At 37.6% G+C, this 72,089-nt stretch overlaps 6 protein-coding genes across 6 annotated transcripts; 4 read left to right on the top strand and 2 right to left on the bottom strand.

Moving 5' to 3' along the window:
- Positions 1-10,937: 10,937 nt before the first annotated feature.
- Positions 10,938-11,746, top strand: LOC139430990 (uncharacterized). Its single transcript, XM_071198538.1, has 2 exons — positions 10,938-11,035; positions 11,095-11,746. Exon 2 carries the CDS (start codon positions 11,276-11,278, stop codon positions 11,699-11,701), a length of 426 nt encoding a protein of 141 aa, XP_071054639.1. The 5' UTR covers positions 10,938-11,035; positions 11,095-11,275; the 3' UTR covers positions 11,702-11,746.
- A 14,583-nt stretch (positions 11,747-26,329) lies between these two features.
- On the bottom strand, positions 26,330-27,562 carry LOC139431292 (uncharacterized). The gene has a single exon (XM_071198938.1). It carries the CDS (start codon positions 27,560-27,562, stop codon positions 26,330-26,332), a length of 1,233 nt encoding a protein of 410 aa, XP_071055039.1.
- A 4,751-nt stretch (positions 27,563-32,313) lies between these two features.
- On the top strand, positions 32,314-32,718 carry LOC139431291 (uncharacterized). Its single transcript, XM_071198937.1, has one exon. It carries the CDS (start codon positions 32,314-32,316, stop codon positions 32,716-32,718), a length of 405 nt encoding a protein of 134 aa, XP_071055038.1.
- Positions 32,719-33,137: 419 nt separating this feature from the next.
- Positions 33,138-33,785, top strand: LOC139431290 (zinc finger protein 532-like). Its single transcript, XM_071198936.1, has one exon. The coding sequence runs from the start codon at positions 33,138-33,140 to the stop codon at positions 33,783-33,785; it is 648 nt and encodes a 215-aa protein (XP_071055037.1).
- A 70-nt stretch (positions 33,786-33,855) lies between these two features.
- On the top strand, positions 33,856-38,896 carry LOC139431289 (uncharacterized). Its single transcript, XM_071198935.1, has 5 exons — positions 33,856-35,692; positions 35,741-35,883; positions 36,015-37,412; positions 37,733-38,111; positions 38,721-38,896. The coding sequence occupies exons 1-5, from the start codon at positions 33,856-33,858 to the stop codon at positions 38,894-38,896; spliced, it is 3,933 nt and encodes a 1,310-aa protein (XP_071055036.1).
- Positions 38,897-45,580: 6,684 nt separating this feature from the next.
- Positions 45,581-46,843, bottom strand: LOC139431288 (uncharacterized). Its single transcript, XM_071198934.1, has one exon. It carries the CDS (start codon positions 46,841-46,843, stop codon positions 45,581-45,583), a length of 1,263 nt encoding a protein of 420 aa, XP_071055035.1.
- Between the last annotated feature and the right edge of the window lie 25,246 nt (positions 46,844-72,089).

Below are 72,089 nucleotides of genomic sequence, written 5' to 3'. Positions count from 1 at the left end.
TGGACTTTTAGGTCGTGATTTCCTTCAGAAACATAAAGCCAAGATAGATTACGAAAAAGAAATTGTATATTTTGACAACAACTATTTACCAATTTTACCCTCCAAAATAATTACGATTATTCCGGCAAGATGTGAAAAAATAATTTCCGCGTTAACAAACACTTCTGATATCGAAGGAATAGTAAAGGCAAAGCAAATTTCTGAAGAACTTTACATAGGATCAACTTTAACTAAAGTAGAAAACAGAAGGTGTTTTGTTAGTATTCTGAACATCTCAAATAAACCCATAACAATTCCTACGCCGAGGGTTAACGTCAAACCCGTTAGTACTAATGATTTCAATTTTATAGAAACAACTAATATTAATCATCTTGAGCGTTTAAATAAATTAAGAACTGCTCTGAAAATAGATCATTTGAATTCAGAAGAATCGGATACTTTGTTGGAGATTTGCGATAATTTTAGTGACATATTTTATGTAGAGGGCGATAAACTGTCCTGCACTAAAACAGTTACACATAGGATACCAACTGATCCTTCTAAGGGACCCATTAATATTAAACCTTATAGATTACCATTTAAACATCGAGAAGAAATAAAGGAACAAACTAATCAAATGTTACAAGACGGTATTATCTCACCTTCATGTAGTCCGTGGAATAGTCCATTGCTAGTAGTTCAGAAGAAATCTGATTCAAACGAATCTAAATTTCGTATATGCGTAGATTTTAGAAAAATTAATGAAATTACTATAGGAGCAGACGCATTCCCATTACCCAATATAACTGATATTTTAGACCAATTAGGAAATGCTCATTATTTCACAACATTAGATTTAGCTAACGGTTTTCACCAAGTCCCAATGGACGAGAAAGACAAAATAAAAACCGCGTTTAGTACGACAAACGGACATTTTGTCTATAATCGTATGCCATTCGGATTAAAAGGCGCTCCTGCGACATTCCAACGTCTTATGAACACTGTATTAAGCGGTTTACACGGAATTAAGTGTTTCATTTATTTGGACGATGTGGTTGTTTATGCAAATAATTTAAGGGACCATAACGACAGACTAATTGAGATTTTTGAAAGATTAAGACTGCATAATTTAAAGATTCAACCCGGGAAATGTTCGTTTTTACGTAAAGAATGTTTATATTTAGGCCACATCATTACAGAAAATGGTATTAAGCCAGACCCCGCGAAGGTAGATTGCGTAGAAAATTTTCCGCAGCCAAAAAGTCCAAAAGATGTAAAATCATTCTTGGGTTTAGTCGGCTATTACAGGAAATTTATTAAAGACTTTGCAAAGATATCCAAACCACTAACAAAACTATTAAAAAAAGACCAAAAATTTAATTGGAGTAACGAGTGTAATATTTCTTTTGAAACACTCAAGAAAAGTATAAATTCCCCACCGGTTCTCCAATATCCAGATTTTTCAAGAGAATTCATTATCACCACAGACGCCAGCAATTATGCTATCGGCGCAATTTTATCACAAGGAGAAGTTAATAGTGATCAACCTATCGCATTTGCAAGTAGAACGTTGAATAAAGCCGAATAAAATTACTCTACCACAGAAAAAGAATTAACAGCAATAGTTTGGGTCGTAAAACATTTTCGACCATACGTATTCGGCACGAAATTTAAAGTAGTTACCGATCATAAGCCATTACTTTACGTTTTTAATATTAAAGACCCCGGATCTCGACTTACACGATTTAGGTTGAAATTAGAAGAATATAACTATACAGTCCTATATAAAGCCGGTAAGAAAAATACCAATGCCGATGCTCTGAGTAGAATTAACACCGTAGACGCAAATTTAATCACCGATTATGAAGAATTTCAGGATTATATGAAGACAAATGTAGTTTTAAATTCTAAAATAAAAGAGACAAATACCACCCTATTTCAAACTAATGATACAGATCCGTTAGTAATGTTTATTCCAAAAAACTTTAATAAAAGAAAATTTAGATCTTTGGAATCTAACAAAACCATAAATCAATTCTTAGAAAGTTTTAAAAATGACATTCAGTTAAATGTTACTTCTGTTTACCATCATCAAAACCCTAATATATTTTTATTAATAGATAACGAAAACTCATTTAGTGATGTTTCATATGAAAACATTTGGTCATGTTTGCTAAATTTAAGGAATCTTATAAATAATACAAAAATTAAACTGTCATTTATTAAATATCATTATCATCATCCAATTAAATGGGAAATAATTTATCCAATGATCAGGTATATTTTTCGAAACACAAATGTAGAAATAACAATTTACAATAACGATCTAATAACTCCAACAGAATCAAATAAAAATAGTATATTGCAAGAATTTCATAATTCTCCACTAGCAGGTCATCAAGGCGTATCACGCACATACAAAAAACTCGCACAATTATATAATTGGAAGGGAATGAGAAAAGACGTTAAACAATTTATACGAAAGTGTGAACTTTGTCAAAAAAATAAAATGTCCCGAAAAACCAAAATGCCAATGATTATCACAACAACCGCAAGTAAACCTTTTGAAAGATGTTTTATGGATATAGTTGGTCCCTTACCCGAAACCGAAGAAGGACATAAATACATACTAACTTTTCAGGATGATTTAACGAAATACAACATAAACGTTCCAATGAAAAATCAAGAAGCATCAACTGTGGCTGACCACTTCGTTAAAAATGTTATTTGTTTCTATGGTATACCTGAAGTTTTAGTCACTGATCGAGGAACAAATTTTTTAAGCACGCTTTTCAGAAATGTCTGTAAAATTCTAAAAATAAAAAAAATTCAAACAACTAGTTACCATCCAGAATCAAACGGAGCATTAGAAAGATCCCATAGAGTATTAGAAGAATATTTAAGACATTTTATTTCAGACACGCAGGAAGATTGGAATGCTTGGATTCCATTCGCAACATTCACTTATAATACCAGTATTCATACAGCTACACAATTTTCTCCTTTCGAACTTTTGTTTGGTTATACACCGACCTTGCCAACTTCAATAACCCAACCACCAAAAACTAAATATACTTACGATGATTTTGTTGCGAACCTTAAACAAAAAATGCAATATTCTAGACAGATAGCAAAAGAAAATCTTTTACGAAGTAAACATGTTTCAAAAACTAGTTATGATAAAAATACATTTTCAAGAGAATTTACGGTAGGCGACAATGTACTTCTTTACGACGAATCAGTTCGTAGAGGTCGAAACAAAAAACTAACCTCTTTATGGATAGGCCCATATACAATAACCGAAAAATTATCTGACGTTAACTATATTATCCAAAAGGGTAGGCATTCACAAACCATACACGCTAATAGATTAAAACACTTTTATGATTAAAAACAATTTTTTATAATAAAATACGAATTTGCTTACACGTATATTTTTCAGGTTATTACTTACTACTCGCGAATCTTTTCATTATAACAAATTGCTGAACCTTTTCCTCATGGATTGAAAATTCCCATACCTCTAGATATTTCAAATGCAAACCTTTTTCTGCACATTATTGCAAGTTTTCTTTGAAAATAAACGTTTGATATACATAATAAATACACCTTTAGCAGAAACACAACTATTTTACGTATATAAAATATCACCATTTCCGAAACAAGTTTCTATAAATGGATTCATTCTAATTAACCATTCATCAAAATTTATACCCATTGATGAAAGTAAACAACATTTCATACGGTTATCTGACAGTGAATACACCTCTTGTTTTAAGATTTATACAACTAACAACCAGCAATACTTGGTTATTTGCAGTTCCCCGTACAGAAACTTTAACGATTTCAGGCACAAACAATAAAAAACCAGTAGATGTAACATTAAGGGATTGCGGTAGTGTCACGCTTGCAAGACAGTGCAAAGCTTACGGGTCATCAATTATGTTATTACCACACGGCAATGTCCTGGAATTTGAAATGTACAGCGATTTTATTCCACCCTTTAACATAAGTGATGACTGTTGCGAAAAAATAAGAACACACGAAATAAATGTATCGACAGTACTAATAAACGAAAACTATAGAAAAGTAGGAAAGCACATTCCCGAATTGAATATCGCCAGTCACAAACTGGACGACATAGAAAAGTTAGCTACAGATATTCATAAAAAAAATTCTATTTCGTATTATGTCACCCCAACATCATTAGTAGCATACTTATTGGCCGCCGTTTTGGTGTTTTACGTAGGGTATAAGCTATATCAAAAATGTTTTTGTAATAAAAATAAAAAGCATTGTTGCGGCATGATACCGAACGTGTGCGTTAGAGTCAACCAAACCGTCGAACCATCCTCTACTCCCAGCAACAGAGTTGTTTCGCGATATGTTAGACGAAGTAGTGTAACTAGTCACGCAGACTCCGCTAACAATGACTCTGAGGAAGAAAGAGTAACAATCGAATACCCGCAGCGCAGATCTATCGGTTACGTGCCTGCAAGACGACCAGCTAAACAAAATTAAATATTAAGCAATAGAAAAATGTTATAATTAATGTCGCATATTATGTAATAAGTAGGTATAAGTCGTTCCGTTTTATGTCCGATCGAACTTTCATTGTCGCTAAAACTCCATGAAAGCTCTCATTAAGGGGGGAGGTGTTGTGGTACCACCCGTTTACGTAGTGCTGCTCACGTAGTATTTATCTTTATAATAATAGGAATATAATAAGTTTACAATATAATAATGTAGGTATCAAAAGTAATGATTCTGTAACTAAAAACCAAACAACCACCAGAGACATGTGTGAATAATAAATATATCAGGGGACGCAACCAGATGGGAACAACCCCTAATTCTCCTTGTCTCTGCGTATATCAAGAAACAGATGGAAACATACTTAGATATATGATATTTTGCGCAAGCAAATTCTTAATTCTAAAAATAAAAACAATTCGTAAGTAACTGAAATAAACTTTGTAAAACAACAAATAAAACAAAAAACTATAAAAATAAAATATTTTTTATATTAGGTGTTCAAATAAACCAGCATTCTGTGCTAAACAATAGCCCAATCTATCGTAAAAAGTTCGCCTTACATTCGCTAGTATATCGGGACTAATATCCTGTATACAATTGCGAATTTTTGTTTGTAAGTCATCCAGATTGGTTGTCCTTTCTTCATCAAAACCATAAATTTTCGATTTTAAATATCCCCATAGAAAAAATCATTGGGGGCTAAATCTGGTGATCTAGGCGGCCAAGTTAACGTTCCGCAAATAGATATTACACGATTTGGAAATTGTGCGTTAAGATACTCTTTAACTTGCCGGCTGTTGTGAGGCGGGCAACCATCTTGTTGGAACCAGATACTTCCAAATTGAACATTGTCTAATTGTTGAAGCGATGGGATTACGTCATTTTGCAAAATGTTTAAATACTTATGACCATTTAAATTTCCTTCTATGAAAAAAGGACCGATAATATGGTCACCTACTAAGCCAGCCCAAACATTTAATTTTTAGGGATATTGTGTACCAGCCGCATAAACTTTGTGTTCATTGTCACGACTCCAATATCGAGCAACGCTGGGAGTATGCCGACCATGCAAAGGAAATGTAGATTCATCGGTAAATAGAATGTTTTTTATAAAATCTACATTTCCGTTGGCCATTTCCATCATAGTAAAGCAAAATTCCGCCTTTGTAATATTATCGTTCTCGCAGAGTTCCTGACTTTTTTGTACCTTGTACGACCTGTACCCGTGTTTCTTTAATGTTTTTAGGACGGCAACATGGCTGATAGCAAACGTCTCCGCAACTTGTCTGCTTGACTGATTTTTATTGCGTTCAACATCAGCACATATCATCGTATCACGTAACTCATCTCTTTTACCCCTTCGTAATTTGTGTTTCTGTGGAGACACACATCCATGTCGCTCAAAGTTTTTAATAATATTTGAAATTGTTCCGCGACTAGGAATTGATCTGTTTTCATAGGCCACAGGAAACAAATTAATTATTTGGGCTACAGAATTGCCACCATAAAACCATTTTATAATCTGTACCTTTTCCGCTACAGTAAACAACATCTTAGTTTTTTTTTGCTAGGGTTAACTGCAAAGCGATGCGCCCAACTTCGCCTCTCAACAATCTATGAACGATTCAATTTGTGCATTACCCCTACGCTTGTTTATCCCCCACTTAACGACACCGAATATACACACACACGTATACTTATACGTACTATCGGCCAAACCTTATTTACTACATGGCGTAAGGGACAGAAAACAAATCCCCCGCACGGTCGCTTTGCCGAGTACGGCCGAAGAATCGAAGACTGGAGGGGCATACTCATTTTCTCTCGAACCTTTGCTCTAGCCTTGTCGTCTCTTCAACCCTGAAATGCCGGGCGCCCGATGCCAGCTTAAAGTCGAGCGTGCCTTGGATTCGAACAAAAATACACAATTTCGTTTTTACAATTCAAATAACTGTACCAATGTTATGACGTAGTCGATTTTAAAAATTCATAAAATAGTCAAATATATTCATTAAAGTAAAATAATTGAACTTTAATAAGTGAAAAAAATTGTTTCTTAATTTTAAATACGTTTCTGTACTGTATATCTTCGTAAAGTTAAAGAGTTTAGTTAAAATTCGATGTAAAAATCGTCTCTTAATTTCCATTAGTAATATTTTTTTTCTAATCTCATTTAAAATGGCATTTTAACCGTTTAATATTATAGAAAGTCTCAATAATTTCAAGCCATTTACGACCATTAATGCGTTTACGCACCGTTTCTTCACATTTTTTTGCGTATTTTTGACATAAGGCTTTTGCGAATTTATATTTCTTGAGTTCATATATTTTTTTTGTAATAAGTCCTAAAATTTTACAATAATTTCTCACCTTCATCGTAAATGGGTAAACAATAAACTTTTTATTTTTTGTACACTTTAGTAATGTTAAAAAATTTATTACCTTATTCACATAAGGTAATATAAAATTTCTGTTGAAACTACCTGTAAACTGAATTTTATAGATTGTTATTTATGAGCATGATAATATTCCATATTATAATGAAAAACCATTTGATTTTGAGTATATAATTCATTTATTTACAAAGAAAATTTTATTAATAATAAAACATTTTATTATATATATATTTTTTTTTTTTTGCGCAGAGGAGGGGAAAATGCCTTACGCACCCCGGCCTACTGATGGCGCCTATAGTTCGTGGGTCGGAAAAATCGTATTTCGGCCGGGAGTGTGGGACTACAATTAATTAGCACCTGCTACCCACTAAAAACCCCCCCTTCTTCTCCCGGACCACCCGGATTTCTGCGGAAGTCGTTATATCCAGGATTCAATTGCAAGAAAAAAAATATTGATGGTTAATATTAATTTTATTAAGGTTGTCTCAACTTACCGGCTTTGGAAGGGACTCTTCATCCCGCGGGATGAAGAGTTTTATCTTTTTCGTCTTGAGGACCACAGCCAGGTATGCGCTTATTGTTTCTCACTTGGTTTTGTCGGTCAGCATTGAAAAAATTAAAAAGATTTCATCAAATATTAAGAACACTTTAATAATAAAAATTATACCTACTTAATAATGAATAAAATTTGTTATGTCAAAATTTAATAATGGGTGTATAACCCGTTATTATTTTGACATTCTTCTAATCGGGATGTCATTGAGCCGACCAATCGCTGACATAAATCCCCGCCACGAAGACTATCCCATTTCCGCATAACGTATTCTTCTAAAATAGCTCGGTCCCGAAATCGTTCGTCAAATTCCCACCCGCGTACCATATAACCCCACACCTCTTCAATGGGATTTAAATCGGGCAAGCGTGGAGGCCATTTTAATCGTTCTAAGTTATTACTGTCTTGAAACCACTCCTCGACTAACCGAGCGGTATGGATGGGGCTGTTGTCTTGTACAAATGTTAGAACCTCCACCTCATCCTCAGGATATACTGCCCTCACACTTGGAATAAAAATCTCTTCCAAAACCCCAACATAATGCCGAGCAGTAAATGTTGGGGGCGAAACTTTAACCAACGCTCCAGGCCCGGCATCGCTCATCCAACCCCATACACCTGATAAACAGTTATTGTGGTAATTGTAGTAATTCGTCAGATATCATCATCATAGAGTAGTTACAAGGTTCTAGAGCTTACCAAGTGAGACTCGTCCACAGGTTGCCATCGTAACGACATTTTCGGCGTCATATTTCGTCCCACTACGACGCCAAACTCGCTGTTTCGAATTTTGGGATGACAAAAACGTCTTTTCATCCGAAAATATGACACCTCGCCAATCCCGGTTTATATTTTCTTCACCAAATCTCAATCTGTGCTGGGCATTCTGGGGTGACAACTGAATTTTTTCTGCCGGTATTCTAGCCCGCAAACCTATAAAATTATTAAAATTGTTTAGTCATTCTGCTTTTTTCTATGTATTACTTTAAAATACCATTCTCGTTTAAACGGTTTCGAATGGTTTGAAGGGAGCAGTCGACTATTAATTCCTGCCGGATAGCTCTTGATGGGCAAGTTGGGTGCATACGAGCATAATTGACAATTCGCTCATCTTCATCGGCAGTTGTTTTTCTTGGCACTACTCGTGTGCTCTTTAAACCCCTCTCGCCATTCAAAGCGCCTCGCCTTATCCATTTGTTTACTGTCCATCTCTACCAACAAAGCGAAAAATAGAACCACAAAGAATTTCATGTTTTCAAAAATAATTCAAGTAACCCTTTTGATTAATGTATTCCATTATTCTTGGCAAATGAAAAGGATTATTATAGAGCTCCTTAAAATACACCCAAGTTTCATTTAAAATCGGGCAAATTTTACTGCAAATTCACACAGATTTTATTGCCTTCTAAAAACAAAATTGATGGGCAGATCAAAAGCACAAAATTATTTTATTAAAAGTTAAACTATTGTGTATTTACATTGTCAAAATAATTGTAATTGGTAGATGATAAAATCGGAATTAAGCTTACTATATAATCATAATATTCAAAATTATTCAATCTTACCGACAAATTCACTTGGTTGCAAATTTGATGAATGGGTATTCCGGCCTCGGCCAGAGCACATATTCGCAGTCTTTGCGCAAAACTACTTTCCGGTTGACCTAACACCTTCATCGTGAATACTTAACACTAAATTATCACTACCTTAATACTCTAATTTAACACTATCAAAAGCAAAAAAAAAACAAGAAACCGCTACGAAAAATAACAATAAATTAATACTATCTTAATATAAAAATAACGCGGTCGTAAAGGTGGAATTTCGTTGCGACGTCCAGCGTTCGCGGCCCGCCGCGACGTCCGGCAGTCAAGCACTAATACAATGCATACAATGGAATTGATTTCGTTGACGCGGCGCGTCCCGACGGCTCAGCGGCCAGCCGTCGACGGCTGCGTCCCGACTGCTCAAAAACATGTCGAGACGCGAACGCCAACCGTGACTTTATATTTGAGAGGTTATATTTGCATGCAGAGTTCGTATTTAGATTAAAAATGTCGCAAAAATTTTCTCATGATGATGACGAATTATTAATTGAACAAGTACGTGAATATCCTTGCATTTACGACCATGCAAATAAGGACTTTAAGGATCACCAGATTCGGGAAAATGCGTGGAATAAGATTGGTGTAGTGTTATTGAAGAAATGTAAGTATGCATGTATATATTTGTGCTAGCTAAGTACATTATATTAAATTATTTATATTAAACTATTTATATTTCTGGGGCACCCTGTATAAATAAAAATTAGTTTTGAAAATGCGCAACTAAAAATAAAAATTAGCGGGTCCGAATATGTTTTCAAAAACAAAAGAATTTTAAGTGAATTTATTCCAATAGTTTTGCGCTCACTGTATAATAGCATACAGAAATTAACTGGACACTCTAAAAACACGATCATTCTGCCAATGGAGTGCCCCATCCTCATTAAAAAACTGGGTGAACATTTCCCTTACTTCCAAACCATTTGCACTTGCAAAGCCACCTGCTCCTGCTAATGGAGTCACATTGTTCGGGATCTGTACATTTGGATCATATTCGTAAAAGGGTCGATTGCCTTTCTCCAAAAATGCATCTCTTAACAGATTGTGCAAACAACAAGTTACCATGATCAACTTATCACACGATTCTGGATTTATAGCTATTGGTGTGTAGTAAATGCGAAAAATTTGGCTTAAAAGACCAAATGCGTTTTCAGTGACTCGTCGAGCTCTGCATAATCGATAGTTGTAAATAGTTTTCCTCCTATCCGATTTAGCAGATAATTTGCTGTATGGTTTCATTAAATGTCTGTGTAATCTAAACGCTTCATCGCCAACTACAACATTTCGTCTTTTGGAAATAATTTTCCAGAGTACACTTGTTTGCCCATTTCAGAAGTTGAAAAAATGGTACTATCTCCTTCTTTTCCATAGGCACCAACATCCACAAATAAAAATTTGCAATTTGCATCTACCATAGCAAGCAATAATATTGAGAAATAATCCTTGTAATTGAAGAATAGCGATCCGCTTTTTCTGGGACAAAAAACTCGAATATGTTTGCCATCAACTCCTGCGACGCAGTTAGGAAAATTCCACTTATTCCAAAATTCCTGTGCTTTTTCCTTCATATCTATTTCATTTTGTGGTGGTAGAAATATAGGAACTAAACGCAGACATAGCACTTCTAATGTTTCTCGGACAACAATTGAAATGTAGCTGGATGAGATACGAAAGGCAAATGAAAGGGATTTAAATGTTTCACCTGTAGCTAAAAACCTAAAAAAAAGAACATCAAAACATCATTCGATACGATACGATACAATTTCATGTTTTTATATTATGTACCTATTCTTATTTTATTTTTCCAGCCGAGGATTGTAAATTGCGATGGAAAAATATTCGCGATAACTACTTAAAACAAAAAAGATAACAAAAGCAAGGAACTGGTTCGGCAGCATCAACAAGACCATCAAAATGGCATTTATACGAACAGCTAACATTTTTGGAACTTCTCAAATCTGAACGAAGGTATACTATCTCTTTTGAGTTATGTTTTTTTAAGTTTTCTTATTTATTTATTATTGTAGCCGCATTCAAAATTGTAATGTACAGCAAAACACCGAATCATCTCAGAATACTCAGGATAGCGGCGATGAAGATGTTCAAACTGATTCGGAATCGCAATCAAGAATAATTAAAGACGACGTAGGATCACCAGATTCCATACATTTAAATCAGCCAAATCCGAAAATACTAAAAAGAACAAACATGGACGATAGAAGCCGTTCAAACACGCCAACTTGCAGCAGTTCAACACCTAGCAACGCAAAAGCGAAATTATTACACGAATTGGAAGAACGGTCTAAACATCGTCTTCACGTTCTATCACAATTAACGCACCAAAAGGAAGAAGATGAAGTGGATTTATTCATGAGAAGCATCGCTCTAATGGTAAAAAAGCTACCTCCCAATTTAATATCGCAAGCAAAGTTACAAATCCTAACACTAGTGACTAATTTACAAGCATCTTCCCCAATAATAAATATTCCACATACACAGACACAACCCCACCAACCACAGGCACCAACTCCAACATTTTCCCTCAATACTTCCCATAATACAAGTACACCTGACGATCATACGCCCACTACGTTTATGACACCCTATTCAAACGACTATTACAACATGAAATAAACTTATATATTGCTTTTGTTAATTAAACGTGCATTTTTGATAAAATTGTTGGTTTTTTTTTAAACATCTGTATTTTTTTACAAAGAAAACATCCTTACCTTAAGGTCAACGCTAACTTTTCCTCAGGAGAAATTGGGTTTTTCACACAATTTGTGGATTGTTTCTTCAAATCTGCATGAACGAGATTCAACACAAAATTAAATTGCTCTTTATTTAGCCTGAAGAAACTGCGAAACTTTTCATCATCGGCATTGAGATGATTTCTTATAAGTATTTCAAAATACCCTTCTTGGTTTCGAGATTTATATAACTCGCTAGTGTCCTCACGAATGGATAGCAAAAGCCTAATATCATCATCTTCTTCTTCTTCTAGCAAAATCAATGCCGCTAACGTCTTCCTATCCATTTTTAAAAAGCACCTTTCACTACAGAAGCATGAACATAAATGCTGCCGAAGCACAGACTCAGACGTTCCAACGAAATTCACGCGAACGTAACGGCTGGCCGTTACTGCTGGACGTCGCGGCGGGCCGCGAACGCTGGACGTCGCAACGAAATTCCACCTTAAGACTATCAAAATCAAATATAAAGAAGAAAACGCTCAGCAAAAAATAGCAAAACACTATCAACAACCGCTCACGATCGCCAAAAGCAAAGTGATGTCCAAACGAAACTTAAAAGAATAAATACCATCAAAAAATTAAAATTCTAGGTGATTGCGTTATCTCATTTTTTTATGACCATCGCAAACCCTTTGTAAAATCTTACCGCGCGACATTTAAAGAGACGGGGATGTTTCCCAGAATTGGATGGTAACAACTGACAAACTCTAAACGAAAATGAAAATAAATATTTTGTTGTATTTTATTATGAATGATTTAATTAAGGAATTCCGTAAAATTTTGACAGATAATAATTTTCAATCAAAAGGAAACGTTACAATAATAATTACAATAAACTATTTTTAATATATTTTTAATACTTTTTTTTAAATATTTCGTTTGGACATCACTTTGCTTTTGGCGATCGTGAGCGGTTGTTGATAGTGTTTTGCTATTTTTTGCTGAGCGTTTTCTTCTTTATATTTGATTTTGATAGTCTTAGGACTGCGTTATTTTTATATGAAGATAGTATTAATTTATTGTTATTTTTCGTAGCGGTTTCTTGTTTTTTTTTGCTTTTGATAGTGTTAAATTAGAGTATTAAGGTAGTGATAATTTAGTGTTAAGTATTCACGATGAAGGTGTTAAGTCAACCGGAAAGTAGTTTTGCGCAAAGACTACGAATATGTGCTCTGGCCGAGGCCGGAATACCCATTCATCAAATTTGCAACCAAGTGAATTTGTCGGTAAGATTGAATAATTTTGAATATTATGATTATATAGTAAGCTTAATTCCGATTTTATCATCTACCAATTACAATTATTTTGACAATGTAAATACACAATAGTTTAACTTTTAATAAAATAATTTTGTGCTTTTGATCTGCCCATCAATTTTGTTTTTAGAAGGCAATAAAATCTGTGTGAATTTGCAGTAAAATTTGTCCGATTTTAAATGAAACTTGTTTGTATTTTAAGGAGCTCTATAATAATCATTTTGATTTGCCAAGAATAATGGAATACATTAATCAAAAGGGTTACTTGAATTATTTTTGAAAACATGAAATTCTTTGTGGTTCTATTTTTCGCTTTGTTGGTAGAGATGGACAGTAAACAAATGGATAAGGCGAGGCGCTTTGAATGGCGAGAGGGGTTTAAAGAGCACACGAGTAGTGCCAAGAAAAACAACTACCGATGAAGATGAGCGAATTGTCAATTATGCTCGTATGCACCCAACTTGCCCATCAAGAGCTATCCGGCAGGAATTAATAGTCGACTGCTCCCTTCAAACCATTCGAAACCGTTTAAACGAGAATGGTATTTTAAAGTAATACATAGAAAATAGCAGAATGACTAAACAATTTTAATAATTTTATAGGTTTGCGGGCTAGAATACCGGCAGAAAAAATTCAGCTGTCACCCCAGAATGCCCAGCACAGATTGAGATTTTGTGAAGAAAATATAAACCGGGATTGGCAAGGTGTCATATTTTCGGATGAAAAGACGTTTTTGTCATCCCAAAATTCGAAACAGCGAGTTGGGCGTCGTAGTGGGACGAGATATGACGCCGAAAATGTCGTTACGATGGCAACCTGTGGACGAGTCTCACTTGGTAAGCTCTAGAACCTTGTAACTACTCTATGATGATGATATCTGACGAATTACTACAATTACCACAATAACTGTTTATCAGGTGTATGGGGTTGGATCAGCGATGCCGGGCCTGGAGCGTTGGTTAAAGTTTCGCCCCCAACATTTACTGCTCGGCATTATGTTGGGGTTTTGGAAGAAATTTTTATATTTATTATTCCAAGTATGAGGGCAGTATATCCTGAGGATGAGGTGGAGGTTCTAACATTTGTGCAAGACAACAGCCCCATCCATACCGCTCGGTTAGTCGAGGAGTGGTTTCAAGACAATAATAACGTAGAACGATTAAAATGGCCTCCACGCTCGCCCCATTTAAATCCCATTGAAGAGGTGTGGGGTTATATGGTACGCGGGTGGGAATTTGACGAACGATTTCGGGACCGAGCTATTTTAGAAGAATACGTTATGCGGAAATGGGATAGTCTTCGTGGCGGGGATTTATGTCAGCGATTGGTCGGCTCAATGACATCCCGATTAGAAGAATGTCAAAATAATAACGGGTTATACACCCATTATTAAATTTTGACATAACAAATTTTATTCATTATTAAGTAGGTATAATTTTTATTATTAAAGTGTTCTTAATATTTGATGAAATCTTTTTAATTTTTTCAATGCTGACCGACAAAACCAAGTGAGAAACAATAAGCGCATACCTGGCTGTGGTCCTCAAGACGAAAAAGAAAAAGCCGGTAAGTTGAGACAACCTTAATAAAATTAATATTAACCATCAATATTTTTTTTCTTGCAATTGAATCCTGGATATAACGACTTCCGCAGAAATCCGGGTGGTCCGGGAGAAGAAGGGGGGGTTTTTAGTGGGTAGCAGGTGCTAATTAATTGTAGTCCCACACTCCCGGCCGAAATACGATTTTTCCGACCCACGAACTATAGGCGCCATCAGTAGGCCGGGGTGCGTAAGGCATTTTCCCCTCCTCTGCGCAAAAAAAAAAAAAAATATATATATATAATAAAATGTTTTATTATTAATAAAATTTTCTTTGTAAATAAATGAATTATATACTCAAAATCAAATGGTTTTTCATTATAATATGGAATATTATCATGCTCATAAATAACAATCTATAAAATTCAGTTTACAGGTAGTTTCAACAGAAACTTTATATTACCTTATATGAATAAGGTAATAAATTTTTTAACATTACTAAAGTGTACAAAAAATAAAAAGTTTATTGTTTATCCATTTACGATGAAGGTGAGAAATTATTGTAAAATTTTAAGACTTATTACAAAAAAAATATATCAACTCAAGAAAAAAAAATTCGCAAAAGCCTTATGTCAAAAATACGCAAAAAAATGTGAGGAAACGGTGCGTAAACGCATTAATGGTCGTAAATGGCTTGAAAGTATTAAGACTTTCTATAATATTAAACGGTTAAAATGCCATTTTAAATGAGATTAGAAAAAAAATATTACTAATGGAAATTAAGAGACGATTTTTACATCGAATTTTAACTAAATTCTTTAACTTTACGAAGATATACAGTACAGAAACGTATTTAAAATTAAGAAACAATTTTTTTCACTTATTAAAGTTCAATTATTTTATTTTAATGAATATATTTGACTATTTTATGAATTTTTAAAATCGACTACGTCATTACATTGGTACAGTTATTTGAATTGTAAAAACGAAATTGTGTATTTTTGTTCGAATCCAAGGCGCGCTCGATTTTAAGCTGGCATCGGGCGCCAGGCACTTCAGGGTTGAAGAGACGACAAGGCTAGAGCAAAGGTTCGAGAGGAAATGAGTACGCCCCTCCAGTCTTCGATTCTTCGGCCGTACTCGGCAAAGCGACCGTGCGGGGGATTTGTTTTCTGTCCCTTACGCCATGTAGTGAATAAGGTTTGGTCGATAGTACGTCCGTGTTGGGTGTATCTCCTCAAATTAAAGTTACCAATCGGTATAATAGAGTAAAACTCAAAATATAAATAATTGTAAATTAAAAAAAAGTAAGTATACAAATTCTAAAATTGAAATGAATTAATCGATGGTATACTCGAGTAACCGAAGATTTTACAACAAAAAAAAAAAAATAATGAAATTTATATTGAATAACTAATGTAAAAATATTGTTTTTCTCTTAAAAAAAAGAAATTTAATGTTCTATTTAAAGTTCGATAATAAAGAAAAATAAAGGAAGATAATTTTTGTCAACGAACGCGTTCTGCAGATTTTTTTTCTCGGCGATAAACAAAGATAGATCTGACCTGATAGCGATGTATTCGGTAATTTTCAATAAATCCCAATGGTTGAAAAATGGTAAACATGGCGGCCTTTCGAAATTGTCAGACGACGCGAGAGGTCGTAATTATTTGGACCAAAAAAAAAAGCTAGAAAAATCGTGAAAATCTAATGTAAATACGGTTACAAAAAAAATTAAATTGCTTACCGTTTCGTCCGATGCTACAAATATAACAAAACGCTTTTCAAAAAAAAAAAGCAACATTAAAAACCGTTCCCAAAAAGCGAATTAAATTAATCCTCACAAGGAGTACGACAAAAGAATAACTAATTATCCAAATCTTTCGTCGAAATTTCAACTATTATCTCCGATCCCAAATAATTTGGAGGGCACGACACAAACAACCCTTAATTTTGGAGATAAAATTGATTTCAATCCGCGTTTATGGTAACACTCGTGCAATTTTTACTTTTACTTGTCAAAATTCGACCACGATCTGCCCGTCGACCCGAAATTCGCCTCGCCGAAAAAACCCGCTTCGCCAAAAAACACGTAAAACCAAAACAGAAAAATATATCCCCAAAATACAAATATTTAAACTAAATGAATTTTTAATTTTTTACTAAATAAAAAAAACGTTACAGTTTCGGGACTATTCCCATCATCAGGTTTGATAATTTTTGTCATCTAAAGAAACAACAATTCAATGATTTACGTAACTACAATTATTTTACAATGAAAACATTTATTACACCTAAACCACAATATGTAGAATATGACTCTTACCTTTTGGTAAGACTTTCTCCACTTTTTTTACACTTTTTCCAATTTTATCATTGATCGTCTTTTAATTTCTATTCATCTCATCACGTCTACACATCACGTCTTTTTGAAAATTTCTCAACAAGGTCAAATTTCAATTTTATTCTTTGTTATAAACCAGTTTCCATCTCCCTCACTCTATTATATAACTAATTTATTTAAAATATCTGCATAATGCGCCCCTATTCGTCCTACGTCAGTTTTAAAGTTAGCTGCGTTATTAATGTTTTTTGTTATGAAAATTGATTCCAAGTTTTTTCTAATTAGTGTGTTTCTATTTGTTGTTAATATGTTAGGATTTTCAAAATCAAATTTGTGCGTTAAAGTTACCGAATGTTGGCATAAAGCCGTTTTGTTTTGCGTTTTTATTTGTTTAGTATCGTATTTATGTTGTTGTATACGTTTTTTGAGATGTTGTTTAGATTCCCCTATGTAAATTTTATTGCAGTCAGTGCAGTTTAATTGATATACTGTATCTACTCTATCTAATATCTTGATTTTATCCTTCATATTTGATATTAAGGTGCCAATTTTGTTGTTATTATATTTAGCAAATTTTATTTCTGATATTTCATACCTCATAAAAACATTCGTTACCTTATTTGTTTATGTTGGTATAAATTTAATATTACAAAATTCTTTATTATTATTATTTTTTTTTTTTTTTTTTTTATTTTAGGCCTATACAGTTTCAGGAGAACGGTCGTATCCGCCCCCCATCTCGTATTAGATGTCATTCTGATAACATTAAGGGCTTTCTTTCCTCGGGTTACGAGATCATTTACATGTGCAGACCATCTTAAGCCTTTGTCGAAAAGGACGCCTAAAAACCTGAACGAATCCACACAGCCAATCTGCGAATTGGATATCCGCAGGTTTGGCTCGGCGTGTGGTCGTCGCAATCTGCAGAAATGCATGCATTTCGTCTTTTCCCTCGATAGCTTAAACCCCGAGGAAAACGCGTTGTCTACGACCTTATCAATCGACGATTGTAGCTGCTGCGTTATTTCGGCCATATCCCTGCCTTCGCAGTATATGGCTACGTCGTCCACATAAATACAGCGACCGATATCCGGGTTAAGTCCGGATGTTATACGGTTCATGGCCACTAAGTATAGGGTCACGCTCAGGGTAGACCCCTGAGGGATGCCGTTTTCTAAGACCCTTGCTTCGGACAGAACGTCCCCTATTCGCACTCTAAAGTTGCGGTCTTCGAAAAAGGACATGACAAACAGCGGGAGGGTGCCTCGAAAGCCCCATTGGTGGAGTTGGTTTAATATGCCGTATCGCCACGTCATGTCGTACGCTTTTTCGATGTCGAAAAAGACGGCGACGACATGTTCACGTCTGAAGAAGGCGTCCTGCACCGCCCTCTCTAAAAGCAGCAGGTTATCCGTGGTTGAACGACCCCGACGGAAACCGAACTGATGATCGGAGAGGAGATGCTTGCTTTCAAGAACCCACATCAGCCTCGAGTTCACCATCTTCTCTAATAGTTTACCTAGGCAACTCATTAGGCTTATGGGACGATAACTATTTACCAATGTGGGGTCTTTACCCTGCTTTAAAATAGGGACAATTATCGAGACCTTCCAGAAAGCCGGATACGTCCCGGTAGCCCATACAGCGTTATAATGGTCAAGCAACAGCTTTAGCCAGTCGCCGGGTAAATGCTTCACGAACTCGTACGGGATCGTGTCGTGGCCAGTGGATGACGGTTTAGTGTTTTGCAAGGATTCCTGGAGTTCACCAATTGTAAAAGGCAAATTGTACGGTTCGTCGTCGCCGCCAACGAAATCAAGGGGCGCCGATTCCTTCGCCATTTTAATGGCGAGGAAGTCGCCGTCGTAGTTCGCAGAGGAACTAGTACATTCGAAATGGCGGCTTAAGGCGTCGGCAATGTCGTGTCTATTCGTTAGCGAGACGTCGCCCTCGCAAATTTCAGATATAGGACCGTGATAACCGGATCCTTTAATGGCCTTTATTTTTCGCCAAACCTCCGCAGGTGTAGCCTGTTCGGTTATGGTCGAAACATAATCCCTTCAGGACTCAGTCCTGCCCTTTAGCATAAGCCGTCTGGCTTTGGCGCGCGCTTTTTTAAATTCTATGAGACGTTCCCGAGTCGGTGTATTTTTAAAGCGGTTTAACGCTTTTTTCTTCTCCTTAATGGCCTTCTCTATATCCGTATTCCACCACGGAACGGATCCCGCTCTTAGACGTCCGCTCGTACGTGGAATAGACGCTTCGGCTGCGCTCTGAATTGCCTCTGTGAAAGCGGCGACATCTCTCACGATGTCGCCCCGGAAAGCCGGTTTACGGAGCTCAAGAGCAAAACGTGACCAATCCGCCTTCTTGAGGATCCATTGTCTAGTGGTTCTTTGCTCCTCGTGCTGAGCGGGAGTAGCGATAACTATCGGAACATGGTCACTAAAGGAAAGGTGATCCGTGGTTCCCCAACACAACCTTTACTTTGACCTCAACGGAGACCTTGAAGTCAACCTTAATTGTGACCATGACATTGACCTTGTACGTGACCTGAAATGAAGGTTACACGACGTGAGTTCATTGAAAACCCCACTTCGGAGGAGGTATGCTTTAAATAGCAGATAGAAAATCGCGTTCAACAGTATTGAAGTAAGAGTGTTGTGAACATGTTGACCTGCGACGTGTGTTACAAAGAGTTTACTAGACCAGATAATCTTGTGAGACATCAACGCACAGCATGTATTGGGAAACGTCGAAAGGTGGAAGAGGATCAACAAGGAGATGTTATAGTGTGTGAAATATGTGATGAACACGTAACCAGACAATGTTATTCCTCACATCTGCGCAGCAACAAACATAAACAGAAAACCTTCGTAATAATAGATGATGGTGTAGAAAAAATAGATTCGATATTTGGAGATAAAATATGTAGTTTTAGAGTGAGCGATCATGAACGGAAGTACGTAGACATGAAGGAATTCAGTAACCGAATTAGAGAAAAAGTTATCAGTTTGATACAGTCCGTGAGGAATGTAAATGGTAGTTTAAAAGTGAATACGGAAATTTTTGGATTGTATTTCATAAATACGAAGGAAGAAGTGGAAATCAAATCATTCAACACAAAAAATAAAATTATAACAGTAGCCGTAGACTTGTACCAAACATACGAGGACTTTATGGACGAGATTATGGTGAAAATGTCGGAATTCCAAGAACGGGACTCAGGTAAGAGTATAAGAATAGAAAAGTAGTAAAATGCGAAACTAAAGGTGTTAATACTGCAGGTTGGACCTTGTTGGAAATATTATATCTTGAAGTGAACTGTAACAAGTTTAATCCTACAAGAGCATCGAGCTACATCGACTTACCGACATCCATAAAAGGGAAGAGAGCGGTAATAAACGTGCAAAATAACGATAATAAGTGCTTTGCTTGGGCACTGATGTCCGCGCTGTACCAACCCACAGGTTTACCGCAAAGAATATCATCATACCCAGATTATAGGGAAACAGAATTAAAGTTTGACTGCGTAACATTCCCAGTACCCATCAGAGACATACCAAAATTTGAGGAAGAAAATAACATTTCAATTAACGTCTATGGTATATATTCTTGGTATAATGGAGAGAAAATGGTAGATGATATTGTAACTGTATGTATATGTAAACAGAAACGGGAGCGTCATGTAAACTTATTAGTAGTCAGCGACAATTTCGGGAATAACCACTATTGTTGGATAAAAAACTTATCTCGACTGATAAATACACAATCATCGACTCATGAACATCAAAGATATATTTGTGAGGGTTGTTTGCAATACTTTTCAACTGAAGACAAGTTGGTACGACATCAGATGGATGACTGTAAAAAAGTGAAAGCAACAGTACCAAGCGAACAAATAAAAGTGAATAAGTTCGGACATCTAGAAAAGGAAAATGTTTTACAATTTGAAGGATTTGAAAAAGAAATGAAAGTTCCGTTTGTGGTGTACGCCGATTTCGAGGCGATTCTGAAACCCTTAACGCCCGAAGAAGGAAAAGTTTACGATGATAATAAACCATATACGGCCCGATGTTTTGAACACGAACCATACGCGTTTGCGTACTACATTAAGTGTGCTTACGATGATAACTTATCGAAATTCCAAATATACCGAGGGCGAAACGCTGCTCTGGAATTTATTATAAGATTGGAGAAGGATGTAATAGAGATCTATAAACAACATTTGAGGCAAACAAAGGATATGATACCGCTAAGCTGTCTGGACCAATTTGTACATGAACTGAGTTCCGTATGTCACATTTGTGATAAACCAATAAACAAAGAAGAGAAAGTGTGTGATCACGATCACTTGACAGGATTGTATAGGGGTCCTGCGCATTCCGTCTGCAATATAAATTATAAATTACCGATGTTTATCCCTGTGTTTTTCCACAACCTGTCGAATTACGATGCCCACATGTTTGTGAAAAGTATTGCCCTAAACAAGGAGGAAGTAGAGGTGATAGCACAAAACAAAGAAAAATATATTTCTTTTTCCAAAAAAATAGTTGTCGGAGAAACAACCGATAACAAGGGAAAGAAACGCAAAGTGTTTATGAAAATAAGATTCGTCGACTCGTTTAGATTCATGGCGAGTTCTTTGGAAAAGTTGGTTTCATATTTGGATGATAAGGATTGTGTGGAAGTGAAAAAAAAATTCAAAGACTCTGAAGAATTTAGATTGATGCGCCAGAAAGGTGTATTTCCATATTCGTTCGTAGATTCGTTTGAAAAGTTGGAGTATAGTAAATTGCCTGATCATACACAGTTTTACGACATATTGAGTTCAAGTAATATTTCAAAGGAACAATACTCTAGAGCACAGACTGTATGGAATAAATTTAAGTGTACAACGTTGGGAGAATACAGTGACCTGTATTTGACGTCAGATGTGTTAATGTTGACTGACGTCTTTGAAAATTTCAGGACAATATCTTTGGAGAATTACAATCTGGATCCTTGCCATTATTATACTGCGCCCGGGTTTGGGTGGGATGCTCTGTTAAAAATGACAGGTGTAAAATTAGAATTGTTATCAGACATTGACATGTTACACTTTTTACACGAATGACACGAATTAGAGGCGGTCTCTGTATGTGTGTAAAACGATCTGCAATAGCAAACAACAAGTTCCTTGACGATTTTAACCCGGAAAAACCATCATCATATATTCTATACTTGGACGCTACCAATTTGTATGGGTATGCAATGAGTTGTAAATTACCAACAGGCGGTTTTCGATGGTTGTCGAACCAAGAAATAGCAGATATAGATGTGGAGTGTTTAGATGATGAACACCTTGGTTATGTGTTTGAAGTGGATTTGGAGTATCCCGAAAGGTTACACAACCAGCATGATGATCTACCGTTTTGTCCCGAAAACATAATCGCTCCCGGATCGAAGCATCCTAAGTTGATTGCGAACTTACAAAATAAATCGAAATACATAATTCACTATAGTAGTATAGAAACGCCGATTCTAGACCGGAAATTGCACCTCCGCACCTCCGTGACGTCATCAATCCAATGTAAAAGGATAGGGAAGGGTACCAACCTAAGGCGGAGGTGAAAAAAAAAATAGGTTGGTATTGGAAAAGTAACTAGATCTGGTGAATTTTTTAAAAAGTAACGCGCCACCTAGTGGCTGGTAGTGGAACTAAACCATTACCAACCAGGTAGACGGTTACCTTTTTTAAAAAAGTAACGCGCCACCTAGTGGTTGGTAGTGGAACTAAACCACTACCAACCAGGTAGACTGTTACTTTTTTAAAAATCACCAGGTCTGGTTACCAACCTATTTTTTCCCCCAAGCCTTTGGTTGACACCCCTCCCTATCCTTTTACATCGGGCGGATGACGTCACGGAGGTGCGGAGGTGCGACAACTTCCTGTCTAGAATCGACGTTTCTGAAAGATGGCGCGCCTCACAACTCTTGAATGCGCGTGCGCAGGAGCTTGGGAATATTCCGGAAAATAATAATAACACAATTTAATTTTTCCCCCCAATCAACCCAATAAAAGTATTAATAAACATTTTAATTACATAATAAATAGTAAAAAAATAATAAAAACCTTAATGTTATGGTACTTTTTTTACAAATTCAATTATATGAGCGGGCTTCGGTTTACCAACATCCTTTATTATTATTATTATGCACTATACATTGATCTTGTAACCTTCTTGATCGATAATACCCTTAGCGAGCCGGGTAAGTAAAAACGTTGAGAAGCAAGCCGCCCCCGCTTCTAACTCCATCACAACGGAAGGTGACGACCATGCGCAGCTCGACGAAGACGTTTTCCATGAACAATAAATAGGGTAAATCCAACTCAACTTCGAATAAATTTTTTCTTTGGTTTAAACTCACAAAGACTGAAAAAAAAGAAGAAAAAAAAACACAGAGAACACTATGAGACATTGCGCGCGGTTTACGTTTGACGGGTAAATCCAACTCAACTTCGAATAAATTTTTTCTTTGGTTTAAACTCACAAAGACCGAAAAAAAGAAAAACACAGAGACGACCACGAGACATTCCGCGCGGTTTACGTTTGACACGCGATACAATGCTTTCCTCGCCGGGGGGGGAAGTGTCAACTTACGACAATCGGCGCGGCGCATCACCAAGTAAAGTGTAATGCACCTCGCCGGCGGAAGTGTCAAATTACAATCGGCGCGGCGCGGCTGCAATAATGCTGAGCAATGGAATAATTGACCTAAATGAAATGCTATACATATATATATATATATAATTAATATTAAGAAAGTAAAAAAATAATACAAATTATAAAATTGTTTTAATGCATTTTCATTAACAAAAATGATGTACGTGAAAAAAAAATACATTTAAATAAAAGAAGGAAAAGGTTTCGGCGGCTCAGTGGTGATGTAAATTAACGAACTATATAATACAGACTTATTTAATTTAATTTTACGCGAATTGAACCGATAGCTGCAAGGTGAAATATAAATACTTTAAAGACAATAAACCACTGAATCACCGAAACCTTTTCAATTTAATATTAAAAGCCTAGCAGTTGAACGGAAATACAAACAAAAAAGATGCGTGTTTAAGAAATATATAAAACTTACTTATTTAATTGAATTTAAGCGGATTGAATTGATGGCTGTAAGGTGAAATAGAAACAACAAAATGATGTGTTTAAGAAATACATTTGTTATTATTTAATTTTTAAGAATATATAATTTTTATAATACAATTACATTTATATTAATACAGATGAACATCAGGGTCATCGGTCGGAAAGTTTTTACGTTTCAAGCTTCTTGACGAAATCCAATAAATATACAGGGTGTGTTTTACCAATGTCTTTTGCACCCTTATAAATTATAGACATTTTGCTAAGTTCCATAATTTCTTCGTCGGTAATATCTTCTGCGATGCGTCTTGGTAAATAAATTACGAATCCAGCCTCCAGTTCAAGTACCACGGACGGCCAAGAACACTTTTTAAGCCGTTTCGCACACTTAATCGGGTATGGAGTGTCTGTTTGAAGCGCAGAAATTGATTTTTTCGGTGGGAAATTGCACTGACCCAATTGACTTAGACGAGACATGATTTGTTTCGTAGATTAATAATAAAACGTAACCTGTTAGCTTGGAAATAGCTGTCATACTAAATAAATTATTTAGAACATGTAATTATATGTATGAAAATAATGGGGGTGGGGAAATGTGTAATAGAAGTTTCTAGAAGGATGATGCAATTCGCACGTCAGGTGTTATTGTTATCTAAAATGCAAATCAAGCAGTTTTTGTGTAATAGAAGTTTCTAGAAGGATGATGCAATTCGCACGCAGGTGTTATTGTTATCTAAAATGCAAATTAAGCAGTTTTTATTATTAAATCACCAAAGTTATGTAAAGTTCATTGAACCTCACCAACACTTGTTTCAACATGTTTAAACTTGTTTAAATTAAAATAAATATAATTTTTTAACGCAAGTATTCGTCAACATTCTTAATAGTAGTAAGTTTAAACTCATGAAATCATATCAATATATTCCATTAAGTAATAATTTATTTCAGATAAATTTTGCAAGCAAAATTCTCGAATTAATTTTAACTTATCCTTCGAAAATTGAGTGTTCATAATAAAATCAATGTAATCATTAAAATGCAAATTGTCTAATACTTTTAATTTGTATGAAATTAAAAATTCCTTAGATAAAATGTCTTGAACTTCCATCAAGGTTAATATAATCGGAATAAAAAAATTATTTTCAGGGTCCATATCTTCATATGTGATGCACACACAATTCTCAACGTCTGCAGTAACTCTAAGAATTCCATCCGCTAACGGTATAATTTGGTCAGAAAAGTTCATTTTAAAACGAATGATTTTAAATACATTAATCAATTGTTCCCAATCTTCACGTAGAAAAGAGAGTATATGTGATTTCGATTCTACATCATTCCAAGATTTAAAAATCAATTTCACACATGTTATAAAACCTCTCGCCACACTAATACCAACTTTTATGTTAAATCTATCGATCGAATATAAGGTTTCACCAATAAATTTATTTTCTTTCTCTATATCATCACGAAACTTCTTCCATTGTTTATTAATTGATACCCAGTAAGGGCTTTCAGAAATTTCACACCCAGTGTTAACATCCATATTTCATCAAATTTAGTTGTAAACTGAATACATTAATTTTTTAATTATATGATATAACTCACACCCCCACCCTCTCCCAATAAATTTTACAACTATTATAATAATAAAACTACAATCAATTTTTTATTTAAAAATTATTATATTTACAACTTAAATACAAGTAACATTATTGTGATTATATAAAAATTTTTGTAAAATTAATACATTGTTTTGTGAACATACTGCTGGAGAGCCGGTGTGGAACCAACATTGATTGTTGGATGAATTTAATTTAGTCTCATCCTCTTCCGCAAATTCTAACGCAATATCCGTTAGTATTGAATTGCTGTTACGTGTTTTCAAAAACTGCTTCTTTTGATTTCCCTTAACAAATATTTGATCGTAGGAGGAAATTAAGGTATCAATTACATTTAGACCTTCTGATTGATTTATCCACCCATCGCTATATAGCAACCTGTGATGGTTGCGTTCCAAATATCTCACTGATCTTCGATCTCGAACGTTTAACTGTTGGAATGGTATACTAGCTTTTAAGTGTAAATGTATTATGTAGTCGGTGGTGATATCCACAAGAGTAAATTCTTTAACTTCGAATTTAGAATTGATGTAAAACCCCTGAACGTCTACAACCGCGATTTTGAACTTCATATTGTAAACTAACATATGACCTCATGTGTAATTTAATTTATAATTACAGATACCTCCCCACTCAAAGGTTTGTATGTATACATGGATTCTTGGAGTAGTATACAGTATGCTTTTGTATCAGGCGGAAAATCTTTACCGCTTTGAATTTCGATACGCACCTCACATGATGCGGATGGGGCGGCTTCTTCATCGTTATTCTTAGTGGTATCCACCACGAATAAAGGTCTTTTTTTAAAGCTTGCGAAATCCATAATCGGTTGTTTTCGAGATGTTTCCCAAATATATGGTTGAAATTCGGTATACATTTTATAGAGTTCAACATAATTTTCTTTCGCAAACTCCAAATTCATCGACTCGAATGGATAGCAGTATGAGTTTAGATATACTTTAAGATCTATAATGTTCAAGTGATCGAAAAGTGTACAATCTGAATTCGGCTGATCCTTTCGATTGGTTTGGAATGCAACTATAACGTATTGAGGTCTACCTCTGTTAGTTGTTGACGTGACCGACCAAATCTCTTTATTTCCCTTTCTCATTGAAGGTAGCTCATAAAAAGACCACTTCCGAAACGGTACGGGAATGTTTGCGTTTTTATTTAAACCATCTAACAGCTTCATCTTTATAGATGGGCTTGGGTACACATGTTTCGCCAACAATGTAACCGTTTTTACAGTAAACTCTGCGGTGCTAGAATCGGCTTTTGATGTAGATTTATAACAATTGGAGTCAGTACGACTTCTAACAAATCTAAATTTGAAGCGACCTCTCATAACGTGATTATAGTCCCTAAATAATCCGAAAATATGACTTAATGGGATTTGAAACGTGAAATCCTTGTTCGCACTAACTGTAGGCAAAGTTCCTTCGGGTGGCCATTTTAAACCAGCTATTTCTAAAGATTTGCATTCCACTTCGTTTTGTTGAAGTAGGGTTCGAATCAATGATGTTAAACCGGGTTCACGTACCCGTTCGATTTCAGTACCGTTATGCTCAAATGCGATATACTCAAATAGATATGTTGGTAAGTTGTGCGTTAGCTGGATAGTATCAGTTGGATCGTTTAATTTTTCTTTGTAATCTCCCTCAATACGTATATAACTTTCGAAGAACGAAAATAAAACATCTTCTTGGTTTAGTTCAATGGTGAATATATCGTTATTTTGAAAAGAATTTGTGGAAGGATGGTAACTATGCACTTCTTCTCTAGCGATCGAATTATCCACGATGGGTTCGCGGTATATATTTAACTTTTGTGTAGACATGATAACCCAACTGCTCGAGAAAACGTCTGTTGTCCGCTCGCAATGAAGTCTTTCTTTTAACTGATCTAGATGTTCTCTTTCCACCTGAGTTATAATGTTTTCTTTTGATAGATGAACGCTGTTGAGGATCGGTGGCTTTTAATTGGAACAACAGCCCCATTATGAAGTTCGTTTTAATTCTAATCTAATAACAATTTCTTCTCCACGAAAGTTTACCAATTTACCACGCTGATCAAGTAATCTTAGTGTAATGTTCGATATCGGACGATCGGTGTCCACTGGCAAATAAATGGGGTTCCTTGGCTCTATATTTATACTGAAACCAGGATCCACAGTTGGAGCGAATTCATATAGCGTGTGAGATAATTTGTTATTGTAATACGAGCCGGAAATTATATTACATTCCACTCGAACGGATGTCACACGTATTATATTTACCGGAAGATCTGATTTATGCTTTATCGATACATCTAGTTTACGATTGGAAAACCCCAATATAGAAGCTATCGTATTTGGTTGAGAGAAATCTATCTCAAAATAATCGCTTTTTATTTCACACTGCAAGGTGTTATTGTTAGCCTTGAGTGAAAAAAATTTTTCAGGATCATCAACCGTATTCAATCCGATACGACGTAAAATCTCTTTTTGTAAAAATTTCTCAATGTCCGTTATTTCATATGCACCAGTAGGAATTTTGATTTCCTGTGGTAATGCCCCCTCGTCTATAGTTGATTGTCGGCTTTTATTAATGGGCAATTTTTCGGTAAAGTAAAATTTATCGTTTACTCCTTGTTCAATGTTTGGTATACTGTTATACGTATAGAATCCAATAAGACCAAGCGAGTAACTCGAGTTAGGGTCTAATTCTATAGGCGGATAATAGTCTTCGGAGATTTCGCTTTTTGTACTGACCAGTGTGAACGTCTGTGACATTTTCACTCAAATGAGTTATTTCTTATGTTAAGTAGGAAATTTATACATAATTGACCGCAGTTATACGGGTTATCCTTTTGAAAATTATCGTGGTTATACACAATTTGACATTTTTTAAAGTATTTTAAAAGTTCTTTAGGTGGTTTTAGATCTCCATAACTGTCGAAATATAACACCCTATTGCCAATTTTTTTATAGGCTACCCAATGGGTTCCGCTACCTCGGTGATCATCTAAATTTACAACAGCTGACTCATAATATTTAGGACCTTCTTTAGGCAATCCATTTCGCATATACACTCCGCGAAAATTTGGAATTTTAAGTGTTTTAGCGTATTTTATTATATCGAGATTTGTTAGAGGTCTATTAGGTAGCCTAGTTACAAGTTTTTTTGTTGCTTTTTACTTAAATATAAACCCAATCCTTTTTTATATTTTTTAATGTAAAGTCCACTTCCGGTTTCGCCAATCGCGATAGCTTCCATCGCCTTATTGTGTCGTTCAGCTTCTTTCAACTTCTCGTTAGCCTCTTGACCACTCTTCACCGCGCGATACACACCAGCCGCGCTGCCTGATAACGCTCCGAGAGCTGATAGTCCGGCAAATATGGCTGGTAATATCGCTAGTATACCACCACTTGTAATAGGTAACGGGATTGTACGCGGAATTTTAACTTTTTTCTTTCCACCCGCGGATTTAACAGCTATACGAGCACTTTTCAAAGCTAATCTAGCCGCTTCCCGTAAATTATCTGTTGTTTTGGGTAAATCTTTAGCGATTTGCTTTACCAACACGCTTTTAAATGCTATCGGTTTATTTTTTTTATCTTTTAATCTTTTAATTATTTTTTGTCCCTTATGACCCATTCCCAATTTTCGTTTCACTTTCATAGCGTTTGTAACTAACCAAGCTGATGCTTTTTCCCCCAATGTCGAATCTTTCGCTTTCACTCTCCCCCAAGCGTTTTCCTCCAAACGTCTATCGGCCATGCGACGTTGTTCTAAAGAATTATTGTCCGAATACGCTATATCGTGTTCTCTACAAGCCCGATCTAATGGATTTATTCCTTTATCGCCTCTAGCCAAACGTTTCTTCAATTTTGTTCCTGGTCCACAAAATTGATAGCCTGGAACGTGTAACTCAACGGGTAGTTTATTGATAAGTGTATTAAGTATTCCGCTTCCCCCCGCCGTCGCAGATGTACTATCTCGAGTAAACAGCATACTCAACTGATGCGGTTTACGCTTTCACATCCCTTATATACCCGCACATGAAGATTAAAACTCATTTTAGTTTTATAATGCGTGTAGTGCAACACCAATCTCTCACAATGTCATTAACCGATCTCGATTAACGATGATGAAACCGATAACCAGTCGTAGGCATGGTGATCTCATACCGAACAGTATACGAGCAATAGTATGCGGTCCGAGCGGATGTGGGAAAACCAACTTGATGTTAAATCTCATTTTCGATAAAAATGGTTTAAATTTTGAAAATATTTATATATACTCAAAATCCTTACATCAACCGAAATATGAATTTTTAGAAATGATTATGAAACAGTTACCCGAAATAGGACTTTATAGATTCATCGATAATGATGCCGTTATAGATCCGTCTGAAGCTAAACAAAACTCAATTTTCATATTTGACGATGTAGCATGCGATAAACAGGATAAGATTCGATCATTTTTCTGTATGGGACGACATAATAATATTGATTCGTTCTACCTTACGCAAACCTATACGCGGATACCTAAACACCTAATACGAGACAATGCAAACGTCTTAATTCTATTCAAACAAGATGAGGTTAATTTAAAACATGTGTATGATGAACACGTTAACACCGACATGAAGTTTGATGTTTTCAAGGACGCTTGTAAACGGTGTTGGAATGATGATAAATATAACCCTATGATTATTATGAAAGATTTTGAAGTAAAGGATGGAAGGTATCGTATAGGAATGGATAAATTTATTTACCCGGACTAAATTATTGCATTGTTATCTGGTATTTGTGAGAGTAAGCATGTCACATAACGATGAAATGACTAAGCGTTCCATACGTGAGAGGGATAAAGCTATAATTAACATAACAAATACTATTAAGAAAAAATATTTAGCGCTTAAACTCGGTCGAGAAAACGATGACCGTCTTATCGCTAAACTACATCAGCCTTTAAGCGATTCATTAAAAGATATGACTAATAAATTAAGTGAAGTGAAACCTTCTTCTTCTGTACATTACCATCACCACTATCAACCTACTGATGATGTCGGTGTTGACGTTAAAACGAAATTTGATGAAACCGATTTTAAAACTCCGGCATTTAGGAAAAAATTAACTTTTCCTGAAAGTGATGATGAATTTAAAACGCCGCCGGATGCAAAACAAAAATTGAAGGCGGAGGATTTACCTATAGAAAATCTACCGAATCAAATTCGGGATTTATATTATACGTTTGGTAAAAGAGGAGAAATTGATGAGAGAATGGGTATACGTTATGATCCTGATGAAAACGATTGGATGATTGGATCGAAGACTGTCCAGTTTAAACCTTCTCATATTGTTCTCGGAGGCGAAAAACGCATACAAGCCTCTACGGGGTTATATGAACTTATACAGTTAAAACGACCTACGAACTATACCGAAGAGGATCTACAACGTTACAAATCTGTTCTAGCGTGTACGGGTGCGCATAAGCGAAATTTTACGGGTCCTATAGTTGGAAATAAATCGTACAAGTATACTAAAATTATTAAACCTTTATTTACATTTAATAAGTCGGGGGGTGGATTAATACCCGGACGACATCTTGAAGTGAACTCGAAAATCGTTGAGTATAAATATTGGGATGATGTTAACGAATTGGTAGATCGATTGAAATTGTTGTACGCTTCACATGCGGCAGGAAACAATTCCCATATTAATGAAATCACATCACAATCTTAAACGAAATTAAGGTCATAATAGCGGACGTTCAAAGAATTATTGGAGATCATAGTAAACGTATACATCAGGTGTCAACAAAAATTGATATTAAAAACTCTACACTCTTACGCGACATTAAAAAAATTAACGCGGAAATCCTATTAAATGGTCAGCAAATTACAACTCTAACAAAATCATTCAACACTAATTTAAATGCATTTGATATACTCACAACAAATCTTCGAAATGGGATACAGGGTGTTGCAGATCGTCTACTTGATATGGAAAGCACTATAAATTCACGACTAGATATATTGGAGAAAAAAAGTTAGACCTAATCCATGAACGTAATAATGCAGGTATCGAAAGCGAAACAAACTATAGTTGAAGAACTTCATCGTCCCGCTAGACGTTTATTTCCTAGACGAAGAACTATACTGAAGGGGATCGATGATTTATGGTAAGCTGATCTTATTGAAATGATTGAATTTGGTAAAATCAATGTTGGACATAAATACATCTTAGTGGTTATCGATTGTTTTTCAAAGTATCTCTGGATGCGTCCGTTAAAAAATAAATCTTCAACGGATGTAATATACGCGTTACGTTCAATTCTCTCTGAAGGTCGTGTACCTAAAAATCTACAAACTGATCAGGGAAAGGAATTTTACAATACACACTTCAAAAAGTTGATGATGGAATTTAAAATTAATCATTATTCAACGTATAGCGTAATGAAGGCTGCAATAGCTGAACGCGTAATTAGAACCATAAAACAAAAGTTGTATAAAATGTTTAGTCTTTAGGGAAATCATAAATGGTTACACTTATTGGATGCTATTACAACTCAATATAACAATTCAAAGCATTCAACCACGAAAATGAAACCATCTCAAATAAATTCGAAATCTGTAGAAAATAAACTTCTCAATACGGTGTACAATCATATTAAAATTGCCGGTAAGGGAAACTTTAATGTTGGAGATGTAGTTCGCATTAGCAAGCATAAGCATGTCTTCGATAAGGGATATTTACCCAACTGGACCACTGAGTTATTTAAAATAATTAAAACACAAATTACGAATCCAATTTCTTATTTATTAGAAGATATGAATGGACAACCTATTAAAGGAGCTTTTTATGAATTCGAACTTCAAAGATCCAAACAACCTGATGTGTATCTTGTTGAAAAAGTGTTAAAGAGAAGAAAAAATCAAGTGTTCGTTAAGTGGTTAGGATTCGATTCATCCCATAACAGTTGGATACCGAAAGACAATATCGTTTAGGTTTAAATGTTTTTTTCTAAGTAAAACGTATATTTACTTTGCATTATTGTCAACTTAAATATTAATAAATCCTATTATTTATTTAAAACTTTTAATTTATTACATCCTTATAATTAATTAGCGTTTTAAATTTCTATTTATCCGTATTTCATTTACACCAATAATTCTATTGCTCAGCATTATTGTAACCACAATGTAATTTAACACTTCCACTGACGTGGTGCATTGAACTTTACTGAACCTCGGTGATTTAATAGAAACTGCTTAGTTTGCATTTTTATGTAATATAAATACCTATTATTTCTAGAAACGTTTTACTTCACATTCATCTGTGGTACTCGCAACATCAGCAGTTTTAATAAGCGGTTGCTCTCGTTAAAGTTTATATTTGACACTCTCAATTTCAAATCTCTTTGAAGATGTTCGCGTGTGATAAGTGTCAAAAGTCATTCAGCGCCAAAAGGAGTCTCGATCGGCACACGCGACATTCGCATACTAATAACGCTAGGAACGAGTGTTCTTTATGCGATAAATCTTTTTCGAGATTCGACAATTTTCAAAGACATAAAAGATTAGTGCATGGTTTAGAAGTTGGTCCTCAGCGTCAAATGCCACCTCCAGCAATGGCAAATTATTTGAAAGCGAAACCCGCCATCGATGTACCACCATCTACATCATCGGCGGTGAGGTCAATTTTGCAACCTTCTGAACGTCTTCCTCAACCGCTGTTGGGTGATAATGGTTTAGAAGTTGGTCCTCAGCGTCAAGCGTCACCTCCAGCAATGGCAAATTGTTCGAAAGCAAAATCCACCATCGATGTACCACCATCTACATCATCGGCGCCGGCGGTAAGGTCAATTTTGCAACCTTCTAAACATCTTCCTCAACCGCTATCGGGTGATAATAGATCAAAGGTATGCGATTTGTGCGGAATTTCTTTCATGAATCATATGGCTTTAGAGTCACATCTCAGGATGAATCATACGATAGAGGTTGAGAAAGGTGTTGAGAAGATTGCAACTTGTTACAAAGATCGAGTTGCGTCTTATAAAATATCTGGATCGTGATGATGATGATGATATCTCCACATATCTAGCGCGTACCCGAAATACTGTCGGAAATATTATCACATCTTACATGGCCCTGAACGGCTCGGTGAAGGTGCAACTCGAGCTTTTATCCATTTTTATTAAAACAACTATTAATGAAAATGGTGATGAGACCGTTACCGCCTCTGAAAAGAATTTTAATTCTAAATTCGAAATTATTACACAATTCGCCGATTTTAATGAAACTTATGATGAGATGGTGGCAAGTATTAACCATCAAGCTGAAGAGTTTCAGGAGAGGGGGTCCGGTTGGGCCTTCTTTTCTATTTCATACCTTCTTCTAAACATAAACAAATTCCAACCAATACCCGGCTCGTCGTACATCCCGCTTCCAGATTCAATCGCTACTAAGAAAGCGTGCATTAACATCAAAAATTACGATGACAACGCTTGCTTAGCTTGGTGTCTGGTATCTTATCTGCGGCCGGCTGAACGTCGTCGAAATTTAACATCATCGTACCCGCACTTTTCAACCGTACTAAATTTAAAGGATATAAAGTTCCCCGTTCATTTAAAAGACATCCCTAAAATTGAACAATTAAATAATTTAAGTGTAAATATTTATGAACTAGTTAAATCATCCAAAGAATACGTGGTGGAAGGACCAATTTATTTTACAAAAAATCGACGGGATACCCATATAAATTTACTTTATTTATATGAAAATGGACACGGACATTACGTTTTAATTGTAAATCTATCACGTTTGATTTCTAAACAAGTATACAACCACGGCCATTCTGTACACCTTTGCGATGGTTCTTTAACACGCTTTTCCACACAAAAGTTGTTAAACGATCATCAACTGCATGATTGTAATCATATTAAAACCATTTTGCCATCGAAAAATGTGCGCTCAAGGCCAAACTTTCTAGGTTCGTATACGCCTGAAAATATTTTACAATTTAATAATTATAAAAATACTCAAAACGTTCCCTTTGTTATATATGCGGATTTTGAATCGATTTTAAAGCCGGTAGAGTTTTGCGAACCTAGTAGTTCAACATCTTTCACCGAAGCGGTAGATATACACATGCCGTATAGCTTTGCTTATTATATCGTTTCAACATCCGATGTTAAATATTATAAATTCGAAACGTATACGGGCCTCGATTGTGGTAAAGTTTTTGTTTCAAAATTAATCGAGGACGTTAAATTTATTTACAACGAATATTTAAAATGTATTAAACCAATGCTACCTCTAACCGCTGCAGAGGAATTGAAATTTAATTCGGCTTCATTATGCCATATTTGTAAGTCACCGTTTGATGGTTTTAATCAGAGTAAGGTTCACGACCATTGTCATATTACCGGCAGATTTAGAGGTGCCGCACATTCAACGTGTAACCTTAATTTCAAACTCCCTAATTTCATTCCGATATTTCTTCACAATTTTAGCGGCTATGATTCACACTTATTCGTAAAGGAATTAGCTGATATCGAGTCGGAGGGTGGTATCGATGTTTTACCCAACAACAAGGAAAAATACATTAGCTTTAGTAAAAACGTTTTAGTTGATCGCGTTAAAAACCAGCACAAAGATGATTTTGAAAACGTCTACATGAAAATGCGCTTTGTAGATTCATTTAGGTTCATGGCATCCTCTCTCGATTCGCTCGCCAGCAATCTTGTGGACGATGACTTTATCCACGTTAAAAAAATTTTCATACGTCACGAACAGTTTAAATTGTTAACAAGAAAGGGTATTTTTCCTTATCAGTATATTGATTCTATTGATAGATTGGGTGAAACATCATTACCCTCTAAAGATACTTTTATGAATAAGCTGAGCTTCGATGGTATAAGTGAAGATGAATACAATCATGCGCAAACCGTTTGGCGTACATTCGGGTGTCAAAATTTACGTGAGTATTCTGATCTATATCTAAAGACCGATGTACTTTTACTTGCAGATATCTTTGAAAAGTTTCGGGAGGTTTGTTTTAGTACTTATGGGTTAGACCCTGCCCATTATTATACAGCGCCAGGTTTATCTTGGGATGCTATGCTTAAGTTCACGCAGATCAAACTCGAACTTTTAACAGATATAGATCAGGTACATTTCATTAAAAAGGGAATTCGCGGGGGCATCTCGTTTTGCAGCCATCGTCACGCTAAGGGAAATAATAAATATATGACCGATGGCACTTTCAATACCGATTTACCTTCAAATTATTTAATGCATAGCAAGCGTCACCTCCAGCAATGGCAAATTGTTCGAAAGCAAAATCCACCATCGATGTACCACCATCTACATCATCGGCGCCGGCGGTAAGGTCAATTTTGCAACCTTCTAAACATCTTCCTCAACCGCTATCGGGTGATAATAGATCAAAGGTATGCGATTTACCTTCAAATTATTTAATGTATTGGGATGCAAATAACCTCTATGGATGGGCAATGTCTCAATATATGCCCGTTAATGAGTTTGTTTGGTTGGATGCGGCCCAAATTGGAAGTTTCGAATTTAGAAACGTATCCGATACCTCAGATTACGGGTATATATTGGACGTTGATATTGAATATCCGCGTGAATTGCACGATTTGCATAACGACCTACCATTTCTAGCCGAAAATATATGCCCGCCAAACTCTAAAAGCGTGAGCGATAAAAGACTTATTCCAAATTTATTTAATAAGAAAAATTATGTAATTCATTATAGAAATTTAAAGCATGCCGTCGCTCACGGTCTTATAGTTAGAAAAATTAATCGCATTTTATCTTTTAAACAATCAGCTTGGCTTAAACCTTACATCGACGTTAACAAACATTTACGCCAAACTGCCAAAAATAGTTTTGAAAAGGATTTTTTTAAATTAATGAATAATGCGGTTTTCGGTAAAACTATGGAAAATGTAGATAAAAGGGTCGATGTGAGGTTAGTGACAAGTTGGGAAGATATATGTAAGAGAACGGGTAGACCAAAATTAGGGGCACGTAGTCTAATTGCTAAATTAAATTTTAAGAATATAAAAATTTTTACGGAAACATTTTCGGCTATTCAAATGGAACATCTGCATGTGGTTTACGATAAACCCTTATATGTAGGGTTTGCAGTTTTGGAAATTTCTAAATTACTCATGTACCAATTTTATTATGATTTTTTGAAACCTAAATTTGGCTCTGAAATTCAATTGTGCTACATGGATACCGACAGCTTCACTGTGTCCATTACCACAGATGATGTGTATGCATTCGTTAAAGATAATTTAGAACGCTTCGATACGTCAAATTATCTTCCGGATAATGAGTTTAGCATCCCACTACAAAATAAAGCGGTATTGGGGTTGATGAAAGATGAAAATTCCGGTAGAATCATGTCAGAATTTATTGGTTTACGTTCTAAATTGTACGCTAATAGGGTCTGTTCCGGCCGTATCACTAAAAAGGCTAAAGGTGTAAAGAAGGCTGTGGTTAAACGCAAAATTACCTTTGAACATTATTTGGAATGTTTAACGTCAAAACGAGATATTTACATGAAACAATACTTGTTCAGAAGTCAAAAGCATAGCATATATACCATGCTACAAAATAAATTGGCTCTTTCATCACGTGATTCGAAACGTTATATTAATGATGATGGGGTGAGTACATTAGCGTGGGGTCACTATCGTATCAACACTCCATTATCATAAATAGTTTATATTTTTTGATTATATAATTGTAAAAAAAGGATTTCGATGGTTGAATTGCGAATCGCGTTTAAATGTAATTTTCTATTCCCTTTATGTTGTAAGTTCAATTCGGCCACTAAGGTATTTGTTAACGTTACTCCATCGAAATCCTTTTTATTATTTAAATTTTTGATGTAAATCCATTTTAGTTGTAAGTTAAATTCTGCTGTTATTTAGTTGACTTTTAAAAAATTATGTTTAATTGTAAATTTAAATCATATGTGTCTCAGTTACCTTTTAAAAATCGAAGTGTTCACATCGTGGTCATAATGTCTTGGACTGACTTTCGTCTTAAACTGAAGCAGTGTTTAAATACCGATTTCCCAGAAGAAATTACCCAGCTCGATTTGGTACTTGTAGACATACGAGACATCGATGGTGATAAAATAAATGATTCGCAATTTGTACAATTTTGTGAATTTGAAAATAACATATTTAGGGTTTATCGCAAGGGTGATATTCTGTATGTTGGTAGTGATGAAGACTTTGAAGATCATCGGAAATTTAAAGACTTCCTAAAAGTTAATGGATACTTTCCTGATAATGAATCAGCTAAATTAATTATTGACGACCATATTACTGTTAATGATTTTGAATATATTAACGATTGTTATTACAATTATAACTATTGGCATGTGTATCGTAATGCAAATACTATATTTGTTAATTTTACCGATTGTTAAATTTTGTATATATTTAATTGTGTATAAACTTTCAAGATTGTATTTACGTACATCATTTTTGTTAATGAAAATGCATTAAAACAATTTTATAATTTGTATTATTTTTTTACTTTCTTAATATTAATTATATATATATATGTATAGCATTTCATTTAGGTCAATTATTCCATTGCTCAGCATTATTGCAGCCGCGCCGCGCCGATTGTAATTTGACACTTCCGCCGGCGAGGTGCATTACACTTTACTTGGTGATGCGCCGCGCCGATTGTCGTAAGTTGACACTTCCCCCCCCCCGGCGAGGAAAGCATTGTATCGCGTAACTCATAATCAGTTTTACTTTAGAAATCGAACGTGTCAAACGTAAACCGCGCGGAATGTCTCGTAGTCGTCTCTGTGTTTTTCTTTTTTTCGGTCTTTGTGAGTTTAAACCAAAGAAAAAATTTATTCGAAGGTGAGTTGGATTTACCCGTCAAACGTAAACCGCGCGCAATGTCTCATAGTCGTCTCTGTGTTTTTTTTTCTTCTTTTTTTTCAGTCTTTGTGAGTTTAAACCAAAGAAAAAATTTATTCGAAGTTGAGTTGGATTTACCCTATTTATTGTTCATGGAAAACGTCTTCGTCGAGCTGCGCATGGTCGTCACCTTCCGTTGTGATGGAGTTAGAAGCGGGGGCGGCTTGCTTCTCAACGTTTTTACTTACCCGGCTCGCTAAGGGTATTATCGATCAAGAAGGTTACAAGATCAATGTATAGTGCATAATAATAATAATAATAATAATAATAAAGGATGTTGGTAAACCGAAGCCCGCTCATATAATTGAATTTGTAAAAAAAGTACCATAACATTAAGGTTTTTATTATTTTTTTACTATTTATTATGTAATTAAAATGTTTATTAATACTTTTATTGGGTTGATTGGGGGGAAAAATTAAATTGTGTTATTATTATTTTCCGGAATATTCCCAAGCTCCTGCGCACGCGCATTCAAGAGTTGTGAGGCGCGCCATCTTTCAGAAACGCCGATTCTAGACAGGAAGTTGTCGCACCTCCGTACCTCCGTGACGTCATCCGCCCGATGTAAAAGGATAGGGAGGGGTGTCAACCAAAGGCTTGGGGGAAAAAATAGGTTGGTAACCAGACCTGGTGATTTTTAAAAAAGTAACAGTCTACCTGGTTGGTAGTGGTTTAGTTCCACTACCAACCACTAGGTGGCGCGTTACTTTTTTAAAAAAGGTAACCGTCTACCTGGTTGGTAATGGTTTAGTTCCACTACCAGCCACTAGGTGGCGCGTTACTTTTTAAAAAATTCACCAGATCTAGTTACTTTTCCAATACCAACCTATTTTTTTTTTCACCTCCGCCTTAGGTTGGTACCCTTCCCTATCCTTTTACATTGGATTGATGACGTCACGGAGGTGCGGAGGTGCAATTTCCGGTCTAGAATCGGCGTTTCTATACTACTCACTATGTAAACCTACGTGAATGTGTGAAAAAAGGTCTTAAGCTAACCAAAATACACCGTGCATTGAAACCATATATCGATTTTAACTCTGAGAAACGAATGAATGCTACGAATGAATTTGGGAAGAATCATTATAAACAAATGAATAATATCGTGTATGGGAAAACGATGGAAAATTTTGAAAATAGAGTCGATATACGATTAGTGTCACATTGGGAGAATCGTTACAGGAGACCCGGTGCAGAAGCTCTTATCGCAAAGCCGACTTTCAAGTCATCGAAAATTTTCTGCCATAATTTGGCAGCCATTGAAATGCAGAAGGTGGAGGTCAAATATAACAAACCTCTGTATGTAGGGTTTAGCGTACTGGAATTGTCGAAAGCGGTCATTTATAACTTTTTTTATAATTTTTTAAAAGAGAAATATGGTGAAAACGTATTATTGTTATATACAGATACGGATTCGTTAATTCTCGAAATATTTACTGAGAATGTATACCAGGATATCAAAGAAAATATAGAAATGTTCGATACCTCTAATTACAAGTTAAACAACAGACCTCCAGTCCCGCCGATAGTTGGAAAAATGAAAGATGAGTACCCAAATACGATATTAACATCGTTTTATGGTACAGGAGCTAAAGCTTATTGTATTAACACTTTGGAAGGAGTTGTCAAGCGTGCCAAGGGTGTGAAAAAGTATGTTATCGATAAAAACTTAAGTGTTTCAGAATATAAACGGATTATCGAAGATGGAGGTTCTGTGCGAAAAAAGATGTATGTCTTTCGCTCCTCCTATCACACGATGTATACAGAACTAAAGAATAAAGTGGCGCTCTCTGCACAGGACGATAAACGTTACGTGATGGAGGATGGATGTCATACGTTAGCTTGGGGAAACTATCTTATTGAAGATCTACGCAGGGAAGATCTTTTGGACAACTTATTGGAGTTGTTAAACGTAAACATGTATGGCTAGTTAAATTGCGATCAGTTAATTTGTAAAAAAAAAAAAAATACTTGCTTGTATCACAAAACTTGTATATAAAGTAGAAAGTAGGTTGTTAAAAAGGTTACTTGAAATAAAATCAACGAAATTAAAAAAAGTTTTTTATTTTCTTAGTGTAAAAATTATAATACATCCTTTTTTGCAATCCAAGAATTATGAGAGCTATCCATTCCCAACCATTTCACTCGGACTTTATTTCCTTTTCGACGAAGAACTTTTTCAATTAAAAATACATCCGGGTGTTTCACACGTTGTAATTCTTCGTCGTAAAATGCTCCAAGAATGGGTTCTCCTCTACCATCTTTAATAAGGTAAGTCCTGGGATTAGTATTTTGAACTGTCGCTATGGTGAAAATTTCATTGGACCAAGTTGGTTGGTAACCTTTAGCAAAAGCGTGTCTGTACTTGCTAATTCGCACGTGTTCCCCCACATTAAATTTACGGTGGTTGGGGTCGACAACTTTAATGGAATTGTATACAGTATTTAACAGAGCAGATTCATTTCGTCGATTAACAGCTGAAGGTTTCATGTGAATGGTGCGATGTATTGTGTTGTTGTAAGATTTTAGTAATTTGGGTAGTAAGTCTAACCAGCGATAATTTCCTTGCATACTAAATTCTTTCCACATTTTATTTTTTAGGGTTCTATTAAACCGTTCGATAATCGAGCTTTTTAAAGTGGAATAGGTGCTGTAATGATTAATGTTAAGTTGTTCCATTAATTTTTGAAAATCGCTATTGTAAAACTCTTTCCCATTATCGGTTTGTAAGTTGCTCGGAGTAATATTCTTTTTACTATGCAAAATGTCCTTCATAGCTTGAGTAACCTCTTTCCCAGTTTTGGTTTTGAGTGGTAAGGCCCATGCGTATTTTGAAAAAGCGTTGATAACAGTCAGTATATACTTGTAACCTTTATTGACCGACGCATATGGGATCATTTCAACCAAATCAGCTTGATAAAGATCCAATAGTCCGTGAAGCAGAACGCGGCGTCGCCGATAATGTCGTCTCGCAGGTGCATGTAGTTCGTTAACGAGATCTCGCTTAACACTAACCATTACTCTACAACCCCTTCAATCAACAACTCTACAAGAAAAGGTAGTCCTCCTATCGGTGCATTATTTTTACACTTAATGGTATCTCCGCGTTTGAGTTGGACTCCCTGGAGCGACTTAATAACGATATCGTTAACAAGTAACTGAACATGAGCGGACTTTACAACATCTTTTATCATACCTTCGTAGAAAGAATTGATGTAATCCGTAATTCCACTTTTGTTTGTGATTTTATAAAGTTTTGTTTTTGGATCAACATCTCCATCACCACGTAAAGTTAAAATAAATGTTGATGAAGGTTGTAGAACTTCGGATCTTGCTATGTGGTTCTGTATAACATGGTGGTGAACATGCTTACCAAATTTATCGATAGATGTAGAACCATGTTCACCAAAACGGTTTAAAGGCATATTGGCTTCTGAAGCGTCACAGAAACAGAAAAAAGTTTATATACCCTTAACGAATGACTTGCGCTTCCCGTAATTCCTCTATGAGGGATATAATTTCGTTATGATGAGCAGTATGACCTGCTGCTTCGGAAGCAAGTAGTAAACGCAACCGATCAACTAATTCGTTCACGTCGTCCCAGTATTCGTACTCTTTAATTGCAGCAGGTACTAACAACTTATTTAAGTGACCTGATCCAGTTTTAGGTTTTGGCCAATATCGAGCCCAGTACACATTTGGTCTTTGACCCAAGGAAATTGGTTTGATTATGTTCACAAACTTTTCATTTTCATCATCAGTTATGATACTTTTTGAAGCGTCATAATCTCTTTTATGTACATTCGAACGTTGTAAGATATCTTTGTAATTTCTCGCATCTGGTAAAGTAAATTTACCCGGTTTATTTTTGAATAACAACTCGTATAACCCCGGTGTTACTGTATACGTAAATTCACCCACCAAAATGTTTTTCCCGTCAAACGTTATTGGTTGATTTGCGATATACAATCCATCGGTAAGTGCACGAACACCGTAAGTTTGATCGAACTCGTTATTTACATCTACTGTTAAACCCGTAACATAGGTACGTGGTAAGGGGTCCAGCTGTCCTAAAGCTTCTCGAATAACTGTCTGTTCCATCATTCCCTCCATATTCTCTTTCATGCGCGCCAACTGCTCCCTAGCGTCCCGCTCGTAGACATCTAAAGATGTGTCGACCCTCGAACACTTCTTCGTCGCTGAGAAATTGCGGACTCCGTGCGAGTTCCGGTGAAACATCCATGCTAGCTCCCGGTTTAATGGGTGTTGACGTAACTCTACGTTTAGGTTTCACTCTAGGAGTTTCCAGTTTAAGTCCTTTAGAAGGTTTCTGCAAGTCAGCCAGTAAGGCTGAGATATCTGGTGACTGCTCCTTTTTCGGGGTAAATAAATCACGTTTTATCCCGAATTTATTGTCGAGCGCTAATAAATTGACAGTTTGTAATTTTTTGTAAATATCTGTCAGAGGTTCTTTCAGTGGAGCGAGTTGAGCTTCGGCAATGGACTGCTTCTGTTTTATATCTCCTTTCAAAGTGCGTCTTTTATGTTTAACATCTTCTCGCGCAGCTATTAACTGTTGTGCAACATTACGATTCATAGTTCAACGTGATAGTGTAATGATCGCACAGAGACTGAGCATGCAGTCGTAAAGTCAATGGTTTTACAGTATAATGTACTCATTGAAACCTTTCCGATAGCGTCCGTTATTTTTATCGCAATCTAAATCAATAACTAATATACCGTGCTGTGTATCCCAACAAGTTCGACAAATTCTGACAAAATCATCCCACGTAATGTCCCCTAGCAAATGATCGTTGTAAATATGTTTCAAGTTAGTGAGATCTTGTTTAAATAAAACTAAAAGGTTGCAATTGTCACGTAAAAGCTGCTTGGAAATGGCGCTATAACTTTGAGCGAGTAAAAAAGTATCAACGTTTCTATGACGACCGTATGAAAAATATTCCTTGATAATCTGTTGCTCTGTAGGAGCAATATCATCAAAAATAATAATTGAATATTCTTTCACCTTTGACGGTGGTAGAAATCGTCCGACATCTGAGTATTCATAATAGCCGCAAGAGCGGATAGGTTTAAGTAATTGTCGTAGAAATTCGTATTTGATTTGGTAGAGTGAATTAGAGCACAAATATACATTCAAAAAGCGCAACCCGTTGAGAGCTGTCAATAAAGTTAACATTACGTTTGTTTTTCCGGCACCCGAAGAACCAATTATCAAACTACGTTTACATTCCCCACCAAATAATTCGCTATGTCGTTTAAATTTATTTGCAGCGAAGTCGTTATGAAGATTACAGATTGGTAGTGTTAAAGGTTGGCTAACAAACTTAACGTCTTCAACCATGCTGACGGGTGATACTTGAACGGGAGATTAACAAGAAATGAAGTCGTAGTAGAAAACAATGTTTATTTTATCATAAAATGTAGCATACAAAAAATTTGAGCAGATTATTTATTATCATTGTTTCAAAATAATGGTTTACAACACTTTAACTATATAAACTGTTAACATTGAGTTTGAAAGTTATTTAAAGCGTGCGTAATATTACACAATATTTATTTTACAATAAGACGTGGTATACATAAATTTACAAAATTATTTATTATCATGATTTCAAAAGTATCTGTATGGTTGATGTAGTAGAACCACCAGTGGGTTATTCACATACAGATGTTATGTGATTAAACAAAATAAAGCAGGGGGAGGGAAGGGGGAGGGGAGGGGAGGGGGGGGGGAGGGGAAGAGGTTTCTTTAAATAAAACTCATCAATATGGATAAAAAAATTACATTTATTTCTTTTCTAGCGTACATTTAATACAATGCATTTTAGGTGGTGGTGGTCCATCGAAATGAGTTTCCGCACAATCATTATTATAATGTTCAAGACACGGTAACTTCATTTGTAACATTTTCGATTGCTGGTAGGCGAACGGTAGTTGGGTCCAAATTCTTCGTAATTCCATAGATGGTACTTTATCGAAATAATACTGTGTTGGTAAATATTTTAAATCACGAGCTGGAATGTTCGCAAATGAGGCATCTCGTTCATATTTTTTCATTACGCTGTACACTTTCTTGGCAGATGTAAGTGGCCAACACCCAAACACAGTGAACACTTGTTCCATCGCAACCAGCTCTTAACTATCCCCCATTACGACTTGTCTCTGCTTTATAGTCACCGACTGTCTTTCGCATCCTTGTTTTGCACCCCCTCTTCGACAACTTCTTGTAAGTGGCGTACATTGGAAAGAGCGCACATACTTCTTCGTCGCGAGTGAAAAGCACAGCTCGGTATACCCATCTCAAGTTTATAGATACTACCTTCCAACGCAAATATCGGCGCGGAAATAATATATCTTAAAAATTTAATTTTTTCAGGTCCTTTAACATACACTTTCTTGACATTCCGACACAGATATTTGACTATGGCGTCGAATTCCATTGGATGGATAAAACCAACTTTCCAGTCGATGCAATGATGATGTGTCATTAACCAGTTTGCAGTATTCCTATATTTAGATGGTAATGAAGCTATACTGCTACTCGGTTGAAAAACGTGGTGGGTTATGCATTTGTTACTATCACATGATACTAATTCTTTAGGTACGAACTGATCTTCGTTGACCATGAAACCTTGTATATCGAGAATTATGTATTGAGTTTTATTTGAATACATCTTGCTTCCGTACATCAACACGATTATCCATACTATGCAGTCGTAGAAATCTGTCGCACAACTTATACTCTACGACTTTTTTTTTGTTTACGCTGAACATAGAAGTCTCACATTTCGGATGATGAGCTACGGGTGCGATGCGGCTCAGGATCCGATCCAACTACACACTACCAACCCTTCTTTCCCCATACTCAAGTCATTTGTTTGACGATTTTTGTTAGTGGAGAATATTGAAACGCCTTATCATGTAAAACTAAACAGTATGCTGTGGTACCATCAGGAATCGGATTTTTTGTCGTAAATTCTATCCGTATTTCTACCCCACTTTTGTGTAGCGCTTCTGCTTGATATGTACAATCAATTCCAATCAATGGATAATTTTCAATAAATTGTTTCGGAGTGAGTAATGGTTCTCCTTCCTTCCCATAGCAGGACTTTTGAAAGCGTGTATACATGTCATATAACACTGCGACACGATTACTATCAAAGTCCTCGTTCAGATTATCGTATGGGTAGCGTTCACCGTTTAGGAATACCGTCAAATTGGTGAGTTTTACATTATCAAAGGTTGCCATGTTCGCCAACTGTTTTCCTTTCTTCTTTGTTTGAAACCCAATTATTATAAATCTAGGTGTTTCCAACTGCGGAGCTGTTTTCACAGCCCATGAATGCTTTGTTGTTTGAGGTAAAGAGGGATATTCATGTACTTCCCAACTGCGAAAAGGTATTTGCAGATCAATATTTCGTCCTGCTATTTTTGTTAGAGCTAATTGTTCTCGTAAGCCTACGGCTAGATGGGGCATTCTCCACACAACTTTATCGATTTTTAACTGTAACGGTTCTTCTACCGTATTCACAAGCACATCATTATCATCATTATTACAAATTAACACTAGCTCTTGTCTCACATTCATCACAATTGTTTTAAAATCTTCAGCAAACCCTATTAATGTCTTTAGCGGTACACTCAATCCAAAATTTCCATTTTTATCCATTATTGCATCCGTTACAGGGGATGTTGGGACCACTTGACCTAGCAGATCCTCGCCCATGTTCCAACCTGCGTTCGCCAACTTTATTATATCGTGAGGGGTATACGAAAAGTATCCTTTCATACATGATGTTAACCCCATGTTTCTCACTCCATCTATTTGAACACCATTTATAAGATAGCGAATATCACTGAACATAAACGCTACAGGATTATTTATCAATTTTGCAGTTGCACTAGCATCTTTTGTTGCTTTACCACTCGCATCCAGTTTAAGTACGCTCCCTTCCACATACAAAAAACTTTCATGAGGCAATGTGTAATTGTCTATTTCGGGTATGCCTATACGAATTTCATCATTGTTACCGAAGCTAGTAGAACCAAACGGCTGATGGGAATGATATTCGTAACTTACAATCGAGTTATCTACTTTTATTTTCTCCGTGACGTTTAAGGACTCCATTTATAGTAGTTGAAAACCTAAGTTGCTTAAATACTGACGATTGACGCGTGTTAACTGGGTAGTTGATTTTCGCTTACTGTTAGGTTTTACATCCTTTCGTACCGTTTTATACATTACTCTATCACCCAGACTTTCCTGTGCTTTTCTTCGAACGTCGTACACTATACCCATATTAAATACCCTACTACTCACACCGATTTCAAGTGCACTCTCACGGTCACTTCTTCGTCTCTGAAGTTTACCAACTGACCGTCCTGATCAAGTATGCGTACTATTAAGGTACTAATCACGTTCGTTGTAACAGGTAAGTAAATCGGTTGTTGCGGAGCTTCTATTATTTTAAAACCAGCCGGTACGTTCGGGAAGAAATGATACAACACGTGCATGGGTTGTCCATTCGTATACGATCCGGAGCTCTAATTACAATAAATTTGTAATGCATTCGTTTTATTTATATTCACGATATGATCCGATTCTGTTATCGTGTTTTTAGGTATAACTTTAGGGTTAAAACCAAGTAAGGAACCGATTGAATTATCGCTAGCAAAATTTATTCGCCGGTTTGTTTTTATCTCAGCACGTTGCGTATTATTATTACCTCTTATGCGTATCTGTGTACCCGGTGTAGTCACGCTGAGAATATTCCTCGCTGTTAATGTTTTTTTAACGTATTCGTTAATATCGTTAATATCGTATGTTCCTAGCGGTATTTCAATATTCTCTGTAAAATTTCCCATATGATCTTCATATTGTAAAATATTGTTTGTTGAATCGATATTAGGTAACGTATTGAACGTTTCGAAATTTAAAAGAGCTAACTCGTATGTACCGAGTTCATTCAAATAAATCGGTGGGTTACAGTTACAAGACAACTCCGATCCCCTTCCGGTGAGCGTAAATGTATAACTTGTATGTATTGTATCTTGTTCCATTGTTGTTCTCAAGACTAATCTTACACGGATACTTCCTTGGTATTTAAACTATCTAAGAAATGCAAACACAATTGTCCACAATTTGTTTGATCTTCTTTTTGATATCGTCGATAATTATACCTCACAATATTTCTCCCCCCATCCGATATAAAATACTTCTCCACTTCAATCGGTGGTCGTAAATCTCCATAACTGTCAAAGTAGTTAACATTTACACCATCCTTGTTGTAAGCTGTCCAGTGAGTACCGGGACCCGTACGATTATCAAGATTTATTATCCTACTCTCTCGTTTTCGGATTTTCTTCGGTAAATTGTTTCTCATGTACACCCCACGAAAGTTTAACAGATCAAGCGCTCGTGCATATCGCCTTAACTCTACATCCGTTAAAGAATGTTGGGGTATTTTTATTAGTTTTTTGCTACAGTTTTATAACTACAACCCTTTTTATATGGATTAATAAACATTCCTGTACCAATTTTGTTCGCCCTCTTGGTGCGTTTTAGTCGCTTTGATTTTCGTGATACCGTTTTCATGACTAGTCCGCAACCTTGCTTATATGGTTTAATATACAAACCGCTGCCGATCGCTTTTGGTTCCATAGCCCGATTGTGACGTTCGGCTTCTTGTAACTGCTCCCTTGCTATTTTTGCTTCGTTTACGGTTTTTGCAATTGCTGCTGCACCTCCGCCTAAAGAACCGAGAGCACCCAAAGCTGCAAGTATTAAGGGTAAAAAACCTCCCTTCTTGGGAATCTTGATTATTTTTCCGCGCGGTTTAAGTATTCTACCTTGATAAGGTTTCAACAGATTGTAACCCACTTGTACATCTCCCTTTGTATTCGTACTGTTGGTCTGTGCAATCGCTCGCCGCACTAAGTTCATTGCCTGCGTAAACGACAACTTACCGCCACGTTTCAACTTCTGACGAGTTGTCCCTCTACGTCTTAGGGCACGAATTTGCATTCCCATACCCATTATTGTTTTTCCTTTCATTATCGTTGACACTAACGCCGACGATAGTCGCTCTCCTAAGCTTGCGTCTTTACTTCTCAACCGCTCTTTCGCTGTCTTATACAACTCTTTATCGGCTATGTGTCGCTCAGCTAAATTCGATGTTGCTGCGTAGGCAATATCATGCTTTTTACAGGCGTCGTCTAATTTATTCACTCCCTGATCTCCACGAACTAATCTCTTTACCAATTTGGTTCCCGGACCGCAATAATTATAACCTGGCAAATGTAGTTCTATCGGAAGCTTATTGATTAATGTATTCACAATACCTCGACCAGACCGTTTGCTTGATCGATGCATACTGTTTCACTGTCCTAACATTCATACCATTATATTTAATAGCTTTCGCACATTATTCGGTGAATATTGGATGGTTAATAATACGCTCACATTTGAAAAAAAATTTTATTTATTTTAAGTCATTACCTATTTAAATCTTTCATGAAAAAGCTTATTTCTAAATTCGCTGCTTAAGTACAGGTGTAACATATCATTTACATAACTTATTCTATTCTTAAATCTAAGACGATCTAAATACATTTCCTCCCAATTACACTTTCGTGATTGTCTATACGCATAAGTCCATGCATACATTCTATGCATCTCATTTTTACTCTCATCAATCCGCACCTTACCCATGTCTTTATTGATTGTGAAATAATTTAAATAAATCTACATCCAACAAGATTTTATCGAAATTGTACAACATCACTTCCTTACTTATACATATTTGTTCAGAACACGATTCATTGAGCATCGTTAACATATTACGTTTCACATCTCCATCCATTGCAGCTAACGCGTTTATAACACTATCATAATATGCTTTGTAATTCACAGTTCTCAATAATTTCAGTCGAGTTGCTACTAAATCTGCTACGTTCCAAAGCTCATGCAACGATTCATATGCAATATATACATATTCTATACCCCTCTCCAACTTTAAAATCTTGCAAACGTTTTCCATCCAATCGCACGATATACTGACACCACACAACACTATCTGCGACGGAGACTGATTAGCAAAACTGTTTGTGATTGTTGACTTATACATAATAATGTTGTGCCAATCGTTTTCCGTTAATGTTAAACATTGACCTTTTCCCATTAACCTTACCACTGGTTCAAAATGTAAGTCAGCACTTAATCCTATTGCCACACATTTCGTGCGGCTCTTATTTAGTGCATACACTGTTTCCGAAAATAGAGGACCTCTACTTGCTCTTACTGTACTGTCCGACATGTTGGTTAAGCTCTCCATGTTATCTATTCTCGAAACTACTTCATTATTACCGTTAACACTTTGCGTCATAATAAAAGGGCTTAAGTCTGCAAACGAATCTTTTCCATCAGCGACCGCTTGCATATTGTTACCACACTCTATAACTGTATTAAACTTTTCTTGTTTTAACACCTCTTCAGATGCCACGGGTGTCAACGAGGGTTTCATCACCTTCGGACTTATGCTCGCTTTTTTGGACACCGCCTGTTGAACCTCGAGACTTCTCTTCGGTGCTTTTGTATATTGTTGTCTGGAACCCACTAAGTATATATAACATTAATACTTCTGCTGTAAGACAAGTGTTTATGGACTTACTTGTTCTGCGTTGTTATGTCACCACTACGTCGGATGATTTCAATGAAACTAATCTTTTATGAACCTCACTTGCTATTTATGCACATCATTTTAGGTGGGGACGTCACGGTCACAATTAAGGTTGACTTCAAGTTCTCCGTTGAGGTCAAAGTAAAGGTCATTGTTCAGGTCAAGGTTACTGATCAATGTCATAGTCACTCAACGTGATCTTAACCTGAGGTGAGCTCAAAGTAAATCCAACCCGGTCATGCTCCACTCCTCCGGGAGCACCCGAGAAGAGCCATCACTCGACTTGAGTACACCAAAAAAACATCATGAACTGCTAACTCGGAGGCGTCGAGTTGACACCATAAATAATACGTTAAAAAAGATATGCAATTGTTTATCATTTATTAAAGACGAGTTCAATAAATTAAATAAAATTTAATTCGGTTGTTTTTCTTTTCCATTTTATATATTAGGATTAGGAATGTGATACATTTAAATTGAATAAAAAAAAGTCAGTACAATAAAAATTAATTTATTTAAATTTTAAATTTTAACACTAATTTAAATCCATTTTTAAAAATTTCAAAATTAATTTAACATTTTCAATTGCACAACTGTTTTCCGATTTATAATGATATGCGTAAGAATTTTGACTCAACGAAAGCAAAGGGCAATATATATTATCTTGTAAATTAATAATCACTGGCTTTACCGATGATAATAGGTCTCTCAATACCTTTTCTTTTTGAGATCCCTTTACAAACACCACCTCCACTCCGCATGTATGCTGTTCCAGAATGTCTTTCAGTTGATTATAGGGCACATATCCATTCTCGTAATGCAAATGGTGTAAGTTATTCTCCTCCCAACGCACTTGTCGACATTCTCGCTTATTGAGTCTTTCATAACTTATATCAGGTTGAAATATGAAATGGGAAATCGACTCACCATCACCGATAGCCAATTCTTTAACTCGAAATCCCGAAGATAAAGTAAACCCTTGCATATCGATGACTTTAATTGGATTTCTCGATGCCATTATATTTAAGCGATGTAAACTGCTTAAAATAGGAGCTACAACTTCCTCAATTTCTTTATGTGCACAACACTCTTACTTCAATACTGTTGAACACGATTTTCTATCTGCTATTTAAAGCATACCTCCTCCGAAGTGGGGTTTTCAATGGCCTCACGTCGTGTAACCTTCATTTCAGGTCACGTACACGGTCAATGTCATGGTCACAATTAAGGTTGACTTCAAGGTCTCCGTTGAGATCAAAGTAAAGGTCATTGTTCAGGTCAAGGTTACTGATCAAGGTCATGGTTACTAAACGTGATCTTGACCTGAGGTGAGCTCAAAGTAAAGGTCATTGTTTAGGTCAAGGTTACTGATCAACGACCCCCTTTGCAATAGCCGATTCTGGAACCTCCTCCCAGAACCTCAGGGCAAGGTCAAGGTCATGGTCACTCAACGTGACCTTGGCCTTGACCTTGACCCGAGGTTCTGAGAGGAGGTTCTAGAATCGGCTTTTATCTACTACTTCCAAAAGTCGTTCTACCATTCTCCCTTGAGCATCCGTTCGATTACCGCCCCACATGGGACTGTGAGCGTTGAAATCCCCCATTAGCAAGAAGGGAGCTGGGAGTTGTGCGACAACCTTCTGCAAATCTGGAAGGGTCCAATCGGGATTGGGTAGATAGATGCTACATACGGTAAGCGGAAACGGCGATCGAAATCGGACAGCGACGGCCTGCAGACGGGTAACAACAGGCACCGGGGTGACCACGTTTGGCCTTTTAACTAATATCGCTACTCCACCCCTAGCGCGTAAGAGGCGCGGAGCGTCGACTCGGACAACGTCATAGGTTTTCAGGTTATACACCTGGCCTTGCGTCAGATGCGTCTCCTGCAAACAGACGCACAACGGAGAGTACTGATTCATCAGCACTTTGAGTTCGCAATAGTGCTGTACTAATCCGTTACAATTCCACTGCAAAAAATTAGTGGTTGAACGGTTGAATTTTATTTTGGAATTTATTTTATAAGAATCAGTAAACAAAATAAGCAATTAAAATGAATAAATAGATAAATAAATAAATCTAAAAGTGTATATGTGGGACTTCCCAAACGAATAAGTGTAAATATATATCTTTGTTTAAAAAGACTTCACAGACTTCACTAACAAATAATTGTAAATATAAATATATGAACATAAATATCACAGATAACTATCACTTGGGTGGGAAACCTGCAAATCTCTCCGCAGTTCCCTCTGACGAAGGAGCTGTTTGAGTGCAGGGTTTGAGTAATCCCCCCACAGGTTGCCTAGGCGAGACCGACGGCGCAGGTTGACTACCTGGGGCGTTGGACGTGACAACGGGGATGCGGGGTCTCCCCTTCGGCCACCCCTTCTTTTTCTTGGATTGGCTTGCCTTTGAATCGACAGAACCTGTTTCTGAGCCATCGTCCGTAGAGGAGGTCTGTTGTCCTTCTCTTTTACGTTTGTCCGAACCGGACTCGGTATGAGAGGGTCTGGCTAGATTTGCCTTTACGAGGTTGTCGATCGTAAGATCGATAGACATCGGGACCTTAAACTTGGGAGTTGTGGGAGCCGAAGGTTGAATCTTCGGCTCGTCTTCTCTCCTTAGAAGTGGTTTGATTGCAGCTACGATGGCGGGTATTAATTCTTTAACAAGGTTATCTTGCCTTTTAACCGCTGCGACCGACGAATATGATACTCCCGGAGCGGGAGTGCTTTGTGTCGTTTGTTGAACTCTGCGCTTAGCCTCGGCATACGATAGTTTATCTTTCGTTTTGAGTTCTTGGATGGCCGATTCTTTTTTAAAAACCGGACACATCCTCGATCTTGCCGAATGCGCCCCACCACAATTCACGCAAACGAGGGGGTCCTCGCAGGGACGGCCCTCGTGAACCGACTTACCACAAACACAAACCTGCTCGGCGTCGCAGCGGAGCGATGTATGGCCGTATCTTTGGCATTTAAAACATCGCATCGGAGCTGGAATGTAAAGCCTAACATCTAAAGAGTAGTAGGCCACCTTGATCTTTTTGGGAAGAGTCGGAGTATTAAACGTAAAGACGTGGTTGGGAGTGTCCACAAGAACACCTTCCCTTCTGGACTTCACGCGTCTAACCTCGATCACCCCCTGAGATCTGAGTTCGTTCGCTATTTCCTCTACGGAACAATTTAACAAATCGGGACAGTAGACAAACATTTAGGGTTTTGTGTGGAATTGCTTCCACAGCAAGATCACCTAATTTTTTTCCTTGCAAAACGCGCTTAGCCTGAGCTGCAGAAGCTGTTTCTAACAATATTCCGTCTTTGATTTTCTTGATGGACTTAAAGTCGCCGTATAAGCCAAATAACAATTTATGTAGAACAAAGGGACTGACTTTATCAAAAGATAAATCGTTCAAGGGTTTCACAACCAAGAACCGGGGAACAACCTTCTTTTCCTGGTTTGCAGGTTTGCCCGTTTTTAAAGAGGCGGGCGCCTCAGGAATGGGTCTCGATTTAGAATCCATCCTTTTGGTGTTCACCAGCGCTTCGTATGAAAGGGAGCGAGCTGGAAACGGTTGGGAACGGGTGTACCCTCAGCTTTAGCGCCGCTATAAGCCTACCCCAGTTCCCTGAGGCCCAACCTCCACTCAACAATCCCGGAAAAACACGGACGGATTGTAACCCGCTCGAAGCAATGCAAGTTCCGACCCTTGCTTGCATCCAATCCATACTACCTGACCAGGGCCCAAAGTGGCTGGCTTCTGACACGCAAGCGGTCCCTCCTCGGCAGAGCAAGCTCACATCAGCCTCCTCGCCTGCCGGCCGAGACAACCGGAGGTCCGTCAGCACTCCCAGAGTTTCCGCGTTACGTGCCGGTCACAAAAAAGGGACGATACGAAAGTACGAGAAGTCGACAACACAAACCGGAGCCGTGCCGGTCCTGGCAAAAAGACAGTGGGCTATAGAAGTCCAAGCTGGTTGGTCCGCGTCGGGTTAACCCGATACTCGCCGAAGCGAGCGTTCCCCTATCCGCCACCTGGGGACGCGCCCGGTGGGGGTCCAGCTCCCCCGCGGGTTCTTTATTATTATAAGTGCTTTTATTGTTAATATTTCCCTGAGTGTTAAGATCGCTTTCTGGAACATTCTGCTGTAAGGAGCGGCTCTTACTTTGTTGTGTGGGCGTGCTAAAGGCGTATGCGACAAGCAGAACCTTGTCACGCCGGCTTGTATTTAGGGAGCAAAGTTAAATGAAATTTAATAAAAGAAATCAAGTCAAATTTAAATAACAAATTTAATGAAGTGAAATCAAACGAAAACAATAGCAAAAGAAATAAAATACAACCTAAAATTAATAAACAGAATTAAAGTTAAAATAAATTGGACCAAACAAAATTTAGCTACAAAAATAACTCGAAAACTTTATATTGATTAAAAAGAGAAATTTTAATCTAGTAATTTACCTGACTTCACTTGAAAATCTGTATAAGCAATTTAATTAAAAAATCAAAAAATATCTAAGTTCAACAATTACAAACTGATCAATTTAATAAAATGAATAATTCAAAAATAACATCGAATATTACGTAGGTTTATACCAAATCAGAAGAAGCCAAAGCCATTAGTTACAATCTTTACAAGTTAATATATAAAATAAAACATTAACGACTTACCAAGGGTTAAAGCGATCATATTGAGAGGAGCGACTCGTCAAAAGTATAACAATCAAACTTAAGAATTACCGGAGTCTTACTCGGACTTTACACTAAGACTCTTAACCCAAACCGAACAGGGTGCTTCGCCGAAGGAATTAATTTTAAATCAAACCAAACTGTCATAAAAGGCGCTCCTCCTCAATATTTAAACCTTTACCCCCTGGACGCTCTTTCCTCGAGGAAAGTCCTCATTGGCCAACACATGGCTCAACCAATTAGAGATTGCAACATCAGCAATTAAACAAAAGAGAGGGAAGGAAAACAAAAGGAAAACGTTTTCCCCCTGGACTCTCTTAACTCTAAGAATGATCTTATTGGTCAACGCGTGGTTTAACCAATCAAACAATTACAATTATAACAATTAGACAAAAGAAAAGGAAGGGAAGGATGAGTCGAGCAGCGATCCCCTCTATCCGAGAATGAATAAAAATATCAATAATTAATTACCAAAATCTGAATTGGTCTGCGGATCGCTACACTGCCCTGTATTAGTTTGTCTAGGTATGAATTGTGTAATTAGGGATTGTCTAACTATTAGATTTTATTTATATCTCCTTTTGCATTTTCTGTATTTGTATTCTTTTCCCTTTGTTGATCATCTTGTGGGGTTATATTATTTGTTTTGACTTTCAATCCATCTATAATATTTAGTATTGTAAACCTTAGAAAACCTCCACACACAAGAAATTATAGATTAGAGGTAATAATTTTCCTAGAATAGATTTATTAAAAGAGTTAAATGAAGAAATTAATATTAAAATCGCTGCGTTGAATTTACAAAAAAGAGGTTTAATTAATATTATGGGAAGCGCTATAAAGTTTATACTGGTAATCTAGATCAAACAGATGCTGAGCATTATAATCAAGTTATTTCAAAATTATCCGAACACCAAAATTTAATTGTAAATGATCAAATTAATGTAATAAAATATTTAAACGAAACTAACGATAAAATAAATTCAAATTTTCAACAAGTGAGTAAAGCAATTAATGATTTAAATGAAAAATCGTATTTACAAACACAAGAAGAGATAATTACAGCTCAGATTTTGTATTTACAAGAATTTAATAATTCAAATAATTGATTTATCAAAAGTTAATATCATTCATTCACTGTTAATTCCTCCACAAAAATTACAACATACTTTTAACAACATAATTTTCCATTTGATTTATTGATCGAAAATGCTTATTTAATTGAAAGTTTAATTACTCTAAAAGTTTATCAAAATCAGAATGTTTATGTGTTTATTATACAAATACCAATTATTGATAATATTGTATATCAGTGTTATGATTTTTGCGCAAATTGAATCCGATTCTCGTTTTGTAGCCGCTAATGATGAATCATATATTTTATTGAATGAAAAGTGTAAACTCCTCAAACATAACGAATATTTGTGTTTTAATCAAATTAATCATTATAATAAAGAAAAATGTGAATTAAATAGCGACATTAAATATTGTAAATTTTATGAAGTTAGTATTAAATCGTTTGAAATTTTAGAATATCCTGATGTAACAATAATTATTTTGAAAAATGTAACAGAAATAAAAGAAATATGCGGAAAATTAACTCGAACAATAAGGTTAAAAGGCACATATCGAGTTGTTAATAAAAAACATTGTAAGTACTTAATAAATGGATCACATACAAAACTACTGAATTGATAATACGCCTAAAGAATTTATAACTGAATTAAAAGTTCAAAATATAACTATTGAAAAGTAACCGCAAATTGTATTGAAAAATATTACAAAAATTGTTAATAATAAAATTCCTACTTTGGAAATTCATACAAGTATTATAATTTTGCTAAAAAATGTAATTAATAACTTACGTCTAATGAAGAAAGAAGACGTCCAGGAGAACGTCATAACTAGAGGAGGAGTTATATGTCCACATCTCTAATGAAGAACAAAGGAATGTCAAGGATTTAATTAGATAAAGAAAAAGTATAAATAGGTGCAGTAATTAATAACAATAACTCATTTGTCAATTAGAATTCGTGTCGATCGTTTCAGCGCAATCCAAAACATATTAATATTTTAAATAAAGTTAATTAAGGTAAAAGCACTAGTAATTGACATCGCATATATAGTTGACATTTTTCGCTTTAAACGACAAAAATAAGCTTCTCAAATGTGTTTTAATACTTTCGTAAATGTCATAGCCTACTGTGAGCCTACGCACTAGTACCATTTATACGTTTACACCGGACTTACGGAAGTATTTCGCCACGAAACCTCAGATTCTCGCCAATTTTTTATCAGAAGGTAGGGTGTATTTTAAGTGAAGTGATTTTTCTAAGTAAAGGTGGTAAGAAGGTATTTTCTTAAAAAAAATTTTTGTTGATTAAATAGTGCATGATTGTGATTGTATATATGTCGTTCCATTGTATAGGTATTAAGTTAATATCTTGTTACAGTTATAAATTTATTTTAACCTTCAAAATAAGGTTAAGGGTTGATGTCAAACACTAACACAAAAAAGAAGTTTTTTCTAGTACTTGACACAGGTGTCAAGTACCTACTACTGTGTTATGGTCAATTACTAATATATACTTTATAGCACTACATTTATTATGGGTTTCATTTTTCTTAACTGCATATCCAATATGATTTCAATATGCCTACTCTATCCAGTAGTTGACACCTTGTCAATTACAAAATTTTTTTGGATGTCAACTACTGAAAACTGAATTTTCAGTTTAGTTATGCCGCCAATAAAACGTTCAAAATCTGTACATTATTTCAATGTCAATTACTATTACTTTGATCAGTCAACCATTAGAAAAATACTATTTTTATGTCACCATAATATCAACTACTAGTACATTTACCTTAATCAAATTCAACTTTCATTTCAAACCAAATAAAATTAAAACAATTTTAAGTTATATATTAATCTCCTATATTTATTTTAAAACGGTACAGGTAATTTCGTTCTAATAAAAAAATTGTAATTTGTATATGTGAGCATTGGCTCACTCATGATGAGATTAAGAATTTATCGATATTAAATTATAATCACATCACTTCTTATTGTAGAATCTCATGGACGTGGTGGTGTTGCTGTGTTGGTCCGTGGTGATGTCGGCTGTCTTCCCCTGCCTATTGTTGATAACTCTAAAGAGATGGAATGTGAAATGGCAGGTGTATACATACCGGATCTACAACTGACAGTTATTGGCGTATACCGTCCCCCGTAAGGTAGCTTGGATGACATTGAGGAAGTGCTTTCCAGAGGTGTGTCGTCTTTAAATAAAAAACAAGGTAGTATCATTGTAGCTGGTGATTTCAATGTTCACTTTGGAACAAACGACAAGAATTCTTTGAGAGTAGTTGACTTTCTGAGTGGTTTCAATTTGAAATCGAATTTTCTAGAACCAACTAGATTACAGAGATTTTTTTCTGATCACTTAGCTATAATAATGGAATTTCAAACTCCTACGGTTAATAAAGGTAAATTATATAAAACGTTTGCACCGACAACGGTTGGGGGGCTCGAAACTTTTTTTGATATTATTTCAAATTATGACTTTAGTTTTGTTAATGATATGAAACTACACCGTAACTACAAAGCAACCACTTTAAATAATATCTTAAGGGATGCTGCTAAGTTTGCTTTTCCAACTATAACAGTCAATATTAATAAACGCGATTCACAGACCTTATCTTGGACGCCGACGTCCAAGAATCCTGAATCTATAAAAAAATCTCATACTACTGTTCACCTCACAAATTATCCTAAAGCTGCGAATGTACAAGTTGCGGAAATTCGACGAAAGAAGATATTGATAATTGGAGACAGCCACGCTAGGGGAATGACGGTCATTCTGGAGCGGGTTTTGAATGACCCCCGTTATGAAGTCAGTAGTATTTTTAAACCAAATGCTACATTATCACAAGTTACTGAGGATGTTGAGAAATTGACGGCCACATTTGAATTCAACGACTATGTGGTAATTTGTGGCGGAAGCAACGATGTAATAAGGGGACGTAGTTTGAACCCGTCTGATATGATGGGCTTGAAAGACTGCTCAAAAAGAACGAATGTTATATTATTATCTGCTCAAGTGTACAATAAACTGATCGAGGAATTCAATTATGTAATTCATCAAAATATTATCATGGGTACAACTATTCAGCGCATTGACGTTGAAAAACTCTTAAAATCTTGTCATTTCACTAAACATGGTCTTCATATGAATAATAATGGTAAGCGCAGAGTTCTGAAGGAAGTGGCTTATTTAATTGATCCCAATATGATGGTGAATGAATCTGTGAATATTTCTAATATCATACCGATAAACTTAGGCAATTCATCCAGCACTGCTCATCCCCCAAGGTCTCTGGATCTTTTGGTAGAGCTACCGACAGTTCTTCATAGTGAAAGCCTCTACACGTGCAACCTCCAGGATGGTATTGGGTCATCATCTCGTGAGTTGCGTGATAACTGTGTGTCTGATGTGTCAAGCGTGCGGGCAAGTGATGTGAGTCAAGATATTTGTTTTTTAGTCAAGAGTCCTCAACGTTATCCTCAGAAAGTTTGAAGATTATCCATGTAAATGCTCAATCTATTATGAACAAATTTAATAAATTAGAGGTTTTAGCTGCCCACTATAAACCGGATTTATTGAGCATATCGGAACATTGGGCTAAGTCGGAAGCGCGTGATGTCATAAACATGCGTCATTATGACTTTGTAACTGGCTATTTTCGTTCTGTAAGATCCCACGGGGGGTCCTTAATACTTGCCAGAAACGGCTTGACCATATCGTTAATCAATGTTGAAAGTTTTTCATCGGAAATGTCATTTGAAGTATGTGCCGCGCGTGTTAAATTTATGGCTAAAGATGTTGTATGCGTTTGTGTCTATAGGCCCCCACTGGGCTCGAATGAGACGTTTGTTGCTAACCTGTCTGCGTTACTTTGTTCTTTATTCTTAAAATTCCAAAACATTGTCCTATGCGGTGATTTTAACATTGACATTAATAAATTCAATAGGGAATCCGATCTTTTGAAAGATATTTTGAGCTCATTTGGTCTACACGGTCAAACGAGCGAGCCAACGCGCATAGCTATTAACAAAAACAACCGCATAGCCAATTCAACATTGGATTATATATTTACTAATTTACCGGCGCGTTTCTGCACATTTACCGTTTTTGATCCTATTATAGCGGATCACATGGCTTGTTCACTCGAGGTTCTTTTTGAGCCGGTAATTGATGTGGAGATAGAGGCGCCTGTGGTAGTGTCACCAAGTACGAATTGAGCGCCGTTCGATCTGCTTGGCCATTGGTCGTCAACCCTACCTACGGATCGGACGGTCGCCAACCAACCACAACGCCCGGTTGATAGGGTTTTACCCAAGGGCGCCTATTTAAGGCGGCCGGGTTTCCATCAGCGGTCAATTCCAACCGAACTCCGAAGCGACAACAACAGCGACAACGATAACAGCGACAACAGCAGCGACAACAAGCCAGCACTTCAACCGCCAATTCGAAGACGACCCCTTTCGTCTTAAAAAAACCTTTGAGGGTTTTTTTTTTGTACATATTTTTGTAAATAAATTATTTCGTTTTATTCAACAACTGTTGTTTCTTCTTCGGCGCAATCCATCCCCCGTAACAATTGGCGCCCAACGTATGGCCCGATAATGCCAAAAGGACCAACAACGAGAAGCCGTTCATTGTCGACACGGCCATATCCGACGAAGGAAGATTTGGCAAGCTCTTCAGAAGAAGAGGGGCCCACCCAACCGATTAAAGAAGAGAAGAAAGGAAAAGAATCCCAAACTCAGAAGATGGGGAAGACCGCCGAAGAACCGAAACAAGACAGTGCGACCGTTCAGACACAGGTTTGCGCCCTGTCAAAGTTATTGGCCGAACATGTCTGCATCCCAAAAGCCGAGCCCCCGTGCTTCACCGGCGATTCCTTGGAGGATCCTGCAGAATTCATCAAGGTAATAAAGACATATTTTACTGACACCGGCATTCCATCAGCGGAACAAACAAAGAAAGCGACCAGTTTTCTTCGAGAAGATGCCGCTGTGTGGTGGAGTGTATTCGATGATTTGGAGATGTCCTTCGCGGAATTTCACCAAGCGCTGTTGGAAAGGTTCAACAGTCCGCAAATATTGGCACAAATCAACGGCCAATATTTCAGCCGCCATCAGCAGACTGATGAATCGGTGCAGGCGTTTTTGAAACGCAAACACCTGCAAGCCCGTACACATACACGAGTTGCGACACAAAGCAATCCGCACGGAGGCGCTTCTGAAGAAGTCGGGCCTCCTCAAACAACCCTCAACACCATCTCCAAAGGGTAAGAAGACTCCTGAAGGGGACAACGAGGACCCCAAGAAGAAGGTGCCCCGATGCTGGTACTGCCCCGGGTACCATTGGAACCGTGACCGTCCCCTACAACGCAGCGCCGGTTCGGGAAACGAAACGGCGGCCGTTCGCCCAGGACAACCCGGACGGCCGCAGTAATCTCCACATTGGAGGAACCTGGTTGCTCCAGCCGCTCGACTGTAATAATCGAGGTAGCAGGAAGGCGCAGCCTAGCTCTCCTGGATTCCGGCTCGACAAGCAACTTCGTCAGCTCAAGAGCCGTCGCGTCTTATAAACCGCTGGGAGACACCTACGCCACCCAAGCGGACCCGAATGCCCAGCTGCCCATCCTCGGGAAGGCCGAAATCCAGTTCACCATCGGTGGACTCCAGTGCACCCAGCAGTTTTTGGTGGTTCCCCGACTCAGCACCCCGTTTGTTTTTGGGGATCCCTGGTTCCGCGACCAAGGGGTGATCCTCGATTTCCAACGAGGCTGTTTTCACTTCGGGAAAGAGAAGAGGACCACGATGTACTTCCGACGGGGCAGCCCCACTGCGCCACTGCCCGCTCTGGACGTCAGTACTATCCGTCACCAATTTCCGGACAAACACAAAGAGGCCTTTCTAACGACGCTTCGTGCCTTCCCCGACGTGTTTACCGACTCCCATAAGAGTACCACAGGGGCAACTCAGCACAAACTGGAGCTCACCGAAGGAGCAAGGCCGTTTCGACTACCGCCATACCGCTGCTTCTATACCAAAAAGGAATTTATCGCCCGTGAAGTAGAGAAGATGTTGGCGGAAGGTGTCATTGAAGCCAGTCGTTCCCCGTATTCATCTCCGATCGTACTGGTGGAGAAGAAAGATGGGGCCAAGAGGTTTTGCGTCGACTACCGTCGATTAAACCAGCAAACGGTGGACGAGTCCTCAGCGTTGCCAATCATCCACGAGACGCTGCGGGACCTCAGCCAGGCTACCGTTTTTTCGAGCCTCGACCTGCGGTCCGGATATTGGCAAATCCCAATGGAGAAGGGGTCTCGACCCTTAACCGCCTTCACAACTCCCGACGGTGCCACCTACCAGTTTCGCGTCATGCCTTTCGGATTGAAGAATGCCCCGGCGACGTTCCAGAAGTTGATGACGCAAGAAGTGCTCCCTGGATACCTCCGGAAATTCGCCCTGGTGTACCTGGATGATGTCATCGTCTACAGCAACTCCTGGGAAGAACACCTTAGACACTTACACCTGGTGTTTGAACGGCTCCGGTTACACAACCTCCGGTTATCACCGGAAAAATGCCACTTGGGGGCAACAACCATCGACTACCTGGGTCACCGGATTACACCAGGAGGAGTGGAGCCCTTACCGAACCACGTCAACTCCCTCTGCGACGCATCGAGACCGTCCAACAAGAAGCAGCTGCGATCCTTCTTGGGACTGTGTAACTGGCTACGCGGGTTTATTCCACGCTGCGCCGAAGTGTTAACCCCGCTGACAGATCTCTTGCGGGGCCAGAAACAGTTTAAGTGGACAGCTGAAGCCGAGAACGCCTTTCTCGAGATTAAACAGCTACTGAGCCGCCCACTGCAACTTAGACGCCCGGACTTCACTCAACCTTTCGTGCTACAGACCGATGCCAGCGGGAAGGGAATTGCCGCGGTCCTCTACCAAGAACCGGGAAGGAAGATCATCGCATTTGCCAGCGCCAAGTTGTCTCCCACTGAGCAGCGCTACCATGCTAACGAACAGGAATGCTTGGCAGTCGTCTGGGCGATGCGATTTTTCCGACCGTACCTGGAGGACAGAAGATTCACCCTGCGCACCGACAGTAGAGCATTGTTATGGCTTGACACCATGAAGGACCGGAACGCCAAGTTATCCCGGTGGGCGCTCCTTCTTCAGGAATATAAATTTGACGTACAACACGTCCCGGGGGAACAGAACGAACTCCCGGACTTTCTCTCGCGCCAACCCGGGCATGAGCCAACGACTCCTGCGGGTCACACAGCTGACGTCGACCGGATGTTTCTTCCACCATCCGCCGAACAAGAACCAAAAAACGTCCGACCCCACATCGCATGTGTCGAATTCCCTGGGCTAGCAGACGACTTAAAAGACAGTCAACGACGAAATCCCCACAGCCAAAACCTGATTCGTACCCTGGACGGAATCAACGAGGCGGGTCCCGCAAACCCGGCGGAAGCTAGAGTCGCCGCCCAGTATTTAGTGCATGATGGGCTTTTGTGGAGACGACATCCCGATGGTAACCGATTGATCGTGCCACAGGACATGCACGACCAGGTGTTGCACGCTTACCATGACGCGTCCACCGCAGGCCATCCCGGAGCTGAGGAAACCACGAGGGTCATCCTGAGGAAATACTGGTGGCTCGGCGTAGAGGAAGACGTGGCCAGACACGTCCGGGATTGCTGGGCCTGCTCATCGCTCAAGCGGGCTCCATTACGACCACGAGCGCCCACACAACCATGGGAAGTTTTGGCAGTAGACCTCATGGGCCCATACGTGAAAACACGAGATAACAACAGGTTTGTGTTCGTTGTCACCGACCTGTTCAGTCGATGGGTGGAGGCGTTTCCGGCCGCTACCAGCAGCGCTCCGAAAATCATAAATATCCTGGAGAGTGAGGTGTTTCCCCGGTATGGTTATCCAAGGGCCATTTTATCCGACAACGGGCCTCAGTTTACCAGCGAAAACTGGGACTCCGCGCTGAGACGTTGGGGGTGCCACCACTGGACGACGCCGATATACCACCCTCAGGCCAATCCTGCGGAGAGGAGGATTCAAGAAATAAAGAAATGCATACGGATCCAACTCCAGGGCATAAATCCAACGACCTGGGATCGACACATCAATCGGGCTCTATTCAACGTTCGGTCACGGCGCAACGCGGCGACAAGAGAAACCCCCGCCGCCCTGCTGTTGGGATACGAGTTACCGCGACCTGGGGAATGGTTTCTTGAGGGCCCCCAAGATGGTCAACAGCCAGCGGCAGGACGGGCCGAGAGAAGAAGACGAGCGCACAGGAACGAGCACCGATACCGCCAGCGATACGCTGGGGCTGTACCACCACCCAGGCGGTTCCTGCCAAGGCAGCTCGTAATGGAGCGGGCTCATGTAGCGACGCCGTTTGGTCCTCGTTGGATAGGACCCCACATGGTTATAGAGGAGGCCGGACCTACAACGTACTGGATCCGCAGACACCAGACTGCAGAGCCCAGCAAAGTCCACACCAACGACCTACGTCTGGCTCCTCCACCACATCGACACCCACCTGCGCAGCCCGAACCAGCGCCTTGAGGGAGGGGGTGTCACCAAGTACGAATTGAGCGCCGTTCGATCTGCTTGGCCATTGGTCGTCAGCCCTACCTACAGATCGGACGGTCGCCAACCAACCACAACGCCCGGTTGATAGGGTTTTACCCAAGGGCGCCTATTTAAGGCGGCCGGGTTTCCATCAGCGGTCAATTCCAACCGAACTCCGAAGCGACAACAACAGCGACAACGATAACAGCGACAACAAGCCAGCACTTCAACCGCCAATTCGAAGACGACCCCTTTCGTCTTAAAAAAACCTTTGAGGGTTTTTTTTTTGTACATATTTTTGTAAATAAATTATTTCGTTTTATTCAACAACTGTTGTTTCTTCTTCGGCGCAATCCATCCCCCGTAACAGTAGTAAGGCGTCGTGTGTTGTCAAATTCGAATCTTGCTAAGTTATATTCGCATTTACGTGATTATGATTGGTCGGATATCTGTTCAAATATTCAATCCGACTCTTATGACCGTTTTTTGAATGTATTTATGTTTTACTTTGATATATGTTGCCCTATAGTTTCTGGTCGTCCTGGTGGTTGTAATAGAGCTCCCTGGATTACAAATGATATAATAAGTGCTGGCAGGGAACTTAAAGACATGTTTTGGAGTATGAGCAACGGTTATCCGGAGTTGCGTAACTTATATAATGTTAAGAAGGGTTCATATAGAAAACTAATTAATGAAACTAAAAAGAAACATACTATGAAACAAATAATAGAGTCATCGAATAGAAGTCGCGCAGTGTGGCATTGTGTAAATAACCAATTGGGTAAAGGAAGGAAGCAAACTAGTTTTCTGTTGCGTTCGGATGATGGTCATATGATTAGCGACACTGCGCAGATCTGCTCAACATTTTCAAAGTTTTTCACAACATCTGTTGAGGAGAAGGTAGAGTTGATTTATGGCCCGATGAGGGATGTATCTTGCACCGTTGGTAGCTCTGTACCCAATAGCATATTTTTGTATACTATATCCTCCGCAGAAATTCTAGCGGCCATCAAGCGCTTAAAAAACGTACGCTCGACGGGTTGCGATGGCATCGGTGTGAGTGTAATTAAGTATGTAGCGTCTTGTCTGGTCGAGCCCCTTAAGCATGTATTTAATTTTTCTGTTTGTTCTGGAATCTTTCCCGGGGCGCTGATAATTTCTCGGGTCATTCCAGTTTTCAAGGCTGGTGATCCTACAAATGTCAACAATTTCAGACCAATAGCGATAACTAGCGTTTTTTCAAAGATATTTGAAAGCATTGTCTCGGAGCGAATTTTGAGTTTTCTGGACAGGTTCAATGTTGTTAGTAGTGCTCAGCATGGTTTTAGGCGGGGCCTGTCTACAGAGACTGCGTCATTGAATTTTATTGAGTTCATCTACGATAACCTGGATAAAGGTAATTTTGCTGTGGGTCTGTTCTTCGACATGTCGCGTGCGTTTGATTCGCTGCCACTAGTGTACAGCATGCAGAAATTGTATGCTTTGGGTTTGCGAGGCACGATTTTAAATTGGCTTCAATCATTTGTGGAGGAACGAAAAATAAAAGTGGTCCTCTCTGGTCAGGAGTCATCGGAATCAAATGTTCGACTGGGAGTTCCCCAGGGCTCAATCTTGGGCCCATTAATTTTTCTATTGTACATAAATGACCTTCCTGAGTATCTTTCCGATGTCCACATAGTCATGTATGCCGATGACACGTCAATTGCCCTGGCGTCGAATGATGCTGATATGCTTTTTTCTAAAGTCAAGCATACCGTTGAATCATTTGATGCTTGGTGCAAACAAAATCGTATTGTTCTTAATCTAAAAAAGACCGTGTTTGTAAATTTTCATAAGAGGAGAAGGCTTCCGCAAGCCGATGATATCATTCTATCAAATAGCTGCAAGTTTTTGGGTGTTTATCTAGACGAGCAGCTAAGTTTTGACAAACATGTTGATCATCTGGTTTCGAAATTGAACTCGTCCTTCTATGCAATTCTGAAGTTGAAGGGATGCCTCCCGCTATCGGGATTATTAGATGCGTATTATGCTCTCTGTTATTCGCATCTCTCATACAATATATTATTGTGGGGAAGATCGACGGAGTGGCGGCGTGCCTTTGTAGCACAGAAGCGCATTATAAGATTAATCTTCGACCTAAACTGCAGAGATTGGTGTAGAGATACATTCAAGGCCAATTCGCTTCTTACTCTTCAAAGTATATATATATATATAAATCAGTTGTTCATGTGCGGGAGCATGTCGATAGATACCCTGTCATGAAACACAATTACGAAACTAGATCTGATAGTTTGGTGTGCTTGGGTCATCATAAGACGGCTTTCTTTGAAAAGAGTCCACGGTATGATTTCCCAAAGCTCTATAATAATTTGCCATCTGCAATTAAAAAAGCTGATACGCTTAGCTCATTTAAACATAAAGTAAAAATGATGCTTGTAGAAAGGGCGTTTTACGACCGCCAGGAATACTTGTCATTTAATTTTAGTATTAGTCCTAGTCAACTAGCATAGGTCATACTTCATAATTTAATTTCTCTCTTTCTTTGTTGAATATTGTGTATATTGTGTATTATATATTGTATGTGGTTTGAACTTGTCACATCTACTATTTGTAGCCAGGTGATTAAATAAATTATTATTATTATTATTATTATTATCTTGGTATAATTCGGAACTTAAACAACATAAAGAAAAACTTTGTTTTCTTTGTGATCTATACAGATTCAATAAAAATTCGTACACACTTGCTGAACGTAACAAATGTCGTAAATCTTATAAGTTAGCAGTTAGTCAAGCTAAAAGAAATGCTACTAACAAATTTATTTTGAATCACACAAATCAGTCTTCTGCTATTCGGAAAATAATCAATACTAATAAAGCCTCTCAAAGAGTCAACGAAACGGATAGTAATTTAGATGCTGAACAACTTAATGATTTCTTTTTGAATATCCCTTGTAATTTAGCTAAAAATATAAGTGGTGGTGTTGATCCTTTGTCATTATTTATTGAACATGTTAATGGTGCTAATAATAAATATTTTACATTTCAACCTTTCTCTCAAGTGGAGGTCCGGGACTCCTTCGATGCCCTCAAATCTGGAGAAACTGTTGATTTCTTTGGTCTAAATTCAATAATGTTAAAAAAAGTTAAAAATTGTCTGATTCCCGTATTGACTGCTTTGTTTAACCAGTGTCTATCCGCTGGCTACTTTCTTGACGAATTTAAGTTTATGAATCAGTGCTGACTACATGTGCTTTTACTGTCGAATCCCGATTGGGTAATTTTTCGGTGTTTTTTGGTACTTTTAATTTTGGTTCTCTGACTTACACGGTGCTAGTGAGTGTGCTGATTAACGGGTTTAATTCGTTATTCATCAGTATTAAGGTACTTTCATTTTAAAAGGATCTATCTTTCTGTTCCGACCCGAGTTTTCTTCGTGACCAGTTTTTTGCGCCTCGCCGTACTTGCTCTCAGGCTTAATTTAGAGCGTAATGTCTCGTGAATGCCGCTCTTGCGGCGCGCGTACTACTACTAAACAACCTGGTTTGGAGTGCTCTGGAGAGTGCGGAGGTTCTTATCATGCGGTTTGCGTCAATATTTCTAAATCGAACTTGTCTCAATATAAAACCGAGGGAGTATTTTGGAAGTGTCCCAGCTGTAGGGGCGCTAATAATAGTTCGGTGGTTATTGAGGATGACTCTGCGACCTCTTCTTCGACTCCGTCTGTGATTGATTTGCGTCGCATTTTACAGTCTATCCAAGCGGATATTAAGGTCATGAACTCCAAATACGATGATCTGTTGAAGTCAATTTCCTTTTTTGGGGATAAAATAAGTGACTTTGAGAAAACCCTTAAAGGTTTTTATGATAGAGTTAAACGAGTGGAAGGTGTCGCTGCAGAGAACGTCCAGTTGAGAGGGACTGTTGCCGATTTGTCCTCACGTGTGCAGCATTTGGAACAGTACTCCAGGTTGAGTAATCTTATCTTGTCCGGCATTCCGGAGGGAAGAAATGAAAATTTGGGTGCGGTGATTTCTGATATTGGAGCGGTCATTGGTTGCCCGGTTGGTGGATCTGATGTTGACACGGTTCATCGACTTCCTTCTCGTTCTCCCTCTGGTGAAGACGGTGCACACGGGATTGGCGGTTGAAGGAGAAATATTGTTGTAAAGTTTGTGTCTAGGAATTTGCGCAATCAGTTTCTTTCGGCCTCTAAGATGTATCGGAAGAATAACAATACTGCCTCCCCTGGCCTCTTTATTCCCAATATAAGCGACAAGCTGTTTATTAACGAACATCTGACCCCTGCTAGCGCTGAATTATTTAAAAGGAGTAAAGAGGCATGCCGCTTGAAGGAGTACAAGTTTTGCTGGTTGAAAAATTGCGTAATACACGTTCGTCGCGACGATAGATCGAGCGTCATGATTATTAAATCGGCCGAAGACTTGTCGAAGCTTTAGGTCAGCCAAAATTAAAAATTTTTATTAAGCCTTTTATTTAGACTATGACTCTGTTTATATATACTCTGTCTACTATGGCGGTGGTGTTCTTGTTGCGGTTCGCGCGGGCATTGTCGCGGTCCCTGTACCTAGTTTTCATTCGAATGTCGAGGACCTTTGGTTGAGTGTATGCTTTTGTGGCTCGCGAGTGTTGTTATGCTGCGTATATTTGCCTCCAAGTGATTCTGTGTCATTTAACCTTTTCCTCCGTCAACTTCAGTACGTGCGCGACCGGTCTCCAGCACACCTATACTATTGGAGGGTGATTTCAATGTTCCCAACATTTCTTGGGGCGCGTCAGTCGCGGGGAACCTTGTGCCTGTTGTCGTCGCTAACCCTCGTGCGACTGAGTTACTTCTTACTATTTCTTATTGTAATTTGTCTCAATTTAATAATATTGCTAACAATAACTCCAGATACCTAGATTTAATTTTGTGCAACTCGGGAGGAGTCGATTCGGTGCGCTCCTGTAACGATCCGCTAGTTGACTTGGATGGGCATCACCCTGCTTTAGAATTTTTGTTTAAGTTTGATAAACGTCATGTCTTGCGTGAAAGCCCTTCGGTCACCTGGAGGTTTGATCGTGCGGATTTTGACGGTCTCAGGGGTGGGCTGGCAAGCGTTGATTGGCGCAGTTTATTTAGTGGGTTAGGTGTTGATCTCTGTGTTGATACTTTTTATTCTGTCTTGTATGGGTATATGAATGAATTCGTTCCCCAGAACTTCTCCCGTAATAATCGTTTTCCTCACTGCTATACGCCTTCTACTATTAAATCTGTTAAAGAAAAATTGAAATACCATAAAAAGTGGAAGAGATGGGGTAATCGAAACGACTTCTTTCCTTTATCTTTCCTTTAGCTTCCAGCGCAAGCGTGCCAAAGCTTTAATTGCTGCTGATTATCGCACTTATCTGAATCGCGTTCAGAGTAACTTGATTGATTGCCCATCTAGTTTGTGGTCTTTTGTTAAAAGTAAAAGACGCGGTGGCGGCAGTATTCCGTCTCGAATGGAGCTGAACGGTGAGGTGGCGGATGACGGGAAGCGTATAACTGAACTTTTCTCTCAGTTTTTTAGCTCTGTTTATATCGACGGTTGCCTGAATACCTCTCACAAGCGAAATGTTATTTACCAATAGCAGCCGTGGTTCTCTGAACGTGATGTCTCTCACCTTCTGACACAAGTCGACCATAAATTGGGCCCTGGCCCTGATGGCTTGCCGGGACACTTTATTGCTAAATGTGCAGGGGAGTTGGCAACTCCTCTATTCATTATCTACAGCCGCTCCATTGAAAATTCAGTCTTTCCCTCTGAATGGAAAAAAGCCTTCATAACTCCAGTCTTTAAATCGGCTAGCAGACATTTTGTGTGCAACTATCGTCCAATTTCCCTATTATCCATTGTTTCGAAGGTCTTTGAAAAATTAATTTATGACAACTTATATAGCTATCTTCGACCTGCTATTATTCCTCGACAACACGGTTTTTTGCGTGGGCGATCAGTTGAGATGAATCTAGTTGCGTTTGTTCAATATATTCAGAATTCTATGAATGATAACTCTCAGGTGGATGCTATTTACACCGATCTGACAAAAGCTTTTGACAAACTTCACCATAACATTCTTATGGATAACCTGAACAAATTTAACTTATCTAACGGGCTTTCTCTATGGATTTCGTCCTATATATCTAAGAGATTTCAAGATTCTTTAGTCAGTACCCTCGATGATTATGATTTTAAAAATGTGCGTAAATTTTTCTCGCACACCGATCAATTTAAATTATTAACTAAAAAGGAATGTTTCCATATAATTACATGGATTCTTTCGATATGCTTAATGATACAGTTCTACCCTGTAAAGACGTGTTTTTTAATAAACTCACTTTAGAAGGTATAACCGATGAACAATATTAGCACGTGCAAACTGTGTGGGAAACATTTATGTGTCGAACTCTAAAAAACTATTCGGACCAGTCGGATGTCCTATTACTTGGTGATGTTTTCGAAAAATTTCGTCGAGTTGTTTTAAAACATACGGTTTGGATCCCGCGAATTATTATACCGCTCCTAGTCTTCGTGGGATTCAATGTTGAAATTTACAAAAATTAAATTGGAATTACTAACGGATGTAGATCAAGTTCACTTCATCAAAAAAGGTATTCGTGGTGGTATTTCTCAATGCTCATTACGCTATGCCGCAGCTAATAATAAATTTATGGAAAATTTTGATACAAATTTACCCCCAAATTTTTTAATGTATTGCTAACAATTTGTATCGGTGGGTGAAGTCGCAACCTATGCCTGTTGGTGAGTTTACGTGGCTAAATTAAAACCAAATTCAAAATTTCAATTTTAATGATGTATCCGATTGCTCTGATTTTGGCTATATTTAGATGTGGATGTTGAATATTGCAAAAATTTACATGTACTACACAACGATGTACCTTTTCCCCCGAAAACGCAATCCCACCTTATCACTCTAAGCCATGGATTGATTCCGATAATATATATTATTATTAATAAATAAGTGTTTATTTATGTTATCTATATTGCTTTGTGGTTTTTATCTCTGTAAAGCTTTGTGGTTTTCATAGTGATAAAATATATATAAAATTTCACGACGTTATTTTCATAATTTTAATTTAAGTTTTAATTCAAATCCAACCAGTCGCTGTTGCTGTCGCGTACACACATACACCACAACTATGAACTCAACAATATTTTACGCTGTACTACATGGAGTTTTATTAATTAAATTTCCTACTGAAGTTAAAAACGTATCAAATTGTTTCATTAGTGATTATACCAGTAAACCTAATAGTG

The sequence above is a fragment of the Onthophagus taurus genome, chromosome 8, assembly GCF_036711975.1.
Source record: "Onthophagus taurus isolate NC chromosome 8, IU_Otau_3.0, whole genome shotgun sequence".
Lineage (NCBI taxonomy): Eukaryota > Metazoa > Arthropoda > Insecta > Coleoptera > Scarabaeidae > Onthophagus > Onthophagus taurus.
This window is presented reverse-complemented; position numbering and strand designations above follow the sequence as displayed.

Bases quoted from the DNA above. Each gene is read 5' to 3' on its own strand.
- LOC139430990 (XM_071198538.1), top strand. From the start codon at position 11,276: ATGGACGATAGAAGCCGTTCAAACACGCCAACTTGCAGCAGTTCAACA.
- LOC139431292 (XM_071198938.1), bottom strand. From the start codon at position 27,562: ATGTCTACACAAAAGTTAAATATATACCGCGAACCCATCGTGGATAAT.
- LOC139431291 (XM_071198937.1), top strand. From the start codon at position 32,314: ATGAAACCATCTCAAATAAATTCGAAATCTGTAGAAAATAAACTTCTC.
- LOC139431290 (XM_071198936.1), top strand. From the start codon at position 33,138: ATGTTCGCGTGTGATAAGTGTCAAAAGTCATTCAGCGCCAAAAGGAGT.
- LOC139431289 (XM_071198935.1), top strand. From the start codon at position 33,856: ATGGCCCTGAACGGCTCGGTGAAGGTGCAACTCGAGCTTTTATCCATT. The intron at 35,693-35,740 runs GTGAGTATTCTG...TTTTACTTGCAG, and splicing joins ATTCGGGTGTCAAAATTTAC to ATATCTTTGAAAAGTTTCGG. The intron at 37,413-37,732 runs GTGAGTACATTA...TATGTGTCTCAG, and splicing joins GTTATATTAATGATGATGGG to TTACCTTTTAAAAATCGAAG.
- LOC139431288 (XM_071198934.1), bottom strand. From the start codon at position 46,843: ATGGAGTCCTTAAACGTCACGGAGAAAATAAAAGTAGATAACTCGATT.